General features: G+C 42.0%; 3 protein-coding genes and 2 long non-coding RNA genes across 5 annotated transcripts; 1 reads left to right on the forward strand and 4 right to left on the reverse strand.

Moving 5' to 3' along the window:
• Nucleotides 1-20,674: 20,674 nt before the first annotated feature.
• Nucleotides 20,675-21,562, reverse strand: LOC134195233 (uncharacterized). Its single transcript, XM_062664233.1, has one exon. It carries the CDS (start codon nt 21,560-21,562, stop codon nt 20,675-20,677), a length of 888 nt encoding a protein of 295 aa, XP_062520217.1.
• Nucleotides 21,563-23,037: 1,475 nt separating this feature from the next.
• On the reverse strand, nt 23,038-24,710 carry LOC134195196 (uncharacterized). The gene is made up of 3 exons (XR_009972344.1): nt 24,320-24,710; nt 24,015-24,252; nt 23,038-23,323 (listed from the first exon to the last, which is right to left on the reverse strand). It is a non-coding gene; the product is annotated as an uncharacterized LOC134195196 (long non-coding RNA).
• A 9,055-nt stretch (nt 24,711-33,765) lies between these two features.
• On the reverse strand, nt 33,766-43,116 carry LOC134195119 (uncharacterized). Its single transcript, XM_062664129.1, has 3 exons — nt 42,805-43,116; nt 34,531-34,628; nt 33,766-34,121 (listed from the first exon to the last, which is right to left on the reverse strand). Exons 1-3 carry the CDS (start codon nt 43,112-43,114, stop codon nt 33,882-33,884), a joined length of 648 nt encoding a protein of 215 aa, XP_062520113.1. The 5' UTR covers nt 43,115-43,116; the 3' UTR covers nt 33,766-33,881.
• A 14,875-nt stretch (nt 43,117-57,991) lies between these two features.
• Nucleotides 57,992-60,255, forward strand: LOC134194758 (uncharacterized). Its single transcript, XR_009972233.1, has 5 exons — nt 57,992-58,665; nt 58,720-58,787; nt 58,847-59,144; nt 59,208-59,346; nt 59,405-60,255. It is a non-coding gene; the product is annotated as an uncharacterized LOC134194758 (long non-coding RNA).
• An 8,987-nt stretch (nt 60,256-69,242) lies between these two features.
• LOC134195246 (uncharacterized) lies at nt 69,243-71,216 on the reverse strand. The gene has a single exon (XM_062664251.1). The coding sequence runs from the start codon at nt 71,214-71,216 to the stop codon at nt 69,243-69,245; it is 1,974 nt and encodes a 657-aa protein (XP_062520235.1).
• Between the last annotated feature and the right edge of the window lie 873 nt (nt 71,217-72,089).

The following is a 72,089-nucleotide window of genomic DNA, read 5'->3' on the forward strand; positions in this document are numbered from 1 at the left end:
GCGACTAGAGAACGGTAGCACATTACACGTGACCCCACGTAAGAGGAACGCGCTTCAACAGCCAAGTTTAGTCTAGGGCATCCCTTTCACCAGATTTAAAACAGTACAAAATGTACTATTTGTGTATTAAATGTGGTAAAATTACAGACTAAAACTACGACTTAGTCGCAGAATGAAACTCAAACTCAATATCAGTTAAAACTACAGTTGACAGTGCCACAGGTTAATCCTGCCGGTTTATTCGCATACCTTTCTCGCTCTTCGCAATGCATAAGCGAGCTTCATCCGCTGATGTACCAACGTGGGCATCGTCCACGGTATCGCTGTCGATGATACTGTGCATTTCCTGCGGTGCAATCTCAGCCGATATCTTTTTCGGTGGACTGGAATCAGGGGGGTCTAAAAAGTAGGCATTGGATATTTTCTTACCGTCTGCTCTCCAACCGGCATGGCAACTTCTGATCCTCCACGGGCAAGACAACGTTATACACGTCTACAACGCCAGTCTCTACGGCAAGGCAGCACAGGCTCTAGTGTGGTCTCGGTGTCTTGTAGCTAAACGGTCGTCCAAAATTCTCCATCGACACATACACGAATTCAGCTGTTCGGCAATGTGATCGGCTACCCATTTGAGTCCAGCCGCAAAGTTCTTAACAAAAATGGTTGTCCCGCTGTGATGTCCTCTTGTCTGGAACACTGGTCGTGACGTCACTTCTGCGTCCAATGATTTTTCGACTCGCTTGTTTTTGTCATGCCGCTAGTCCGTAACAGATAAAATTGTGTTTTTGGTTCGTGGGCGATGAGTAACTCTGTGGGGCAAGCTCCAGTTTTAGTGTGTGGTGTCGTTCGGTAATATACGAAAAAGCGAGCCAACCTGTATGAAGGCTTCCATCTTTACTGTTGGTGAGGTTCTCTTTCACTGTTTTAACCGCTCTTTTCGCTAACCCATCTAAGAAAGGTTGATAGGGCGCTGAGCGGCAGTGTTCAGTGCTATTAATTTTTGAAAATTCGTGAAATTCCCAGCTTATGAAACAGGGTCCGTTCTCTAAAACTATCACATCCCACATTTCGTCTGTCGCGAAGATACCTCTAAAATTTTTGACTGTCGCTGGTATAGTTGCAAACTTTGTCACATTGACTTCCAAACACTTACAGTAGGCTCTAGGATGATCAATAACATCTTCCTTTTAAACGGTCCGGCCTGATCAATGTGTAGCCATGACTACTGTGAGTCAGGCCAGTGCCAGGGGTAAATTCAAGCACTTGGTATCGCGTTAAGGTTTTTTTGGCATTATGTACTTTATTTAAACTACTTCTTCATGGGAGGTATGCATTTCTGGCCACCGTACACCTTGGAAATTGCCTTTATCCTAGTAATACCGAGTGAATCTTGGAAAGTTCTCAAATTACGATTTCTCAGGGGTACTATCTTGGGGTTTCCTTATAATAGGTAACTCTTTTTAGTTGAAGTTTCAGTTGAAAGTTTCGTTCTTCAAATTCTAAGGTTTTTGTCTACCTGGTTTGGCCAACCTCAACGGTAAACGTTGGGACTTTGCTTAGTTGCTTGTTCCTTCTAGTCCAGGTTTTAATATCCCTTGCTGTCACCGGACTATGTGCTAAATAGTTTATCCAAAAATGTCTCTATTCATCATATCCATCATTTTGTGAGTTCTGTGATAAGGCAACCTACTTAAAACATTGGCACTGCCGTGATCTTTCCCCGACCTGTCCACGATTGAGTACCGGTACCCTGACATAAACAAAGCCCAACGTTAGATTCGGCTAATTGTCGTTGTGGAATAGCGCAGAGCTTGCTAAAAATCCCAAGAGAGGCTTGTGGTCGGATCACAACCTCAAAGTCCGTTGCCCTGTGATATTCCAGATGGTCTAGCATTTTCATTCAATGAGTTATTTTGGTATGCCTCTGATCTCAACCTCTTCTTCTTATGCGTATCCTAAGAGATTTTTGAAGAGCCTCGTTCTTGGTAGACAACGGGTGATTTGGTTTGTCCATTGTACCGACCGACGATATATGAGAACCCACAGCCTTCGTGATGAGCTGTCTTTTGTGCGTTTTGGTGGTAAAATCACATGTGATTCTTGCGATCTTGTCCACAAGCGCTTTGAAGTCTGCTTGGAAAACAAGGGCACTTCCATTTGGTTTTGGTGGTTTTGAAAGGTCAGGATCATCTTTCCTTTTTCAGGCAGCTCTGGTTGAATGGCTCTGTTTCCAATACCCCGGAGTTACACTTTGTGTTGTTTGAGGTGCTGTTATTGCTTATATCCGTAGACACATCTTTCACAAAAGTATATACGATGATTGTCTTTGCTGGTGTTGTTCAAGAGACAATTGAGGGTCTTGATCTATGTGTACTGTATTTTCTCACCATTTTCTTTGAAAAGAAAGTCAATCCTAGTGAATGCCTCGAATTTGAATATCCTAGTAAATACACACCTTTGTCCTATCCAAAGACCTTGATAACGAAGTTGACGTTTTGCCTTTAACCTCAATCGATGTCTCGAAGGGGATATGGATATGCTTCTCTGCTTTGAATGCTTTCATGCAGAGCTACTGGAGTATCTTCGGCGGTGAGAAAGGGTTTCATAGCTCTTAGCATCTGGAAATCGGTTGGAAATCTGGAAGTCTTTTCTAAGCAAATTTTTATCGATAGATAGAATTTAACGCCTGTCAGTGATAGGATCTCTTCTACGAGTTTGCGGTGAATTTGCGAACGAGCGGCCCGGTGAAAAGCAATACTTGAGAGTCGTGGTGTTCTTTGAGTACCTCTTATCTTCAAACCTCAAAGATATTTTCTATTGCATAACGCTTAGATTTTTACTGTGCCAGGGGTGAGTTGTAAGGCCACACGTATAGTGATCTATACCACTGGTTTGGATTGTCTAGTTGTTAAGACTACTGGTTTGGTCCTGGAGTGGTAAGACCAGCGGCTGTGGAGTGTCAAAACCAATGGTTTGCATATTGTAGTGCTTGGTACGACTGGTTTCACACGCGTAGGTTTATTAACCGCTTTTGCACGTGAACCTGGGGTCGGCTTCACACGTGAAGTGGTAACTACCACTCGTACAGCCACCTCTTCCACGGAGGAATAGCATTCACATTTGTTGCAAGGATATATGCCCTTTTAGTTCTACAGTGAGACGATCCATCACTGGTAGTACTACAGAATATTTTTCTCCAAGTGGAAATTTTTCTTACCGGCACAAATTATGTGGGCGTATATCTATGTGTATTCTTCTCTCTAATAGGGCGCACGTTCTCTCTACTACAGATAAAGCACACGATTCTATGGCTCTATACTACAGTTTACATATTTTTAGCATTCACTGCTATAATCCGCTCTTAAACGGTTAAGAATCTCCCTTGACATTGTATCGTATTTTATCACAATGGCTTTTGCAACAAGTTTAAAATAACTGACCTCTTTGGATAAACCCATCACTTCAAACACTGTTTTTTGAATAAATAATTACCTCTCGTAATATGTTTGTCTCCGTGAGTGCTTGTACTGCAGGCCTTTGTATGAGATGTCGTCATATCGCATGTCAAACTGAGATATCTGTTTTGTGGTTAAGTTGGATTTTGGAATTCCTTTTGGCAGTCCTTTCCAAATAGCTCACTTTATCGCCCACGAACTCGAGATATCTGTTATTTAGAATAGACACCAACGCATCAAAAGATCGGTTGCGTCTTGCGATGTCTACACATATTCTCAACTTGTAATTGTTACCCTAGATTCTAACTCAAAGCGATATGGGTCGGACATAGGATACAGATCGTGAGCTTGACTAGTCCTTATTCTAGAAAGAGTATTGCTTTTATACTCTTCAATATAGCACCGGCCGGTCTCCTCACTGGGAGGATGTAGTATGAGATATAAAGAGGGAATTGACTTTATCGGTAAAGTTGGTTTCACGCGTGAAGCTGGAGTGGATAAAACCACCGGTAGATCTAAGGTGAGTTTTACTTGTGGAGTTGATAAATCTACTTCACCCTCAGATCGTTGCGCAACAGATGACTCGATGACAGCAATACAACTTCGGAGTAATCAACCTCTTAGCAAAGAGATGATTGAATCGTTTGATCGATGCTTCCATTGCGTATATTTGATAGATTACATTTGCCTATTGAGGCGTTCAACATGAGATATACAATATTTAACCCACGCTTTAGACTAGACTCTTGAACGGGAGAGAATTGGTGGACAAGCGTAAAAGCTAGGATGTTTTAGCATTGGCCGGTAGTAGGTGGTACAATAGAGTACCGCGTTCTGGCGCATTTATACGAGATGCTGAGCAGAACGAAGCGGACCGCAGCGAGTAGCGGAGACCGGAAATGCGCTTAAACCGGTACTCCACCCTACTATTTCCAGTATTTGTGTAAAGCTTAACTTTACAGATATACTGTATTTGAGATAGAAGTTGCAACAAAATTTTTCTTTGCTCTAACTTTGAAGTTTCGTAACACTGTACCTGATAATTAATGGAAACAAGTCAAAATATTTTGCGTAAACACAATAACAGCATTAAACAGGCTGCTCTGATATAGCTAACAAAACAAAAACAACCTTGTCCTCTACTGTATCTTCGAAGTCTTGTGTCACTGTGTCTGATAAAGAAGGCAGGCGAAAGCGGAAAAAGAGTTTTTGCGCCAAATAAAGTAGTATCATTAAACAAAATGCCCCTATAGCTAACAAAACAGAGAATAAATAGAATAAAACTACCACTAATTCGGTGAGAATTTGATCATAGCTGTGCCCATAATTTGGACAAAATTCTGTGCAAACGCTGTGCGGATTCTTATCGAATGCGATGAGAATTTCGTGCGTATCCGATTCGAATCGTCCGCGTATTTTTGCACTTGTACTCAGCGCATCCGTTGCGTATTCGCACCTAACTTGAACCAAATTCTTACCGAGTTAGTAGGGAGTTCAGAACAAATTCGCACAACATCCGTACCGGATTCCGACCTAACCCGTACCTAATCCGTACCGAATTTGTATTGAATTCTCACTAAACCCACTAGCTGAAAACTGTATGCAACACACTTGTAGTTTGTTTAATTAGAGCATCTCCATTGCAAAATACCTCTATCTCTAGCTCACTTGCAAATCTATGACTAGTTTAACAGTCATTTCCTCGCTTGGAATCGACATTTGTCACCTAGAACTTTGTTTTAATCTTGATAATAATAGTCATAGCATTTTCATCGGCCGTTGGAGGAAATCTCGTCAAGCAATGATCTAAACAAGAACAAACAAAACGAAATTACAAGAGTAACTTAGAGGTCCTGGTACAAACGTATATAACCATACTTTTGAGCGCACCCAATTTGCGACTGTCCATGCAGTACGCCCTTCCCGGATACCTTGCCACTTACAGTGCAGGAAGCCTATCTGCTCCTCTTTGCCAAATAGAACATCAAGAAGATTTCTTGCTAATTCAATACGGTCCTTCGCTGTTTTTGCATTATTGAGGTAAGAAAACGGAACTTTAACAGCAAGTCGCTCATCCCCTACAAACGCTAGCTGCCATGCATTCTAGGATCAACATTTACGAAGATGATCTCAGACAAAAACATTTCGCGCGTACTAAGTTACCTGCTTCATCATCGTACACGAAGTCGTCGCTTCGAACTGGCTTTGACTTCGCTCTCTTCATCTCCTCACCACGTGCAACACTTCCCACTTGTTAGAAAGATGGATGACGCCTGATTCTGATTGGCTCGCTGATAACACTTGATAGCCATGCTGACCACAAGTGACAAAGGTTTCTGCATGCCAATGAGTGTACAGCTGTTGCTGCGCACCCTAGACGCGGCAAAGATACACTGTACAACCATTTACGTAGCTTGTTCATTTGATCAGTATTCGTAAATATTCTGGACGAGCTAAACGTCTAGCACAAAGTCATGCTTCACACCGTATTCACATCATAAGTTATACGTATTGGTACCGAGTTGACACCAAAGTACTGCTTCGCACTGTATTCGCAGCAAAGCGAAATACTGCTTCGCAACGAAGTCGGAACTGAGTCTGTCTATTCGGTTAGACTACTGCCTCACTACGTAGCATTTCTTACCTAATTGGTGCCGAATTCTCTTAGCTACTTTCAATAGTTATAAAGTATAGGCACTTACCTAGTGTTTGGAGAAGTTGTATCGTCTGCTTTGACCGGAGCATTCCTGTTGCAGTAACATACATTTTAGATGGTGGTAAATTGCTTATCTTCACCTCAATAGAAACAGTCTTCGCTGAAGTTGAATGCAATGCATTTGCTATCATTTTACCAAATTGATCTCTGGACTCAATATCACTAAGGGTCTCCAAAAGCCACAATCCAGCTCTAGCTGAGAGCTTCAACAAAATCCGTGTACTTCTCTTTTTCGAAAACTTGAAATCTATTTCACAACGATTGACCTTCAATTGACGAGCAATAATTTGTTAATTCAAAAGCTTCTCTTTCAATGTACTTTCTATCAGTACTTAGAAGCAGAGTAGCGGTGATAGTATTCTTGATGCAGAGAATTGTAACATTATATACTTGCACTTCAGATGAACTTTCCTGATTCAGTTTATCGAAGTACTTGATACTAATTTTCAAGTCAGTGGCAATTTCTTTTGAGTTATCACGTTTTACATTGAAAGCAACTGATTTACTAGATGAGTCAATGGCAAAAGGACTTCCTCTTTAATGTAGTAGTCTCGAAAATTATCCACATTTATTAAAGAGTGTGTCGCTCCAAATTTGGGCAAATTTTTGTTTGGTAGTAGTAAACAGCAAAATTTTATATATTTTAGATTGCCTTTCCAAGGAAGAAATGTGGTCAACAACCATTGAGTATCATGAACTGACCAATTATTTCTTGTCCTGTCACGTAGTTGGAGCATCTCTTTATAATCAATAATTCTGTTAGAAACTAGTCTGTCTACTCCTATGTGATCTTCAAATGAAATGCTGCCACAATAGCCTTTGTTTAAAAAACATCTCAACATGTTCCACGAGGAGGAGGAGGAGGAGGACCATAATATGTAGAAACTACAGCGCAACACAAATACGCACTTTCTAAACAATGCTCTAGACCTTGAAAAATTGCTTACCCAATAATAACGAAAAGAGAACCGTTGCAGCTGCATACCATTTTTGTCGGTTAGAGCTGCCGTAACTAGCAAGCAGTTTCCTTAGGAAAATATATTCAAGGAATAATAGAACTTGATCAAATGGCGATAAGCTTGCTAAAATCTTAGTTCTCTGTTGTAAAAATACAAATGGGACCATACTCGCAGACAACAAAAATATTTCAACAACAATAGTGTTTACCTTTCCTAACCACTCTTTCCATGTCTAGATATAAAATAAATCACAGTACTTTAGTTTACTTATAGGAATAATTACATAATCATTCAATCAGTAATATACAACAGCACAGTGTAGATCTAGTAATGTCTGCTAGACCTACTTGTACACCTTCTGTTACAGGCACGTGACCTAAAAATTATTGCCATGCTAGGAGGTATTTAAGCTAATACAACATATTTATAATTTACTTATTTTTTAGCTTATAGCTACATGAAGAGCCAACCGTGTATGTCAATAACACGAAAAGACGTAGGTGGTCATGCATAGTCACTTTATCAAGAAAAATAAAACAGAAATGTATTTTTAAATCTGAATAGAATGCTAAATAAATGTTTAAGTTTTAGATTACACAAAATATAAGCCAAAGCTAAATATTACACAGTCCGTAAGAACTTTCAAAGCCATATACCTTTGTCTTAGTTCATCATACCAACTTTGACTCAGGTATTGACATATATAATGCACATGATAAACGGTAATGGGAGTACCACAGCATTACTACAATCTAGACGCTGCTCTGGCGCTGTAAGAATTGGCTTGGCGCAACATGAAGCCCCATTGCGCAAGCGAACACCCTTTACAATGAAGCTAACGACACGTCAACAAGTGCTTGGAGCAATTTTTACAGCAGTTTCAAGGTTACATACCACTCAGCGGTTGCTGCTGGGAGATTAGGTTGTGCCTCTTTACCGTACTAAATAAACAATTCAATACGACCTGAAGATGTCTCTTAAATGATGTCATCCTTAACTGTCAATCCTACTTTAGGGGTGCAGTATCCAGGTCAGCCATTCGAGCTTACGAGCTCACTAGATTTAGGAAAACCTTAGTTTATTTCAGTAATTTGCGTTAACTTCTTGCCTTCACTAGCTGAGATATCCCTGCGCAACAGCACACCTGTCTGGTCGGAAAGTGTGGCTGTGGCGCGAAGGTCGAGCCCCTTGACCTCTGCGCATACGCCACTTGCCTCTCGTTCTGTTTCAGGGAATGGATACTTTTAGGACCGGATCCCGGCCCCCGGCCTTTCACGGTGCATAACCAACGGAGACGGGAAGGAGAGGGGAGGAAAAGCAAAATTGCATTGGCTGTCACAGAGGCTATAAGCGTAATGACACGGTTACGACTGCAGGGCTACGCATAGACACTTCCTTTCGACGCGCTTTTAAGTTTCGGGGTGGATTCAACTCTGTCTAACTGCGTTAAACTGCATTTGACTCCTTACCTTTACTCGTTGAGATGTCCCTACGCGACACTATATCTGCCTGGTCGGAAGGTGTCGCTCTGGGGCGAGGGTCAAAACCCCGGACCTCTGCGCATGCTCCACTTGCTTCTGGTTTTGTGTCTCAGGGAACGGCTACTTTTAGGACCAAACGGGGTTTGCTCTTAGACCAAACCTTCGGTCCGGGTAGGGTAACCAGACTTGAGACTGTACTCTAAGTCTGCCTATCACAAACAGTTGGGCGACAGTCCCATGGGACAGACAGCAGCTAGCGAAGGAAAGCGAGCCATTACAAAACATGAACGGAAAAAGGGGTGTCCAGCGAGACCCCGGATGGTGTCTACACGAAGATCCTACATACTTACGCCAGACTGCTTGTGTCCTCTACATTAGATGTGTTATAAGTATACAGCGGTAATGACACACAATAGGTGGCTAATTGTTTCGATCAGCGTGCATGATGCCTGGCAGGCAACTTCTTATACGCCTCAAATAATTCTTTACTTTTCGACCGTCCCAACTCTTTGATGGTAGAATCGTCTATGCCACGGGCCTTGGCAGTTGTGGCGGCACCGATTTGTAAGCTATGGACAGTAAACCCTGAGCAATCTACCCCTGCTGACGACAATGCCCGCTACACCCTTTACACAAGTCTGTTGCAGTATAGATGACAACCGTCGCTGAAGACGAGCAGCGGCCTCGAACGAGTGCACTGACAGCCATGTATGCCAAGAGCGACGATAATGGGCGGATATCATTGGCGCTTCGTCCAAGATAGACATCGGCAGAGCAGCAGAAGGGATCTGTCTTCGACTGCTTGAGGTACAGACGAACAAGGGTTGAGTTCTCGTGAGAGTTGGTCGTAATATTTTGAGGTGTTAGCTGAGAAGCAGGGTCGAAGCCAAACAGTGATGACACGGTGAACTCGCCCCCTCAGAAAACGGAGAAAGCGCGTGCAGTAGGATGCCCAGAATATAACCGTATTGTAGCTAAGAAGCTGCTGAAACCAGACGCCCTTGATTTCGCGAAGCTCCATCTGTGTGATAGGAAGGCGTTGAAAGGTTTGGCCATTACCTCGCGTGCGGCGCACTCCACGCAGAACATATATTAGTTGGTGAAGAGCAGACGCAAACGGGTTCTCATGGCCATATTAAAGATGCAGGTGACGTACGGAAGATATGTTACATTTGATGGTCTTGCGTGTAAGCTGTTTCTTGAGAGCCGCAACGAAAGGACACAGATACTTTCGGACGTAGGCAGTGGAAGAATTGAATCTTTGGCAACATCGGCGGTACCGAGATTGACCGGTATAGAGTCGCCGGAGCTAAGCTGGAAGGAAAGAGTCGACTAGCCTCCATCTCCAGCTGGGTTAGCTTTAGGCAATATCCGACGGTTTCAAGATCGCTAGGAATTGCATCGAGACTTGATCTGGGGATAAACGTAGATGTTTGTGAAAAACGCGGGCCGTTAGCAGTTTCTTACGAGACAGAGAATTTGCGACGTGATTAGATTTTTACAAAAACTCAATGGCCTGCCAAATGAATGAAAATGGGCTGCAACAAACGTGAGAAGACTCAGCTGGTGCATCACCACCTTGTCGTGACGGCAGTAGTTGTGCAAGGCGGACACAAGAGTGGTATTGTCGCATCGGAATTGAATGCACTCGTCGTGCCATGAACGACCCCAAGCGACGCTAGCGAGAAGAGCCGTTATGCACTCCTTTGCTGCAATAGAGCAGTTACTTCACCCTATTGACTATTCCCATGGTAGCCAGTGCTGGCACCAGACAGGCACACAACCCTATAAACCTGAGGAGTCCGAACTCATTCGCAGGGTTTGGTCTGCGAGACAAGATTACGTAGATAGCATGTACCATTCCACCGGACCAGGAAGGTATCCCACCACGGTAAATCTGCTCGCACCTCTGCATTCAGCCGAACCTAGTAATTTAGGCACTTGCGGTGGAAAGATAAGTCGATGAGGCCGGGGAAGGAAACATCTTCCGGCCTTGACGACCAACGCAGCTTGCTGCGGGGCGCCAACCAACGACAGCAGCTCTCTCTTGGTGCAAGAGCGACGACCAAGCCAATCGCTAACAATTCGACAGGTTTGTTTTAGCTTAGCTTGCGACAGGCAGATCGTACCTGTATACGAATTTAGCTGCAGCCTTAGCAATTCAAAGCACGATGACGGCCTCTCCAGCGTTTTTGCGGCTATTGGAACCCCGGGGCAATTTTATGTGGGAAGCGCTGTAGCCAAATTCTTGGCGCACTCGCTGCAGTTCGACGCTCGGAAAATGGATTTTTCCAGGCAGTAAATACCGGAGGTGATTCATCTGCCGATACATAATCCAGAGAAGAGCGTCTGCTACGGCCGAGAATATCTTGGGCGCAGAGCGAAGACCAAGGGAGAGCACGATCAAGGTAGACGACTCACTTCCAGCGCACACCTAAAATGTGATGGTCATCTTGGTGTACCACGATTTGGCGATAGGCACCCTTTCTATGTCCAGCTTAGCCATCAACGCTCCAGAAATTCGCTGCAAGAGATGCCGCGCTGCCTCCTCAACACGAACATTGCACAGAGAGCATAGGTCTGTAGCGATGCCTTCGTTGATGCTGGCCAGACGGGGTGAGATCAACGATTAGTCGCCAGCGCCCGTGTTGGTGGTTCTTAGGTACCAAACCTATCGGGCTTACCTGAACTGCGGACACGCCACGATCCACTGGACTGAACACACGGGATTCTGCAAGCTCAGCTCTGAGGTAGCTGTCGACGACCGACGAGTTGGAAGTAGCCGATTGCATGTTTTGTTTCACTTATTTGCACTTCGCATAGCCGGAGGCAAAGCCGATCATGAAACTGTCTGTTATGCCATCCAGTATGTAGTTACCAAAGCACTGGTCCGCGTGAGATGCGAGCTCCCAACGCCATGCTACCACCTCTAGTGGTAAGACGGAGGAAGCCGATTCGGGCCTCGGTACACGACCAGAAGGACGAAAACTGTCGATGGCCAAGAGCTCAAGCAAATGGTGTTACTAATTGCCGTGCAGGTTACAATCCCGGGCTGATGAGTGTGGCATACCTGTGAGCGTAGAGTGATATATACGGCATTGTAACTATCGTAGCGTCAGGAGACCAACTAGAGACAACTCGGGCTGTAGGACTAAGTAAACATGTAAGACATTTCTATTTTTAACGGAACAGCAAGAATGATTGAACCAGAAAATCTCCAAATGACAGAACGCAAATACGATAGTACGCTACCCCATAGACACAGTCCTGTACAGCGCTGGGGCGTGGCTGATCTATCGCTGCCGAGGCGCTCTCCCCACTGAGGTTGCACCCTGCTCACGGCCAGAATTCTGGGGGCTTTTGGAAGCGGATGAGCTTGAAGATGGGTCCGGGCACTCTGGCAGCTTCTGAGAGAGTCGACATCGCAGACACATATGACGGTAAGTGCAGTCCTGGAAGCCGCTGCACGATCGAGGCAAAATGTTAGTTATGGCAGACAGGTTAGTAACCTGCAGAGCCTCTCATAGACCGATTGTGCGTACGTACGTGCTACATCGACTGGCTGGTTAGCTTGAAGAGGGAATCAGCTGCAGCAGAGATGGCTCTGGCTCTAAAGCACACAATGAGGCAGGGTAGTCGGCTTCAAGTCAGTGCGGGCAGCGGGAGAAGGGTGCCTGGTGCATGGCTAGAATGGTTGACGCATATAGCAATGCGTGGTTCTGACTCCACGAGAGCGAGTGATTGGCCACAGGTAGCCGCCGGAACGCTGCATCATAGAGAAGCCAACCAGTCCCGCTGTGTCACTGCGCCTCGTACACGACTAGCCGCAAGAATCCCAGGAGATCGAGCGCTCTGAGCGGGTGGCGCTGCAGGAGAACGCCGCCGTACACAGCTAAACACTGTACCCAGGCCGGTATGCCCATGATTTGACCGAGACGACGACGGTTGGGCGCTTCACCTTGGCCTGTTTGTGAACTTTGCATAAGCCTCAGTATCTCCAAGTTGTCAGGTAATAGTTCGGCAAAGTGCACGTACTGCAGTGCTTGGATCTGGCAAACGACGTGAGCCGGAATGGGTACTGTGCCGTCGCTAACGATTCATGACCTAACAGAAATCAAATCTGGCGCCTGAGGCCGCAAGATGAGTCCGAAGTCTCGCCCGGGCTGAATAGTTTGACCTCTTGCAGCGCTGGCGCAGCCGGCAGGACTCGCAGAGTTAGACCTAAATACCGACAATGCCTCGGTGTCAATACGTAATCACTTTGAGTGCGCCGTTAATTACGCAGGCACACTTTAGCTTATCAGCGCTGGCTCACACAGATGCCACTTACACAACGCAAGACAAGAAGCTGCAGTAGTTGAGTAGAAGCCGGTTCGAGCGACAGCGCCCGAGTGACAGGCGCGGAAGACCGCCCCAATCATCGGCGTAAGACTCAAATGACAATTAATGTGTGGGAGACAGCAGAGAACAAAAATGGCACCATGCCAGTCGACAACGACAGTATTTACCAGGTGCCCTTACCGCTATGAGTAACCGGTATGACTTACACAGCCAGCAGTCTCAAGGAGCAGGTAGACGAGAGCGTGGACCAAGCGATATGAACTCACGGACCAACATACACGGGACACGACATGCAACTGCCGTGCAAATATGACCAATACTGTAACGTGGCTACTTTGTTGCTGCCTTGTCTGGCACACTGCAAAATTGGCGATATTACTCAAAGACATGTACGTGATCGGTTGGACGTATAAGCACATATATATGGCCAGCTTTTGTCAGACTGAGATGTAGAATTCATGAAGGCTTTTCAAAACGCTCAAGCCATTTACCGTGCAGTGAAAAACACACAGAGGATTACCTAAATTTTTTGATGAGGATCACATGATTTGTCATGGGAATCTAAGTCAGATAATCATGGACTAACGCATCACTTGTGTGACATGTTAGACTGTCTTCACGAAAAAATCTAGTGGACAGTTTCCGAATTTGGTACAATAACCACACAATATAACACTTTCCCGGGAATCATACTACGGCACTTCTCAATACAATTTTGAAAATTTTACAGTAATTGCAGGGAGAATACAAGAGTGCAATCAGTGGTCCGCAGGTACGCGACGTCGATGTAGATCGCATGATCGCACCTGCAAGATTGGCTCTTCTTAAAGAAGTCACGTTCCCAATGCCAAATCAGTCACGTGAAGCAAAAGCAATGTACTACGATTCCTGATACTCGCCATACTTTAATTATTGCGGGAGAAATTAAGGTTTTACCTGGCTAGGCAGTGTTCAAGTGATACTGGTTGAAAAATGTACGTCCACTACCTGTCAAGCCACTGGTGCAAGAAGGTCTATCATATGGCACGATAGTGGAATGTGATAAGATTGTAGAAACTTCTTTTCTCTTATCGTGTTAAATTGCTGTTGAGAGCAGACTCCAATTTAGAGTTGCTACGACCAGGCTACGTTTTTGGTAAATAAGAATGAGGTTATTGATAAAGAGGTTTTAAATAAAATTACATTATGTAGTAAGAGTAGAAAAAGTGATGGACACTCTAAAGCAGGCCACCTTGGTATTCTGGTACTAAAGAGGGTGGCAAGTTCGTGGACATGTGGTTATTCGCTGGCGCCTCAATGTCGTTGTTCAGTCAGATAACATACAAGAAGGTATGACAGAATGACAATATATACTTGTGAAAATATTTTGCTGTTAGGTTGAACTGTTGTGCTTGTGTCTACGCTTTAAGCTAAAAGGAGGTTACAGCTTTATGCATGTTTTAGTTTTTAAATAAACAATAGTGTTAATCAATGTATCTCAATAATCTCGTAACAATCATCATGTCAACGGATAGTGAGATTCCAAATATTTGTTGAAGGTCTTTGTCCGTAACCAAACACAAAAGCATTATACTTTTTGTAGCCAGAAATATGTCAACAGGCTTTCCAAATCACCAGTGCCAACAGAAGAGTTTTACACTCAAAGTTCCACTGGTAAGGTCATACCTACAGTTTGGGTCTTTCACATTCACTTTGTCCAAATCAGAAATATATGTCAGCACGGCTTGTGGCTCCCACAATTGAGATGTAGTGGAAGTATCACACTTAGCTCTTATCAGTGACGAATGCCATCCATTAGAATCAACTACAGGAGGAAAATGCACTTGCATGTGTTTGGAAAATGTTAGTCCATGAGGTTCAAAGGCATACAGAGGACTTACAATGTATTCATCATTGGCTTTAGTAGATGGTGGCATTAGCCTTTTGTCAACATACATATCAATGTTTATGTTGACTGGTTCACTCACAACACCATCAGGAACAGAAACAGACAAGCTGCTTGAGCTGTAGCGTCTACCTTTAGGACCAACAGTTGTCTCCAGTGTTGCAATGGGCTTCACTTATTCCATCTCCTTAACACAACACTGAAATTAGCAAATAAACTTGTTAGTAAACCAACAAGTTGCTTGAACTTAGAAGTAAAGTGAACTACAAAAATACAATACAACACCACTTCCTATTGCCTTCCAAAGCACACAGCAATGGACAAGGCACTTTAACCAGCTTCTATTACTACCATAAAGTAGACATGCCCACCACATGGCTCTAACACATGTGTACAGTGTAAGGCAAGAGGCACAAACGCTCATGCATTTGACACCATTGAGAATCCCCTCACGTTGTGCTTACTACGCCTACTGTACCGTATTTACACAGCCATCCGTCTAACCGCAATTTTGATTGTCGTAATGAGGTGACCCCAGAGCTGTCAGAGCCAAAACAAAACATTAATGTGGGAAAAAAGGCACGTGCACATTTAGATTAGACGTTTCTTATCTTTGACTTTGGATACGCTAACAAAAATGAATAGAGATTCACTAAAAGATGAGCCGCTTCGTCCGACAAACAGACGCTGTCATGGACAACGCACATTCCCCTTCGCAAATTCTTGTCCAGTGCCAAATATCAGTTGAAGACGACACTAACTGATTTTCAATTTTGCAACAAGACGGCGGCAGCTCAGCCACGCAAACCGAAAATTCAAGCGGTCAGACTGCAGAACCACTATGCAGAAAAACTGTGGAACAAGCGAAATTTTACAAGTCAGATACAGCTACACCTTCGCTCTCTAGACGCCTGGTTGTTGGTGGGAACACATTGATGTGCAAATATAATTATAGCTGTTGTTTCTATGTACTAAAACCGTAAAGTCGTAGCGAAAGACTAAACGCCATGTACAGGACCGACGCCGGATGGCCGAGTTCTTGCTAGCAGCTACCAAACAAAGAGAGGTGGAGCCTAATGACAACATCACGTTTGTCTATTGGTCGGGAATTACACCTTTTCTCGTCATTGGTCGGAATATCTTTATTTGCTTCTGCGCTAATCGAGTATAAATACTGTTGGTCAGTCATCTAACTATTTCTATACCCTTAGCCCGGAAATCCGGGACTCTGGTAATGAAGTTGTGTTCTACTTCATTATATATGTGCATGTATGTAGTCGTGTGTGTGTGTGTGTGTGTGTGTGTGTGTGTGTGTGTGTGTGTGTGTGTGTGTGTGTGTGTGTGTGTGTGTGTATGTGTACACCCACCTTACACACGAGCACAACCTTCATACCACACAAAAATATTAATTTTTTTGTCAATTACCTGAGTCATCTGTAGTGTCTTCTCTAGATCATGTGTATGCATGGGATCAGAATATCTATAGGTACAACTCCTACTTTTGTTTTATGAGCTAGGAAACCAAGAACATGAAAACAAACTTAGAGTAGATCAATTAGTTTATCAAGTTCGACAGGTGTAAGTTCGGCATCATCTGAGTGTGTAGCCTCTGGTGCTGCTGCTTGCCTATGTACGCCTCCACTGCAAGGTTCAGTTTCCTAAACACCAACAACAACAAAGTAAAGTCTTAATAAAAAAAGTGTACAAACACCTTAAATATACGGCGCGTGTACAAGCGAGCTGAGCTAGATGTCCATGCAGTACAGCAAATTCAATGAGTCAAGAAAGTTGCGGTGGTGCATCCTCTCTAGAGAACAGAGATATTAACGGTACGTTTCGTTTTTTCTATGCTGCGTTAAAAGAAATCACAAAAAATTAGCTTCTCTTTTTGTGCTAATTCGTGTCAGTAAAACTTTTTGACCGTCGCGCAATCGCGTATGAAACCGTCGTAAGGTACGCTGAGAGGGCGCATGGTCACTCGGCTCAGCTCTTACTGAGCTGCTTCTGTACGTCCCACGCACTGCTTTGTGCAAGAAAACCATCCAATAAAAAATGTTTTTGAGCAGCGCAAGCGATTAATTAATTAATATCGTGACCATGACAGCATCCAAAATCACGAGACTTTATGTCTGATTGATATCAACGACGTAGGTTCCACACTATATTTATATTTACACGTACGCTTACTTTCAGACCGTAGCATAACAGCCAAGGGCCCATATCCAACCTTGTCATCTTCCAATATATTACAAAAATTTGAAATGATCCAAGAGGCTTCTTTTCTAGCAATCCCAAACAAGCAGCGAACCTTCTCTTCTTCTGTGTTCGGTTGCACTTTATCCACTGTCAAACGTCCGTCGGAATCAAGCAGTCTCGAGTAGCAGACATGGTCTAGTACAGTGCCGCTCACTTGTAATCTTGTAGTCAGATCGCTGTAACGTGGTCACATGTGACTTTGCCATTTACGATCAGCTGCAGACATGTTTTGAAAGCGTCATGTACAGCTAACCAAATGAAAAGATGAATACGTTGAGCGCCTAGGTTAAAAAAGAACCCGAACAATTACGAGGTTATCTCATCTCCGTTTACTTTATCTGTACTAATACTATCTCATGTTTCCGTTGTCATATCTAGGCTGTTTGTGAAGACTCTATAGACGATCGTTTAATTAAGAAGCATGCATGCAGCTCTCCATTGGAATAACAGAGTTTATATAGCCTCGTACCAGACCCTCTCGCGCGTCGTGCCCGGTTCTCGTATAACACGAAAACGCTGGAGAGGGTCTGGGATCATACCGCCTACTTTCTTCACCTAGTGTCACCCCACGTCATCTAAGTGTCACCCCACGTCACCAACGTCAATACTTTTATACTATTAGTTCATTATGCTGTAACAATACACCTTTCTATCAAAGCAAATTAGGCATTACGCTATCTGTGATATCCCAGAACTGCATACATTCATTGTTTGTTTTTCGTTCGCCTATGCGACATGAAAACCGATTCATTCACAGAGCGATCTCCTGAGTTCGATTCACGTTACCTGAAGCTGTAAGGTCCAATGTGATTTGATCACCAGTAGCCTGGAGTCTATGCATGCACTAAGCGCTGCTCTATGACTGTGCTAGGCTACAAGAACAATATGAGTCGGGAAGCTCATCAGGTAGAGTTCCAACGAAAGTGGTAATGAACAGCGTCAACTGTAGCTTTTTGGCCGCCGGAAAGGCAACGCTGTCTTCTGTGGATGTTGGCAAGCTAGTGCGCCTTGCCTTTGCATCAACTGTAGAGAGGAAAAAGCGCCAGAGTTCACGGCTGCCGCTCATACGTTTACTGCTGTATCCGGAGAAAGAGTGATCATGAGGAAAGTCCAGCCAAACGTTCTTGCATACAAGAGTCATCAAGGGATATTACATCACCGACCTCTGACCATCTACTACGAATTACACAATTAGAAGCTGAGCTCAAACGTGAAAAGAAGCGCGGACAAGACTTGGAGGCTGAACTGCAACAATCAATTATTGAGAGTCAATCTATCCAGTGGCATCAAGTAGATACAGAAATTAACGCAGAGCTGAATGCGCTACAGAGAGCTGGAGGAATCATGTCAACAGGTCCAGGTGATGCAGCAGATGCATCTTCACTGACTGCAGACTTTAGTTTACATAATCTACACAGCCAATTGCTTACACACGCTCCCAAAATTACATCACTGCTTTCCTCGATAGGCCAAACTAACACCACTACAGGACCAAAAGATATCTACAGCTTGGCAGCAGTCTGCTTACTAGCGAAGAAGGCAAGTGACAAGGTCAAAGGTTTTCAGCTTCTAGTTAGTTTAATGTTGGTTGCCAGGGCAACTAGTAAACAAGTCATTACTACTCTTAACCATATGGGTGTCTGCTTGTCATATAGTCAAACTTTAGGTATGTGGAAAACGCTGCAAAGGCAATAGAGCAGAACAGAGAGCTTCAACATGAAGACTGGATCGTTGCCTATGACAACATAAATATTGAGAAACGTGTCACCCATGAGAGACATGCCAGACATACAGAGGCATGAAACTTCACGAGCCGTTTGGCTGTCAAAGTAGCCAGACTCTCCCCACCTGATTACAACACAACAGAATTACCACAATGCACTCGAGGAGATTTAGCTGTGGAAGACATTCTACCGAATGATGATGACGACAAAACATTTCACGAATCTGCTCAGACAAGAGTTCAGAAGGTACTCATACACAGGTTCAAATGCTGCAATTACCTTATAGCAAGACATCAATATGACAACCATGACCACCCAACAACAAAATCTATTATCCACCCTACTGCAGTGATAGACATAGATGAAAGTTACACTGACAATAATGTTACTATTCTTGAATAATTTCAAAAAATGCTGGCGATAGATAACACTGTTCAACAATGTGTTGTCGGTGACCAAGCGAATTGCAGGGCAATTCGTGCAGCTCGGCGAAGAAGGGTAGCAGATATTCCTTCAGCACGCCTCCTATGGGCGAAAGAGAATCCTGGTGATTTCCACTTCGCATGGGAGTGCCTAAAAGTCATCTTCCTCATATTTTGGGAGTCACATGATTTTCCTGGCTTATTGGCTCATCTCAGCAAACTGATCAACCGAAGTGGAGTCACCGCTGCTGCAAAAAAAATTTCAACAATCCGATGAGTTCCTCAAACATGCATTAGAAGCACATCTGACTGCATACCTCATCACCTTTCTCAATATATCTGCTACCTCAGATTTAATTGTACAAGATGCAACCATTATAACGAACTCATGGCTAGACGAAACAGCAGAGAGATTCGCCAATGACGTGCTAGTTATAGGAACAGATGAAGATGACCATGATGCAGACAACCTGTATAATTTCCATCGTTCTTTTCTGCTCATGGCCCTCCTTTATGAAGATTTGAGGAAAGCCATCAAGTACGAAGATGGCCCAAGAGTTATCCAACATTGGCGAATGTGGTTACTGTACTTCCTCGCAACAAAGAGAAGCAACTACAGCAATGAAGCAGCAAATCTCTTATTCAATCTGAAGGCTGACTTTTCCAAAAGGCTTGCTTACATAGTAACTGACAACAGAGCTGTTAATGCTCTGGGCATACCTGGTCATGGGAAAGCAATAGACATGGCAGTAGACACCACAATGTTGTCATCAAAACAGCTTTACGATCTTCTGGTGGCAGTATCACCCTCCATCATTTAAGAGTAATAAGCTTAGCATCTCAGCTATTACATGATGCTGCACTGTTATGCGATCAGGAAGTTCATGCTCCTCATGTAGGTACAAGGCATACAAGTACAAGTGCTGAAAAAGACATCCAAATGATGACATCCAATCTATTGGCCAGTCAAGTCACTTGTCGGATTCCCAAAAGAGAGTTGCCATCTAACAGACATTTCACAACACCAGAGAAAAAAGGATATGAAGTTGCCTTATCCAAGCAATGGATTGCAAAGTTTCTAATTAAGACAGACCTGAGAATTGAGGACAATGGGTCCACTGAAGACCATGAAGAAATTGATTTTCTTGATGACATACAGCTATGACAGAAATAGACACATGTACATAATATCGTAACTACTTGTATTGAGAAACATAGCCTAAAGTGAGTTACTAGTGATTTTTAATCTCTCCTAAAACATGTCTACAAGCTGAAGTGCTCCTTGTACCATCACTACTGATATTGGCTATAGTGCAAGGAATGTGAAACTCAATTAACTTAAAAACTGCTAAACTGAAGTCCCTTACAACTCCTAGTGACCTAACATCATTTTCTGATCGAATCTTATTACATTGTTTTGCTAGTTTATCAATCACTAACATGGATAAGACCCATCTAGTCCTCTCATTTTGTATCTTGTGCCACCTGCCGTCTTTCTAAGTTCAAGTAGTGCTTTCCTCAAAGGACCTCTCTGACTAGCACCAACACGACGTGATCTCAACGGTGCAGATCTGCATGGAATAGGAGGAAGTGGTAAGGTGCAATCCACCTCTGGCTGAAAAATACGAGGTCGCTCATCAGATGCATTGCAGAAGGAACAGCGCAAATCACTATCAGGTAATGGCTCATCTGACTGCAAAATCTTGTAAACAAGAACTCTTCTCAAACAGACCTTATTTGAGGCAAGAGTCACAATTTCGTTGTTGCACACTGACAGCCTACGGTCCTGAGAGTGTGCCACAAACCGAACAAGGCACAACCTTTGTGGATCTCTCCCTCCACGTCCAGCAAGTTGCACAAGCTCAGATCCACTGTCTGGCAAACCGAATAGAATAACTTCACTGATGTCATCAATGTCCACACCAAGGCCAAACGCACTAGTAGCTACCATGACTCGCTGCTTGCCACACTTGAATTCTCCATAGTGTTGTGATCGCCCCTCAAGTGTCATTGTGGCATGGTATTGTCCTACTGTACCCCTGGTTATACTACTGCAGCTGTACACAAGATGAATATACACTTTATACAAAACATCCTTTGATCTGCAAAATAAAAGAGTTTTTGGAATATCTTTAGAATACTTTACAGAGGACAACATAGAAGCTAACAAGTGGAAGACTGACGAAATAGAGGTGGATGAATCCAAAGAAAAATATAAGTTTGGACGATTTAGAGATCCAAATACTAGAACATAGTCAGGCATATTCAGATGTTGGGTTACAGAAGTAATAAGGAAAAGTGGAGCTGTTGCTGAGAGAGCCATAATAGGGACAGTAGGCAGGCAAGAACGAATAAAACTTAGTTCCTTGTAAGAAGGTCTAAATGTAGACCCTCACTCTTCGATCAGATGTACTGCATCAATAGCAATAAAGGAGATTGCTGTCTTCAATTGCCTAGACAATGCGTTTCGCCAAAAACTTGATGTGATCGCTTCTGGAGACGTATAAACTAGACAAACCACTGTTACCCACCATTGCCTGACCAAAAGATTGTCCAATACTATTCACTTAGTTTGTAATTGCTGGAAGAAATGTCTTTCAACAGTTTCTCGTCTGACAAGGACTCAATTCGTGTGACAAACACTCCCTTTTTTACCAGTTTGGCGACCTTGAATCATCCGGAGGCTAATAACTAAAGCAAACTGGCTGCTTCAAGCAACTACACCTACCTGATCATGCATCAATGATATCAGCGGGCTAATGATCACACACACTCCGTTCAAGAGAAGGGCAGGCAGTAGGTAGCACAAAGACTTGCCGCCCGAAGTCTTTAGTCGAACAAACACATCCTTGTTTGAAAGAATCGCCTTGGAGGCCTCAAGCTGACATTCACGAAAACTATGGTGTCCAAATACGTCGGAAAGAACAGATTTCAGACCGAGTTCAAAATTCGCGCTTTCAGAAGCCATTTCGCGCTTTGTGAAGAGTCTGCGCACAGCTGTGCGGATCAAGTACCCTATGCTATGTCAGAGACCTACCACTCTGGTACTAATAAAAAAGATTCTACCATTCCGTAACAGCCTACCCAAAGGGTTCCCACCTCCCAGCTAACCGTGTCTTGTACGTCTTCTGAAAACATCCTGCAGGTTGTTCAACGTAAGAGATATATTGGCGATCGCAGGAGAAACGCGTCCACGTCCAAGAGACTTTCTCTGTGACACTTGAGAAAAGCACTTACACTAATCGTGTTATTAGCCCGAGGCTTTGTGACATACGAGCTAAGATGATCATCTAACAGCATAAACGGTAGGCGGTATGATCCCAGACTCTCTCCAGCGTTTTCGTGTTATACGGGAACCGGGCACGACGCGCGAGAGGCTCTGGTACGAGGCTAAGTGTATACAACAGACGATACAAATTAAAAAAATGGGCAATTAGTCATATAGTACTGGACATGGTTGATTTCTATGTATAGTCACTGGAGATTCCGTCTCTGTGCGCGCGAGTTGAATTCACATAATCTCTGGCAACCTTTGGATAAGTATTTGATGGGTGTATTACGGTATACTGTGGTCGTTAAGCCATTATTGCATCAACTGATAGAATAGAAAGTTTAAATTTTAAAAGTAGGAGGTAATCTTAACTTTAAGTAGCTCAATTTACTTAATTAAACGTGACCGAAACAATCAAACTGCATGGAAATGCCGTCTACCACAGTTTTTCTCATGTAACATTTAGATAAATATCTCGAACAGTAGCTTTCGTTGGAATTCTATTAGTTTTATATACGCGTTATCAACAGCTTACAGTGATTGATATACAGTCGTTTACGAAAATTCCAAAACAACGTTAGCTAAGAGACAAGGAATTGTGATAAGGGTCACAGCCCATTGTTTGTGCTCCCATAAGCTAAAAGAGCTGCAACAATTATGAAAAGAGATGGCAGTTTCTCATCTTATAAAAACCCTTTCACATGCCTGTCTAACATCAACTTGTCTGCAAGCTTCCAAAAGTGCCTTCTTTGTTTGCTTGAAGCCCAGATGGATGCCAATTGGATACCAATAAGATCCTACCTTGTCAGCAATCTGTAAGGAAACAAAAAGAAATTGAATTTGATCAGTGGTGATGATACCAAAACGTAACTAAAGTCTTAATTTCTGATTCTACATCTAGAGAACAGATTGGCCTGTTCCTCACAGCTCTAGAACTTGGCACACGGTTTCTGCAAAGGCATAAATATAGGCATGAAGCAGTAAGGTGCTTGCATGCCTTCCATAGGAGAAATCGGCTTGTTACGTGTAAACTTTTATGATACAATTTATATGTTTATTGCAGTTTTATTAATATTAATAATATATTTTATATAGTTGATTGTAGTTTTTATTAATATTAGTAATAATTTATAAACAATTATAAATTTATATAAATTGCCTCGGTTGGACTGTTTGGTGTAGCATTTTGTTAGTCTGTCTAGGGTTGTTTGACTGCTCTTTGCTTTACTCAAGACGTTTTGAACAGCGCTGCTCAACAATAAATAACCAGCGGTGGCAAACGTCTATGTTTCACCAGCAGCGTCTAGATTCAATATCATCCAAACAGTAAGAGCATTATATGCATAGACACGTAAATCAATTCATTAAGTAATTAAGTGTAGAGTCTTCTTTCTAGCTAAATCATACGTGTTTGCATGCATACGGGACTACGTACGATTTGTTTTGTTTGTAATTTGTGCTAGTAAAAAGCAAGCAAAGGACACTAGAGTGTTGAAGCACTAACCTTTCTAAGTCCAACAGATGTAACTTGGTCATCGTCTGAGTCCGGAGTTAACGGTACTGCTGCTTTTTCACGAAATATAGCGATCTGCTGGTTTGTAGCTTTTATGATTACTGCAACGAAAACCGCCAGAGTTAGAAGAAACACTAAATTTGGCAGCACAGGTTTCTGTCGTCGCACATCGTCTTTTTGTCACTTGCAGTGTTGTCACCATTTGACCTTTCTTCCACGTTGGCATCCACTAGATCGAAACTGAAATAAGCAGGTGCGGCATAAACTAGTCAAAACTCAAAATTGAATTTTCTTACCTTCGTCTTTGCCTTCTCCTGATCTCAGCCTTTTGGCTAGTTCTGTGTAGTAGTTTGGGGTTGTTTTGGGGGAGGCGTCTTGGGGCGCCGGCGCAGTACGAGAGACTAAGCTTGTTTGGCGAGTTTTATTGTGTTGTTGAGTTAGAGTGCTAACACACGAGTTTAGATACAACATATTGGCGACGAGGCAAAGAACAAAACGTGACATCGATGTTCGGGAAAGTGGGGCCGTTTGATGGAACTCAAGATGAATGGGAACTCTACGTCGAACGACTAGATTTTTATTTTACGGCGAACAAGGTGACGGACAAAGACCAACGGAAGGCAGTGTTGTTGAGCGTATGTAGCGCTGAAACGTACAAACTCATCCGTCTCTTCTCGCACCACAGACACCGGATGCAGTCGACTATGACGACATCGTCGAGAGAGTCCAACATCACGTGAGACCAAAGCCTTTGTTATTCTGCAACGGGTTAGATTTAACAGTTGTAACAGGAAAGAATTTGAGTTTGTGGCGGATTTCGTGACGGAATTGCGTCGATTATGGACAGACTGTGCGTTTGGGGATACTCTCTCAGACATGCTAAGAGACAGACTGGAGTGCGGGATAAATGAAGAGAAGATTCAGCGGAGACTCTTGCAAGAAGTCAACTTGACAGTTGAGAACGCCCTACGAATTGCCCGAGCTATAGAAACAGCTGCGAAAAATTCGCTAGAAATGCAGCAAGGTGGTCTTACATCAACAACGAATCAAGCAGCAGTAGCAGTACATCAGACATCAAGTAGGAGGGACCATACACCAGAAAAGAGTAGGTGTTCCCGATGTTTGGGTTGGCATCTTCCCAAGCCATGTCGCTTCGAGACAGCAGAATTTAGGAAGTGCAATAAGCGGGGCCATATAGCGAGAGCGTGCTGAAGTCAGTCAAATCAACAAGGAGAATCAAAGACAGCCCACCAAATAAGCCAAGAAGAGGCCAGGAATCAGAAATGTTAGAGACGGCATGAACGCTGTACAGGTAGTGGGGCGTGGCAATAAAGTGAAGCCACTCAAGGTAAAAGTTGTGATAAACCAGCAGAAGGTGGAGATGGTGATAGACAATGGGGCAGCGGTAACTCTGGTGAATGAAGCTACGTTCAATGCAGTATGGTCTGAACGGAAGGCCCCGGTTTGCGTAGGCCACAAGTACAATTACGCACATATTCAGGGAAATCAATAACTTTGGTTTGTGAAACAGATGTGAAAGTGAGATATGGACAGCAAGTGGTTTTCCTGCCATTGATCATTGTCAAAGGCAAAGGTCCAAATTGTTCGGTAAAAAATGAATGCAGACCCTAAAACTGAAATGGGAAGAGATATTCCATCTCCATATCACTGGTAGAACATCACACGAGGAAGGAAGGATTCAACATAAGGAGCTCATCACCAAATACCAGGAAGTATTCAAGGAGGAGATGAGACTACTGGAGGGTGCAACAGCATCGATAGCAATGAGACCTGATACCGCACCTCGGTTTTTCAAGCCTCGAAATGTACCATATGCGTACAAAGAGCTAGTAGAACAGGAGTTGATACGGTTGGAACAAGACGAAATTATAGAAGCCGTTCGATCCTCGGATTGGGCTGCTCCAGTAGTATCCGGTTCTGAAAAAGGACGGTTCAATCAGGATATGCGGTGACTTTAGGTTGACGATTACCCAGGCTGCCCCTTGTGAGAAATACCCACTGCCAAAGATCAATGATATATTTGCCTCTTTAACTGGAGGTCAGTTGTTCACCAAGTTAGATCTGAGCCAAACTTATCAGCAGGTGACACTTGATGAGACGTCGCAGAAGTACGTAGTCATAAATACTCACTTGAGGTTGTTCAAGTACAAACGCCTACCTTTTGGGGTGGCCTCGGGTCCAGCCATTTTTCAAATAGTAATGGACACTCTTCTCCAAGATATCCCCATGACAGTGGTCTATTTAGGGGATATTCTAGTGACAGGAAGTTGTCTGGAGGAACATTTGCAGAACCTAGAAATGGTACTACAACGTCTAGCCAACTCGGGATTGCGACTAAAGCTGGTTAAATGCGCGTTTTTGCAGAAATAAATCAGTTACTCAGGCCATACTATCAACAGCCAGGGGCTAGCCCCAGACAAGAAGAAGGTGATGGCTATTCAAGCTGCACCTGAACCCAAAACTGTTTCGGAATTTCGATCCTACTTGGGTATGATTAATTACTATGGCCGGTTTTTACCGAAGATGGCTTCAAGGCTGGCTCCACTGTATCAGCTGTTGCACCAGAAGGTACGTTTGCAGTGGAAAGATGAGCATAAGGAAGCGTTCAGACGAGCAAAAGAGACTCTTCAGTCTAGTCAAGTGACGATACATTTCGAGCCAAGGAAGAAAGTCATCTTAGCCTGCGATGTCTCGCCGTACGGGGTAGGAGCTGTGCTTTCACACAGACTACACGACGGTACTGAGCGACCAATCGCTTTTGCATCTAGGAGCTTGGCTGAAGCAGAAAGGAGATATGCGCAGATAGACCGCGAAGCACTCGCATTGCTGTTCGGAGTGAAGAAGTTCCACCAATACTTGAGTGGAAGAGCATTTAAAATCCTAACCGATCACAAGCCGTTGGTCTCGTTATTAGGAGAGAATAAGTGCGTGCCGCTGATGGCATCAGGAGCATCCAAAGTTGGGCAATAATGTTGTCTGGCTATCAATATAAACTACGTTATTGACCAGGGACGACAAATGCCAACGCCGATGCACTCAGTCGGTTACCTTTGTCTGTTAAACCAGAAGTTAGTGACGATCCTAGTGAATCGGTGCTATCACTTTACATCTTGGAAATGACCCCGGTCAGACCGATAACAACTGTACAACTTGGGCAATTAATAGACAGAGATGGACAACTGCCAACTGTCAGGCATTATGTGTTGAGTGGATGGCCGAGAGAAGTAGACTCAGAGCTCCAACATTACTGGAATCGCCGGCACGAGCTAAGTGTCTTGGGTGGTTGTGTACTGTGGGGTCGCGAGTTATTATACCACAGAAGGCGTGTCCGATGGTGTTGAAAGAATTATATGTGGCTCACCTGGGGTATCTAGAATGAAAAGCCTAGCAAGAAGTTACATTTGATGGCCGAGATTGGATGATGATATAGAAAAGATAGCAAAATCCTGCGAGACAAGGCAAGAGCATCACAGATCATCACCAAAAGCGCCTCTTCACCCTTGGGCACAGCCAGCACATGCGTGGTCAAGATTACACATCGACTTTGCTTGGCCATTCTTGGGGCGGTGGTTCTTGATACTGTCACATGCGTATTTCAAATTGCGGGAAGTGAAGCCATTGAGTTCCCCCGCAACTAGACCTACCATTGGGGCGCTGAAGTCAATTTTTGCGACCCACGGAATACCGGAAATCATAGTCAGTGATAATGGCTCGGCCTATACGAGTCAAGAATTTCGGAACTTTATGAAGGGCAAGGAAATTGTGCATATTACAACTGCACCCTACCACCCGTTCTCTAATTGGATGGCTGAGAGGGCGGTTCAAACATTCAAGGCAGCCATGAAACGAATGATCAACGAATAGGGAACACTGGAAACGGAGCTGGATAAATTTCTGCTTTGGTACAGAATAACACCACACGCGACAACTGGAGAGGAGCCAGCTGTGATTCTGATGGGACGGAGACCAAGAAGCTGCCTGGACTTAGTACATCCGAACCTGGTCAGAAAGACAAGGGAAGCACAAGAACAGCAAAGGAAGGATCATGACAAATCTTGCAGTTACCGGAATCTGGAGACGAGGCAAACAGTGCTTGTGCTTAACTTTGGCAGGGGCCAAGATTGGTTAGCAGGCGTGGTTGAGAGTCAAACGGGACCCTATCTTTCAGATTGAGGTTAGAGGACGGACGGTTAGTCAAGTCACACATGGATTACGTTTGACAGAGAACAACCGAGAGTAAAAGTCCAGAGGGACCAGCTATGATGGAGGACAACCCAACATTGGGGTAGACCAACAGCAAGGAGAAAAGAGCACAAGATTGTCAACAACAACGAACGCTCCGGATGTCACTGAACATCAGCAAACAAAAAAGCAGAGACCGAGACTGATCAGCAATTGAAAATGAGAGCTGCTGGCGGTCCACCTGTCCTCAGGCGTTTCGCACAGATTTCGATACCTCCAAAAAAGACTGGATCTGTCGTGTAGTAATGTGGAAACTTAGAAAATTTAGAGGGAAGAGATGTAGTAGTTTAGGTTGGTTTTGGGGAGGCGTCTTGGGGCGCCTGCGCAGTACGAGAGACTAAGCTTGTTTGGCAGGTCTCGTTGTGTTGTTGAGTTAGTGTTAATACACGAGTCTAGATACTACATTCTGCATGTCCAATACTCGAGTTTTCTAGTACAGAACAAAACTTGTGGAACATGTCTGCTGCTTTTTTCGCAGTAACTCTAGCATTTGGCGCACTTTCTCCTCTTCAGAATTAGGCTGCACTCTGTCTACTATCAATCTCTCCGCGTAGGTTTACACTCTCGTCTGCACTAGAAGATCCAGTAGCGCAAAGCTTACTCGAAGCTTGTTTGTCAAGGCTGTAAGGAGAGATCGCAAGTAAGTGTCCCACTCCGGATCCGACACGTCACTCGTAGCTACGTTGTCACAAATATAGTGAAAAGACATCTAACTAGCTATAAATGTAGACGTCCCGTATATTCGTATAAAATTCATGTCTCGCATCTCAAATTACCAATCTTTCGTGCTGCTCTAATAAAACTAGAATTTTAAAAACATATTCTTTGGAAAAAGAAATTGATGTGGGAATTGTATAAAAATTAAACAAAAACAAGATTTATAGATACGGTGAACCAAAGCCAGACATCATTAATGAATCCTTCCAACCCCTAAAGCGTAAAATTTACAGAATGTGGGGTTGGAAGAAATCAATAATTATGTCTGTCTTTGGTTCATATTATCTATAGACCTTGTTTCTGTTACTTTTTATACAATCTCTACATCTATTTCTACTTTTAGAATTTTTAAAAAATTCTAGTTTGGTAAGTTTCTAGGAGCGAAAAGCGCAACATACCTAAGGTGTACATTCATTAGGGCCTGTAAGCCTTTTATAAGCATGTCTAAGATTAAGCGCGTTTTCATTAGCGTTAATTATACCTGTTTATATGTAACAGCTTCCGTTAGACATGATTCAGAGGTAGTTTACTCAAGTGGTTTATAGGTCTACGGGGTCTACGGTACCATGATATCCTAGCACACTTTGCGCGAATATGGATTCTTATTTTTAGTGCCTTTGCTTTTTTCTTTCTTCCGTACGTGTATAATTAAATATGCAACGGCAGTCGGAATAGAACTTGGTCTAATAGAGTCAGACCTCGTTATTCCGACCACGTTAGATTAGACTGGTCAGATTAGCGAGGGTGTCGGATCATCCAATAATCAGACATCAAACCTCATTATCTAAGTTGTCGCAGTAATAAGGGAAAGGTAAGGATGAAGCTCTTAATTAATCTGCTGATAAACTCATAATGACCTGTGGTTACTTAAAATGCAATTCAATTCTACGTTACTGCGAGCGTACAACACTAATATGTTGCAGATCACTATGCAAAGATCGTACAGCACGAGTCTCATTCTTGAAAGATAGGAAATCTTGTTCCATAAAGGTTGTTAAAGTGTGAACTGCAGCAAGTGCATTAGACAAGGTGACAACAAGTGGAATTACCGTCATCTTCTTCATCTACGTCCCTATCGTCCATATCTGTAGCAGTAACCAATTCCACAATTCCTCATCATTCAGGGAGTAGCCTGCTTCAGCATCTGAGTCAACACTGACGAAGTCACTGGCTGAAATCTGATCGTCTGTAGGAATGTCCAGCAAAGAAATTAACTAGATGAGCTTTTCAACATCTGTGTCAGTTTTTTCTTCCTCCACTGAAGCATTACTAGAAAGTTGATCATTTGGAAGAATGTCAGCATGGCGCCAGCAGTTGGTAATGGTCTGTTTTGTTACTGAATACCATGCAAAGTCAATGAAGTGAAGAGCATGTTTGATATCAATCGATTATCGAGTGTCGGAATAACGAGGTCTGACTGTCAAAGTGTAAGGTGACGCGTGTAGCAACACGACAGCTGAGGGAGCGTAACAGAAGAGTGTCTGATTTACTGTGTTCGTCTACTTTTATAGAACCCAATGGATAGCGTGCTTTATCTAAGTAACGTGCACTACGCAATACAAAGTATCAATACACTACATCACTATTCTCCCCATCGTTTGGTTCTAGAACGTAATCCTGCATTCGCCTGGGTAGTTTGCGAATTCGTTTAGATCTTCTTAATGCAACTGGTGGTTTAGGTAAAGGGTGTTGGCTTTCTAGTTCTAGGTGCGTTCAAGGTTGTTCCTCCGCACCTCCCTCCGCTTCGGATAGTGACTCTTCTCCCGAGTCAGTGCTCTCGCAACCGACAGTATTGTCAGGATCTTCTGTCGATGTGGGGTGCTTTACAGGTCGCCTGTTTTTGGGACGTGGACTCCTCAATGCATTTGCAGGCATAAATAGTTCCTCACGTTGTACGTATGGCTTTAGAGCATCGTGGTGTAGCGTTATCTCTTTACTGCCATGAGGCAATTTTAAGATCTAGACAACATCACATATTGGTCTAACAACAGCATACTGTCCTATCCAGCGCAGTGAAAGAGGTCTTGATACTTTCCGTTCTCCCGTTTTATTCCTAATCCACACCAACTCACCACATTGACATTGATGAAATACGAGATTCGACTTGTTGTAACCTTTTCTTCTCTGTACAGCCATTCGTTCCGAGTTTGTCTTGACTCTGCTACAGAGTCTAGATATTCCCGAATCTCTATCCGTCGCAAATTCTAGTGGCGTTTTACTGATTCCAGCAGGTTGTGGCCTATGAATCACGTCTGCGGCTGCATGAACTATTGTTCTAAGATCTTCCTTGAAGACGACCTTGTAAGGTGTGGTTGCGATAGATTCATGAAATGTTGTATTGTGGGCAAATTGTATTTCTGAAAGGTGTTTCTGCCAATCTAATTGATTTGAGGCAACTATTTTAGACATAGCTCCACCCAAAGAGTGATTTAAGCGTTCAACCGAGCCATTCCCTTGTGGGTAGTATAGAGTTGACCTTGTATGTTTAACGGCATATACCGTGAACAAACTTTTTCAACTGCTTAACTCGTAAAACAGGTGCCGAGATCCGAATGTATACATGTGGGAATCCCGTATATGCATATCCATTCAAGCAATTTCCCACATACTTCTGTCATTTGTCTTGAGATTGCATGCAACTCTGCAAATCTAGATAACGCGTCTTGGATGACCAATATATATTCAGCGCCGTTATCAGTTTTCGGCAATAGACCCTTGATGTCTATTTCAATATTCTGCAATGGTTGTGTAGCTTTCTTTCACTCTTTTAACGGTGCTCGTGCCTTTGAACATGTTGGCATTCTTCTAGCACAAACATCGCATGACTGTATGTACTGTGCAACATCATTCTTGATTGCAAGCCACCAAAACGGCTGTAAAATTTTTTGAAGCGTTTCCTTTACTCCCTGGAGTCCTGAAAAGGGTTCATCCTGAGCAAGACGTAATATTTATGCAAATAAAGTCGACGGTACCACATTTTGCAATAGTCCTGACTAAGCGATCCTCTGAAGCACAGCTTCAGGAGACAAAGTAGAATTTTCCTTCAGTACTGCCTTTACCACTTTTAATTGATTTCCCATATTAACATGTGGGCCAACTCGGTCCATACCAACAATATCGCTGATTTTCGTTAGCAGTGGATCTCTCTGTTATGCCTTCATATATTCTTTCATAGAGCAGTCGTCTCTTATACTGGCTACTAACGTTGCAGATTTTGGAGGTCGAAACGCGGCGATCGAGTTGGCAGGGTTATTGGTCCGACCTATGTTCTCGGACCAATGTTCAAGGTTTTCTCGTGTTCTAGTCGACTTAGAGCATCAGCCACAATAATTTTTGATTAGTTATATATTCTACGGTAAATGAATATCCTTCAAATTCCATAATCCATCTAGCACGATTGCCCCAGGAATCTTTGGTATTCGCCAAAAACTGTAATGGACGATGATCAGTTCTCAAACAAAACTTAGTTCCTATGAGATGATGGCAAAAATGACGGACAGCCATTACAATGGCCAGAAATTCTTTGTCATATACAGAATACTTCCTTTCTGATTTGGAAAGTGTCTTGCTAAAATAGGCAACTGGTCCTATTCCTACTGGCGTCTGCTGAGCTAATTCTGCTCCTATCCCGACCATGGAAGCATCTGTTGTGAGAACACACATTCTATCTGGATGTGGATAACTCAGAACTGCATTAGAAATCAATATCTCTTTCAAAGTGTGAAAGCGATTTCACTTTCGTCTGAACATCGAAAGGCTTTGTTACCCTCCAAGAGGTTATACATTGGTTTAGCGATGGATGCAAACCGTAAAGCAAACTTTCCATACCAGCCCACCATACCCAAAAACATTGTAACCTCTTTGACGTTTGCAGGTTTGGGAATCTTCGCAATTGCAGCTGTTTTTTCCGAATCTGGGCCCAGTCCATCTTTGCTTACTCGTAAACCACATAAGATAATTTCAGTCATTGCAAATTGACACTTCTTAGCTTAAATTTGGAGGCCATAATTTAACATCGTCTTAAGGGTGTCTTAAAACCGTTTAATATGATCATCGAACGAAGCCGACCAAACGCAAAGATCGTGCATATACAGTACGAGTTGAAAGAGGTGATGTGACCGAACACAGAAGCCATTATCTTAAAGAACGTAGCTGGAGCGCCTTTCAATCCGAATAGCATTCGATTGAACTCGTAAAGGCCCAACGGGCTCGAAGGCCGTCTTCTCTTTGTCGATCTCAGCAATCGGCACTTGGTAGTATCTGTGCGCTAGATCAATGTGACTGAAAATTTGGGCTCCTGTCATCGATTCCACAACTTCTATTAAATTTCCAGTTGGAATCGCCGTATCCTTAGTCTTGGACTTGAGAGCGCGATAATCTACACAGAGACATATTGAACCGTCTTTTTCTTAATTGGGCACACCGATGCTGCGTAGCCCGATTCAGATGGTCGTATCACACCTCGTCTTTACAGTTCCTGTGCTTCTTCAACTCCAGATCTCCATTTTTAATTTTTTTATTATTTAAATAAATAAATATGTAAATAAATCAAAAATTAAAAAATTAAAAAATGAATGAATAAGTAAATAATAAATTATAAATAGAAAAAATAAGGATAAAATAAAACATAAATAATAATTGTCTTCTGGTGATTAAGTTTGATCTAAACCACATCACATCACTGCGGGTAGAATCGATCCAGTCTCGTTCCTCCCCAACCATTCCCGATTGTCGATCCTAACCTAATGCATCTACGGTACACGGCAATAATACCTGTTTGATTTATTGCACACGTGCAGTGAAAATGACGACTACTGTTAGTGTCGACTTACTGCAGCACAACAACCCATACATACACTGTTACAGTCAGAACAAAAGTTACTGCAGTTTCTCAGCTTTATAAAGAATCCTGTAAGCTGCCCCTCTAACTCCTGCTTTATTGCAAGCATCCAGTAGTGCTTTCCTTGTTGCGTGTTCCCTTTTCTGCCATTTGTCAAGAATAGCAAAGAGAATGCGATATAGCTTTTTGTACTCTTGCTCATATTGCGTAATCTCTTCGCCGTCAAAGCCCAGATAAATTGCAATTTCATGGTAATGAGATCCTAGCTTTTCAGCAACCTGTTCAAGAAACAACAAGAATATCATTTCGATGTTGATGATACCAAAAAAATTTAACAAGGTCTTCGTGGGTGATTCTGCCCTGTGTGTGTGTGTGTGTGTGTGTGTGTGTGTGTGTGTGTGTGTGTGTGTGTGTGTGTGTGTGTGTGTGTGTGTGTGTGTGTTTCTGTGTGGTGTGTGTTAGTTTCGCATAGCCAGACATTAACCCCGCCCTCAACATTCTGCCTCGAGCACAACCTGCATGTCATAGCAAATCAAAAATATTGGGTCAATTGCCTAAATCTCTGTAGTGTCTTCTTTATATCATGTGTTTGCATGGGATCAGAACATCTGTATGTACGACTCGTGCTTTTGTTTTATGAACTAGTAAACTAAGAACATGACAAAAAATTGAAAATAGAGCAATTACTTTATTAAGTTCGAAAGGTGTTAATTCAGCATCATCTGAGTGTGTAGCCTCTGGTGCTGCTGCTTGCTCATGAACGCCTCCACTGCAAGGTCCAGTTTCTTAAACAACAACCAGAGAGTAAAGACATAAATAGCAGACGAACAGCCTAGATAACGGCGCGTGTACCCTTCATTTTGTGCGCGCGAACTGAGCTAGATGTCCATGCAGTTTAGCAATTTCAAAAAGTCAAGAAAGTTACGATGGTACAAGCTCTATAACAGCGACTAGAGAACAGAGATACTAGTGGTACATTTCATGTTTTCTATGTTGCGTTAGCACAAATCGCAAAAAATGAAGCCTCTCTTTTTGTGCTAATTCGTGTCAGTAAAACTTTCTAACAGTCCCGCAATCACGGATGAAAATGTCAGAAGGTAGCTGAGAGCGCGCATGGTCACTCGGCTCAGCTCTTGCTGAGCTGATTCTGGACGTCTCACGCACTGCTTTGTGCCGGAAGACTATTCAACAATGAAAGTTTTGAGTCGCGCACGCGCTTACTATTGTGACCATGCCAGCTTCTATAATCACGACCTCGTGTGTGATTGATATCAACGATGTAGGTTCTACACTACAACTAATAGATGCTCGATTAGCATTGTGTTAGGCGAGCGATTCAAAAAGTAGACAAAGGGCGGTTAGCAATACCAGGTCTCACTGGTGCAGTCCCTTACCCACCCTGAGTAACCCTAAAACACTACAGACCCATTGCATAACCGTAGCAAACTCTATAATTGCCATGTTACCGGTATGCAAAATATTTGAGACAGTCGCACCAGTAATTATTGATCTAGGACTTGGTGAACATCGTGGAAAGATGGCAGCAGAACAATTAGTGCAATTTTACTATAGCAACTCGTCAATTTTGTGAACAGATGCTAATTTCGAGAACGTTTCTCACGAAATTTCTTACAGCCCTGACTTCATGAACAGCGCGAGAATTGACTTGGACTAAAGCTTATTAATATTACTATACACTGAGAGAGAAATGAAATACCGCACAGTCGGGGACGACGAGAGCGCGCAAGATATTTGAAATTCGAGGTACATCACGACTTGTAAATAGTAATATTCAGGAAAACTCTTCAGTTTTACACCCTAGAGAGGGATACACTTTCTCTATTTCTTTCTCTTTCTCTAACCTTTTGGAAGAAAAATTTACCACACGTTGCATCGAAGTCCACTATACAACGCCAATTAAACAGACTGATAGTATTTACTTTCATACTTAGCGGGAAGTGGACTAGCAATTAGAATGATTTAGAGACTAAAAAGCTAGCACCCGGAGCCTGACAAGATGTGACCAGTTAGGGCTAGGATTAAGGAGGATCAAAATTAACCAATTGGCATCAAGGTCGGAAATCGGTTCTGAATTGGTTCTGAATCGCTCTTTGAAATCGACTTTGCCTGTAACCAATCACCATCAGGTACTGTTCAAATAGCAAATATGCGGGCACTTGGATTAAATCGGCAGTTCAAGTTTAACCGGCAGTTCAAGTTCAACGGACTACTTGTTTGTGCGGTTGTCTATTGTCGGCAGTTGCAAGAGGATTACGCATCCTATGCCTTCACCTGCAACAGCACAGTCTAATGACAGGCAAAAGACGTGTCCCTAATCCAAAACGTATACTTGTCACACCAGCTCTCCAGTAGCTGCTGCATGGTCAACTCGAATGGTCTTGCCTTATCTAGACTTCAAATACGAAATTACCCTGTTGTACGGTCATGATTGAACGTAGTCTAGCTGTCAGAAACGTATAGGTACTAGGATTGTCGCTAACAACTTTAGATGCTTTACATATCCTGTTTTTATTGTACGTAGGGTTAAAACATTGATGAAGTGGCTTAGCCAACCTCAAAGATGTCGACAGTTTCTTTATGTTACAAATGCGCATGGGGCTGAGATTGAGGCTTTTGGAGAAGATTCGATTATATTAAATACAGGTACCTCTTGTCTCTTCTTGTCTGCGTTACTGCATCTACAACAACTGCTTTCTATTAGAAAACGAAAAAATCTCCTGAGTGCTCAACCAGATGTCGCTCAAGACGGTTCAACAGGAAGAAACCGCATCTGCTGCTAGAAATTTATCATTCCGGCACGAGAATTTTCACAATCCAAGTGAAAAACAGACTAGCAAACCTCGTAGCCTTGGATCGCCATAAGGACATTATTTCGTAGATATTTTAGTCACCTAGCTAAGCCTGCAGTGTACCGTACTATGGTCTAGTAGCTAAATTTTAATAAATAAACGATTCAATTATACTCGTGACACATGCTACCTTGAAAAACGCTATGCTGAAGTCGGGATTTAGACAATTATTTAATATTTATTTTATTTAATTAATCAATTGATAACATGCTATTAATAGGTAGTAAACGCCGCCAATTTAATTCAAGGTGGAACTTGATTTAATCAAATCATATATCTATCCTATTAATTAATTGGATTATGAAACATTTTTATACAAAATTATATCGATATGCCTTTTTAGACGAACAGTGCTAGCGAAAACCTTTCAAAACCTTGAAAGGGGTTTTGTCATGTTTGAAACTGGGTTTAATAATTACACCAGGATAATTGTATCACGAACCTTGCAGGGTTTTAGAAGGGTTTCCTTGACAAGTTGCATAACCCCAAGAAACCCCGAGATAACCCCACCAATGTTTTCTGTCGGATTCCCCGTGTCTCCTACGTGTGAGCTGCTTTTCTCTACTAACGTATCACTTCCAACGCTGTTTTGACGATATGCATGGACGAAATTGCCGCTCCACGACACGTGATGTCTTATCGTCGGCTAGTAAAAGAACATCACAAAATATGTCAAATGATCCGGGCCCTTGTTTGCGAAGAACAATGAGAATATGCAAGCCAAATCTGCATCTGATTTATCTGAGGCGCTGAAACGTTCCATTTCGTCTTTCTTTTAAGGCAAAGTTTACCATAAAGTCGACCCGAAAGTCAATTCCGTCGTGGGCACAACATCTCAGCCACTTCCAACAACTGCGGCATGTAGCTGTTACTCCCATTGAGAGTCTCATTTTGCTAACGTTTGAGTTGATTGTAGACGGCCAGCAAGCATTGAATTGACTTACTTAAACCTTACCGGACTTTGAAAAGGTTAAGTTGAGCCGATGACTAGTGCAATAAAATAATTTGCCGAAAGAAGCTATTCCTGAAATGGGCAGCGCAGCCGTCAAGTCGACCGGCTATATTTTCTGCTCCATCGTACGTTTGTACCCGACATAAAAAAAGCCGGAAAAATTTGTACTCTCAGAAACTGCAAAATTTTGGTGGAAATATGTGCTCCAGTAATACTGTCACACTCTAAAAACTGCAAAACAATTTTCCATTGGCTTCCCATCTTTTAGGTACCTAACTGTTATAGCAAATTCTTTCCAATTGACAGAATCAGTTACCTCGTCTGTTTGTAAGCCGTAGAACGCCTCAGTCACGAAAGATTGGTGCGGAATATAATCAACCAGCTTCGTCTACAGCACCTTACCAATACACTCCAAGTGATCGTTTGACTGGTTTTTGACATGCAGTGTGCGTTTCTCGAACAGGTGTTAATGTGCTATTTTAACTGTGTTTCTCCACTGTCAATTCTGAAATCAACAAGAGTTCTGAAGTTCCACTAATTCAAAATCACACTGTCCGATACAGTAGCCAATCCGCCGTCTCTGCGTCCACGCAGAGCAATGCCCTGTCGTCCCCAAAATTCTAGACATTTTATAACTGGGACTGCTAAGAAATTTACGATTGATTGCAACCCAATTCTCAGTTTCAGCACTTACTCAGAATCTACTCTCTTCTGTATGCATTGTGTTACTTCAACAAACTCTTTTCGCCGACAGTCAGAGTCTACATGATACTAAAGGGAACTGTGCTTCAAGAAAGCGCTGTGGCCATCTTTCCAGTCTCGGTATGGAGTAGTTATAAGTAACTGAGCCCTGTTACACTGTCCATCAACTGGAAAGTACGTATCAGCAAATTATACAGAAGATTCCGTTTTTTTCTACTGAATACATAAGAAATGAAAATTCTTCTAGCCAACGTCGACTGCATCGATGGATGGTCTCATTCGGACGCCAAGAGTCTTTGTAGACGGTGTCGGGAAATTTGAATGTACCTTCAGGTATTATTGTTTGGACTAGTGCGTGCATATTTGATAGGCCTTCCCCAGCAGCAGATCAGAAGACTGCGGCTCGGAGTTTACAGAGCGGTACAAAACATTTTTCTCCTTCAAAAGCGCTCTCAGCCATTCTGCATGAATGCTGTAATCATATAACTAATATATCTCACACAGAATTGATAGCATTAGCCACACCTTTTCAGTACCTAGTAAAGGACCCTTTAGATTAGAGTGGTAGCCTCTCCTGGATCTTGTTGTTTTCAACTATATGACATATCTTACGTTCGAAGAAATGTTCTAACTGTCGCTCCTTCCTCTTCACGGCCGGAAACTAGCCACAGTCATTGTAAGCTGGTTAATAAAACGAGCACGCGCAATTTGATCCTATAGTCACGTGGCGTTTTCAAACAGGGGACGCCCTTTGCACCGATGCCTAGATCCGCCACTGATATGCGACGGATCGTGACGGACAGCCCTCCGACGTGTTCACAATACGTGTACGCCCCGTTCCGATAAATACCATTCCAGCGTTTCATGATTACGTCCTCCTCGTTTTGCGCTTTGCTGACTGGGCAACAGCACATAATCATTTCCTATTGTGTTTCGTCAACTTCCGACGAAGTGGACAAAGTAGAAATTCCACGTCTGTCAACGCTCCGTCAACTTATCCGTTCGTCGTCCGTCTTACCGGTGTTTCGTTTGTACAGGACAAATGTCAACTTAGTTTGACGCATGCGTATTATTAAGATGCCTGACGCTTTCTATGACTGAGTTTTTGTCAAAAGTTTGCAACAATACGAGTTGTTATGCAACGTTTTGAAGTATGAGATGATATACTTAGCGACACCAACACAACGCGTAAGAGGCATAACAACGATGCTGGTAAGGCAAAGCGAGCGGAATTGAGGGATTTTGGGACTCTTCTGATTTTCTGCTATAATCGATCTCCGGGTTTTTCGCCACATCTAGCGCTTAGCCTTGTACCGAACTCTCTCTCACTTTCGTGCCAGGTTGCCGTATAAGACGACATCGTCGGAGACGGTCTGGGATCATTCCGCTTACTATTTATGTCATTAGATGATCAACTTAGCTCGTATTTCACGAAGCCTCCGGCTACTAATACGATTAGTCTAATAGTTATTCTCATGTGTCACACGAAATGTCTTGCACCCGACTTCACCTTCCATTCGTACTCTACTTGTTTCCTTTCAGTGTTGGCATCCTGTCCCTACGCAAGCTCTACGTATTTAACAAACTCTCTGGGAAAGAGGACTTCCTCTCCAAGAGCCTCTAGAGCGGACGTCAACACTCCAAGTCTTCGTGTCTGACGGCACGCGCTGCCAGGCTCCAAATGTTCCCGAATTTTACACGAGCTTCCCGATTCGAATTGTTCTCGTAGCCTAGCATAGTAATAGAGCGGTACTTAGTACATCCCACTGTCTCCTCCCCTTAGGTGTAAACTTTGAAAATCATCAATATCTCCGCCTTTTTGGACTTTCGAGATGATCTCGGTATCGTTAGAAATCGCTAGGTCTGGCATTTATTTTTATCAAATTATGAAAGAAAACAGAAAAATAATACTTGTGCATATCAAAGCTAAACGGGTGGAGCAATTGTTATTATCCAATTATCTTGTAATACCAACGGATCTGCAACAAGAACCTTTTATGATAATTGGTAAAACATGGTCCAGCTCTTAGTGCTCTATAGTGAGCATAACTGGTGTGACCTCTACTTCATTACTCACTTTCGAGTTCACTCTTACAGGGAATAGAAACTCCAAGCTATCTAGACTGCTGATCGAATCACATGGGACCTCACAGCTTCAGATAACGTGAATCGAACTCAGGATCGAGCTTTTTCTGTGAATGAATCTCTGTCCATGCAGCAAAATGAATCTCTTCCCATGCAGCTACAGCAACGAAATGTAAACAGTGAATGTATGCAATCGAATATCAGAGCTAACATAACTTTGATGAAAGGATGGATTCATAATTAACTAAGAGCATGAAAGTGTTGACGTTGGTGACGTGAGTGATCCTTAGATGATGTGGGGTAAACTTATGTGAAGAAAGTAGGCGAGATGATTCCAAACCCTCTGAGGCATTGTCGTGTTATACAGGAACCGGGCACGACGTCGCGAGAGGGTCTGGTACGAGGCTAGCAACGCGTCACTATCAATAGAAATGCGTCACTCTGACGCAGACTCGTTTCTGAACGCGACTAGCTGTTGTGTTGACGCTAGCATTTAACCCAAGGTGCCGAAATCTACACGTGAATCTACATGTGATGCTTATGTCTCCCTGTGGATGGGCAATCTAGAATGCTTGATGATGTGAAACAGTATTTATCGATCCAATGCCAAACATCATTACAAAACATCAGCCGATACACAAATTACTAGAACTCACACTAGGCCGTGTTCGTAGTAGAGCTAAAAAACTGGGTTTGCACTAACTAGTTGTACGGTATCCGTAGGCGCCTCGCGTTCGTGAGTAACACGTCCAACGGATTATTCAGTCCACTGAAACGCCGAGTCCTAGCTAGAAAATTCGTATTTGTTGAAACCCTAGCTGTCATGGAAATAAACATACAAACTTCCTAGTAGTTTAGATTACGTACATAGGCCTGGTATAGGTAGTCGTCGTTTTGTGATCGTGATCAAGACAATTGAAATGTACAGTCTAGGTATGCTCTCAATTCCGTTGTAACGACATTGGTATGGTATTTACTGACATAGAAATTGATATCGGCAAACATTGACTATCAACAGTGTTAGATGCAAACAGTCTAGTAAAGGATTAATCATACTGATGTGTGAATAGTTGACTGTAGGTGGCATTCAACTCCTGAAGGTGCTTCTTGGTTGTCACGTACACACTGTCCCTAGCTACAATACATAATGATGATGCGACGAAACTTCATGGAGCATTTTCTTCGTGGTTTCGTCACTTGCACGAATCGTTCTTAGATTCTTCTGTAGTCGGACACGGAAACGATTTTTAAGGTAGGTACTATCATGAAACGTGGTCGTGGGGAGGAGGAATTTGACATTTGTGTACACACACACACACACACACACACACACACACACACACACACACACACACACACACACACACACACACACACACACACATATATATATATATATATACATATATGTACCAAAAGCTCGATGGAGACCCATATAGGAACATGCATATTTCTGTTGTGCGACCCAGATTAGAACCCTCGCTACGCTCGGCAATTAATCATAACACACTGCTGTGCTATCATGCGCAAGTTAGGTGCACGTGTTCTCACATGTTGAGCTTGACCTCATCCAGTTGCCTCTAATTAGTCATAATAGGCTGTTTGAACTAGGAGACTGCAGCTAGTTGTATCATGTACTCAAGCTACGCTATTCAATTCCCGCGCAAGAATTGAAACGTCTTCCGACCGCTTTCCGTCTTCGAGTGACTTCTCACGCATGTGGTCCATACACCTTGACAAGGCACTAGAAGACGAAAGCGGTCGGGAATCGTACAGCAGCAGTTGCCTACATCTACGGATGCGACAACATCTTTCACTACAGAATTCCGCAAGTCGTGCTGCGGATTCGATTTGCACAAGAAAAACCTGCCAGACCAACACAAAGTAGAGCAATCTTTTTTGATCCATTGCTGTGATACGCAATATGAATAAACTGAAAATGTTTTGACAAGCACTAACCCCAGCTAAACCCAACGCTAACGCTACATTTCCAAATGTCTAGCTAGGCTAACCCTGCTTTAACCTACATTGCTGTCGTAAATTGACCTGATTTATTGTAATTGGTTATACTAAACATTAGCAAACCCAGTTCTAGACCATAGTGTTAACACAGCCTTAGTCTGCATGTTGTACAACTTGTTCCGAACATATCCAACAGTAATTTACTGTAGCCTAAGTTAAACTTAATTATTGGACATCCGAACCACCTCTCTCTGATCTTTCTTGTAGCTACACACTGCGGCAGCAGCAAACTCACAAGACTAAACCATTATCTCTACTTTTAGTGCCACATTCACGAAACGTCCGACATGCCCCAACACAAGCAAACTGGTTTCCTTGATAAGTGCTTACTTTCGATGCTGGTTTGACGATGTGGTCGAAGAGACTTCTCTATTTCCATTAACGTGTCATCTTTAGTCTCCAGCAGTACATCGCAACATTTGTCAAACGATCCTTCACCGTTCATACGTAACACCATCAGAATGTCTATGGCCAAGTCCGTTTCTGACTTAGTGGACTTGATGAAACTGTCCTCCTCGTCTCTTGTAATGAGGCCTTTACTACCAAGTCGCGCAGCAAGCCGATTCCGACGTGGACACAGCATCTCAGCCACCTGCAACTGTTTGGGTCTCAAATGCGTATTCCATTTTGGGTCAGCCATCTGACTAACAAGCAATAGGAAAGAATCCTCTACACCAAAACCAAAGCAACTGCCAAACAATACGCTCACGTAAGGTAGGAACGCTTGAGTACATGTACATGCGGTTGCTTCCTACGTTTGTACGGGACTTTAGCCCCGATCTTCCACTAAAGGCTAAGATTTTAGATTGCGTCTCCAGGCCAATTATAAGCTGTGGTGTAATTCTAACAATTACAGCTAATTTTACTCGTTGACCTTCCATGCCCAGTTATAATTCGTGGCATCGCCACGTAGGTTTGGATTTGACGATCAACTGCACGTGACTTGTGAAAGCAACGCCCTACAAGGCATTGATCACGTGCGACGATTACACGTGTACATACCTAATTAATTAAAAGCAATCCTAGCTGTATGTCCTATAAATGCTCTCTAGCTCCTATTGCCTGCAGAAGTCAATGACATCACTTAATTAACCTGACAACCAACAACCAACAACCAAATTGTTGTAATTTGTAGCCAACACCAAACAAACTAATTCAATGATTTGTAGCTATAGCTAACGTGTACACGTACACCCTTCTTACATCTTCAGTGACAAGTTGAATCGACCCTCAATTATCTCTAAATGCTACACACTTGCTCTTGCTGTTTCTCATTGTTTTGTCAACGTCAGGCTGCAAGTTTCTCCCTACACAACACCACATCATCACAACTCAAAAAATAAAACTTAAAAAGTAAATAAATAATATGGTACTAGCAAGAATTAAAACAAAATTAAAATATTAATAATTAAATATGACAATGCTGCATTTCTTGCTATTGCTTAGGTGCACAAAATAAACTGAAGTGGCAAGAGAGTAGCCTGTTCTAGGTTACTGCAACCTCTGCAAGTAGTGTAGTCCTAACAACTATTTGCTCCTACATTTCTCTTAGAATAGATCGGTTTTTCGTTGTCAAACAAATTGTAATTGACAGTTGTATGTTCAAACACAAACTAACATACACAAACAATCCTTAGCTATTACTCACAATGCCAAATTTCATGCATTTGGAGGTTGCTGCGAGACAAATTTGCTAAGAGGTGTGCTGAATTTTACAGAAGACCTGAACGGCCATGCACTTGCTGAAACTCTAAAGACACTGGGAAGTTTCTTAACCAGTCAACACGCTATGATTCATCTAGATTTAAATGTATTCACAGTCTTATTCTTTGCTATGGTCATTCTAACACGTATAAACCAAACATACAGTTGTTCACATCTAAAATTCATTCAGTGTTGTATCACTGTTCAATGCTCTCCTCAATATTCCCCTACTCCAGCTATATCACAAGCAGACAACTACTGACCAACTATAGCTTGTATTTTCTGATCTGTTCAATCTGAGGAAACTTTACCTAATTTTCCTTTCAATATGTACAGAGGTTGGTAACATTCAGTCATTACTGAACGCGAAACTCCAAAGTATATACCAATTTTATGCCAACGCTCTGAACCATTTTCGGCTACTTTCTCTAAGATGAGTCGAGTGACTATACTAAAAGAGTCAGCATCAAGTGACATGACATCACTCAAATGACGTTTTGGTACAGATGAAATGTCAGCAATGTTGACTTGACGATTTGGTTGGATGGTCTTCTCTACTTCATGTGAAGTATCATCTCCAACTTCAAGAAGTACATCACAAACTTTGTCATATGATCCGGAACCGTGATTAGGAAGCACAAGTCCGTTTCTGACTAGTTGAATTCAGGAACGTCTCCTCGTCTCCATTAACAAGGGCCTTACTGTGAAGACGCGAAGCCAGCCGATTACTACGTGGACGCAACATCTCAGCTAGCCTTGCGTAGCCAAACTCCTCCCCCAATTTTTGATACCTACCCGCAGTTAGATATAAAAGAGAGGAGGGGTTTGCCTACGCAAGACTACATGTGTACATCTCAGCCACCGCAACCGATTGGAACCTCAACTGATGCTCCCATTTAGGATCTATACCACAAGCCATCTAACTAGCAATTGATAGTAACGACTCCTCCAACATCAAGATCAGCGTGCAAACAGACGCAGCGCCAATAGCTGTCGACACACGGTTGATACACATCTACTTATACGGGACTTTAGCCTCGTCCAAGAGATACGTTATACGTGTACAGCATGGTACAGTTTAGAAACACCAATTTTATGGATTGTATAACAAACCGTTTGTATTCTACTTGCTCACACGATCAAATAATTCTAAATGCTGTGTATTTGTGTTAGGCTAGGGTAGTGATATCGATACACTGTTTATTGTGACATTTATTATATCTTAGCTTTTAGACTTATGTTAGCATTATTTACCTTGTAATAGTTCTATTTTATAATATATATATATATACATATATATATATATATATATATATATATATATATATATATATATATATATATTGACAGACACATAGACAAACGAAAGGACAAAAACAAACAGACAGGCAGGCAGACAGGCACTAAGGACGTTATTGCATCTTACGGAACACTTCAGTGCTACTTTGATGTCTTGGCGTTTGTTAACCGCGTGATTTTGTAGCGAAAGCGACCACTTACTTTTCGAACTTCTACTAGCACGTTTAGCGATGTATTCAATCAGGTAAGGCCTCATTAGGACCCGGCTCTTCTGTGTTTTTGCGTGTTTTACAGTGATGAACGACTTCTTTGTGTCCTCTGTGGTGACGCTTCCGCGTCATTTTTAGTCATGGTGTAACATTTAGACCTTACAGACGTGAACTATGGCAAAAAACATGCGTGCGTAGTTCGATATCGATGATACGTGTTCTGTGTGGTACGCACTTATATTGGTTTATTTATATGCAGCCATGAACATGCTAGAAGCTGAATGCGTTATCTCAAGATGAAATCATGCATTCCCTTTTCCCTGTCACTATACTTACCACCAGACTTGTCTGAAGACTTCCTTTTCACGTCAGTTGTTACCTAAACGACTAGAAAAGACGCACTTTCTAGGAAGTATTCAGGACGTACCAATCAAACCGTTTGGTAAGTGTGTACCACACAAAACACGTATCATCGATACCGTATTCTACGCACGCAAGTTTGTTGTTGCCACAGTTCACGTCTGTAAGGTCTAAATGTTACACCATGACTAAAAATGACGCGGAAGCGTTACCACAGAAGACAGAAAGAAGTCGTTCATCACTGTAAAACACGCAAAAAAACCGAAGAGCCGGGTCCTAATGAAGCCTTACCTGATTGAATACATCGCTATACGTGCTTGTAAAAGTTCGAAAAGGAAACTGGTCGCTTTCGCTACAAACTCCCGCGGTTAACAACCGCCAAGACATCAAAGTAGCACCCAAGTGTTCCGTAAGCCGCGATGACGTCGTTAGCGCCACGCCCGTCTAAAGTAACAGCTAATGAACAACAAGTGTCACAACTACAATATTACAATTACACAAATAACAAGTAGCATTAAAAATTTCCCGACAGACAGACAGACAGACAGACGGACAATTTATTCTCATACAGATTCTACTTGTACATATGTTAAGATTTCTAAAATCCAAATCAGTCCTTGCAAACAACAAAGTCATTAATTAGCTAATGAACTTGGCCTACAGAAGGACAGACAGATCAACAGACAGACGGGCAGACAGACAGACAAAAAACAAACCTTGGTCTTTCTATATACTTACATGTAATTGGCGATCGAAGCAAGCCTCTCTCTTGTCATGTCAATTGAGCTCGAGATATATTTTATTTGTATATTTATATATTTATATATTTATATGCGTACGTCAGCACTTGTCATATGGATTTACGGCAAAACGGAAAGGCGGATCGACAAAACGACGATGCCAGATGAATGCAATTTTGACTCCGTAACATATGCGCTAAATTTGAAGCAAGGGACCCTTTTCGAGGGGTCGACTTAATTGTAATTTTTTGGCGAGAAGAGTAAAACGACTCTCGATTTTTCTCCCTTACGCGACTAAACAGCAAAGGAGACTGATACGTGACAAACGGGATGAAAAGGAAAAGCTTAAAGAAAAGAAAAGTCTGTTTCTTGAGTTTCCGCCTGTTACTTTGACAGAAATTATTGTGACGCAACCATTATCACGTGACTACGTGACCATTGTTACGCGACTATCTTAGTAAACGAGTGAGACAATTGAAGCGTGAACGAAAAATTGAATACGATTTTATAATATTTTGCGTTCAATTATCCGATTCAGGCATGCAAATAATCCATGCAAACGACATGTACTCTACTGAACAAGTGCACTCAACGCTAGTTTACGCTAGACTAACATAACACACAATCCGCAGTCACACCTAAAGCGCATGCTCGCTATACCACACAGTTATGCAAGAGATGGCACAAAATGCAGATTTCTACGCAAGACAGTTTATAGACAGAGCCCAGCGAGGAGCAGTTAATGACAAACAAACGCTTAATTACCAAACATTGCTGTCGGAGACACTGTGTGATGTGCCCAGCCGAGTATACCTCAATAATTGTAAATTCCACTCTGTTCATGATGCGCATGCGACTGGTATTCAAGAGCAGCTTTCTCTAGGCACCAAATCCCACACTTGGTCTAGTATGTTAGAGCTGGCTGGGCTGGCTACTGTGCTGGGGCACCGTATACGGTCGTACATACTACTGAGTTTGCCTTTGCTAATCGAGAATTTATGAACAGCACTTATGTTCCTCAAAATGATCAAACAGAAGGAAAAGGTAAGCTACAGGAACGCAGTTTTGCTATCATCAATGAAAAAGGCATCGCATGGCAGCATGCAGTATGCTAAACACTTTGGTCCGATGGTCTGCACTACAATGAGTGTCAGAAAAAGCCAGAGATCGAGGGCATCACCATCGTCGTCTACAGCAAAAATGATAAATAAGCAACGATTGATTTCTTTTTTGATGAAAAAAATCGCTGAAAGAATCCATTCAAACTAATAGCATACCTTTGTCAAGTGCGCCTTGTCCAGTATCTGAATCCCCAGTATCTGAATCCCAAGCATCCAAATTTAGTCAGTCTTGTAATCAAATTTTGGCAAGGTCAAAATCGTCTCTACTAGTAGTGTCCTCATCAAGTAAAATCGATTCAGACAAGAAACCATCTCGAACGGTTACAGTAGCAACTGTAAAGAAGTAGGTGAAACAGAACAAGTCTTTAAGCATACGTATGTGGTTGAAATATGAGAATGAAGACAACGTAGTTACCTGTTTGAAGTGCTCACTCTATGGAGAGTTTGAAGAAAAAATAAGAAGCTGTAAGAACTTCTCTCAGTCTTTTGTCACTGGATCTACAAATCTGCGGACGCCGGCATTTAAGGATCATACAAAAAGTGAAATTCATGACATGGCAATGAAACTACTAAAGAAAAAGCAGGGTGCAAAATTTTTTGAGTATGCTCCAAAGCTGAAAAGTATAGCGTTACTGCCAAAGATGGATGCTGGTACCAGGCACATAATGCGTGCAAAATTTGATATTGTGTACTTTCTTGCTAAGGAAAAACTAGTGTTTGCGAACTTCGAGTCATTGTGCAAGTTGGAAAAGAGGCATGGTGTTATGCTATGTGATATGTACATCAATGATCATGGATGTGCCATGTTTGTAAAGTTTATTGCTTATGAACTACGACCACGTCACAAAGGTCCGTGACCCTTCTAGCCATTTCAATTTTCAATTTTCAAATTTCAGTTTTCAATTTTTACTTTTTATTTTTCAATTTTTAATTTTTTGTTAACAGCTTTTAATTATTTTGCTGAAAAATTTAACCCGCCAAGCAAATTTTTATTTTTAATTTTTTGATTTTCATTTTTTATTTTCATTCTTTGTTGTTCTATTTTCAAGTTTCCATCTTTGATTACATTTGGTTGAGTTGAATGTTACAAGAATTAAACGCAGCAAGAATGAAAAATGAATGCAGCAAGAACGAAAATTGAACGCAGCAAGAACGAAAATTGAACGCAGCAAGAACGAAAAATGAAACAGCCTTGTGCGAATTACGCAGCAGAGAGTCTGGTGGAACGGGTGCCCTAGTCATAACTCAACGCAGTAGGGAGTCGTTTTTCATTCCAACGCGTGCTGCTGACTGGAAGGGGCGGAGTGAATCTTCGACGACTTCCGCCCTATGACTATCTCTTGCAATTTCCGCTCTAACGAGAAGGGAATCTCCTGCTTCCCCAAAAATAATCAATCTCAGGTACGATTAGCCATTGCTGATGAGCACAGTACATATATATATATATATATATATATATATATATATATATATATATATATATATATATATATATATATATATATACAGTACATACACTCATGAAGGGATATTTGCAAGCACAGAAAGTCAGAGTCATTTGCAGACGTGTTCGAAAATGCTTTGAGGGTTGTCGCTCCCGCTTATCATAGGAGAAGGCAACACACTACATTCCGTCAAATGAATCCAATTCCATACTATGCAGAATACTGTGGCCATAAGATACACATAGATCAAAATGAGAAATTGGTTATGTACGGTGCAACTCATGTCCTTGCTGTTGATGGCTACAGTGGATATATTCTCGGATTGATTACCATGGCATTGGAAAACAATCTAATTATTTATGATATGTTGTTCCGACCTATACTGGTAAACTTTGGACTTTGGGATCAAGTTCGCGTGGATCATGGCACTGAATTCTATCTCTTGCTTTACGTTCATGAACACCTTCATCATCTACGTAGAAATCAAAGGAGAGCGAATCGCGTGCAGTCGCGGTCTAGAGAAGTATGCAGTCCAAATAGTAGCTGATAAGCCTGCTAACAAACTCGACTATCTAAATATTGTCTTGTGTGACAGAATTACTCTGCTGAAAGAATCTGGGTAGAGATAAATCAGCGAGTAAACTATCCACTCAAAGAAGCTCTTAATGCCATAGTAGAATTTGGTCAACTTGATATGGATGACGGTGTCGTGAAGTTTTCTTTTCCTGGATAACTATGAGACTATGTCAAGTGGGAATAGAACGTTGTTTGCATGCCTGGAACCATCATCCCATTCCTCGTAAGTTAGTTAGTTGTGGTCTATCTAGATCAGACTTGTTCCATACATGCATTTTTCGTAGGAAGAGGTACTCCAGCAGAGTTAATTCGAGCGTCGCAAGCCATAAGGATACCTGACAATGCCATTCCAACTCTACGTGATGCCGTTCTCCCATACGAAGGGGAAGGCGGGGCTTTGAGCAGGGTTAGTCAATTTGGCAGGGACCCAGCAGAAGGATATTCAGCTCGACAACTTGCGAGAAAGAATGCATTTATGCAGAGATACAGAGATTTCGGCAACATCCTTGCCGACGCAACACATGGTTTGTGGCAAGCTGTACTCAGATAACGCTTGGCGGTACTTTCACTACCTAGCCAGAACAATGTAGAGTTGCGTTAGGCTTAAATTTACAAAGTGTCATATTCTATGGCTAGCATAGGCGATTTCGAAAACACCTTACGTATTCTAGAATAATGAAGGCTTGTTGTCACCAATATATCATGGAGTTGGACGGTTGGACGTGTGTTTGTTTGTGGTGAGAAGAGTATTCCCCGCTGACCGCTAATTAGCAGCGGTTGGGCGTTCCCCGTCTTTAGCAGCTCGCTAACTCTAGGAGCTTCGAACTGTTCGGTTCCACGCTACAGGAGAGAGCAGATATACGTGGCAGGAGAGCACTATATACGCAATAGGTGACCACTTGCAAGTGAGACGTGAATGTGGATTCGTCAACCAAGTACCAGGAACTCTCATGGTTTCACTCCTGTGGAGGTCAGCCGCCAGAGAGTTTGCCTAGGAATTGCTGGTCGTAGTCAGGAACAAATTATGAACTCCTGCGAAGACTGAGCGTGACGCCTACGCTCCACATACCAAGAGAGAAGTGTCGATCGCCGATGTCTACTTTATATATGCCGTTGATGCAGACACCGTTGTGCATTCGAACGATTCTGTGAACATGGCTGGACGTGGCGACCTAATAACGGTTTTCAGTGGTGGCCGAGAACTGGCACTGAAGGTGGTAGATGTGACCTGTGACCGATTGTCACAAGTGTTCAAGGTATTTAGACTCTAGCTGTCTAAACTGTATTCACGGTGTTGCTAGAGCTGCATGTGCCAAACTAGACAAGTTTCACTATAGGCCGGTGCGTGGTTGACAATAGTACATCGATAGTATATCGATTGATGTAGGAGGTTTATTTCTTGCCTGCGCTGAAGGTGAATGCCATCTACCTGGAGAAAGATGTCGGCTCGGCAATATTTCCCGGGTCTGACAGTCTTTTCGACGAGTTGACTGCCGGACAAATGTACAAGCTGCATGTCGATCCTATTGGCAGTCTATCCCCTGCTGCGCCCGCGTCTGAAATTCGCAATCCTGTACTAGGATTTGCCAGCGAACGGACGACGCCTAGATCATCTGCAGCTATTGCATCAACGCCTGCTCGTGCAACTTCATGGACGTATACATCAACGCCTGCTCCTGGAACATCATGGACACCTGCAGTACCGTGTTCGGCTGAGTCGTCACGCTGTTCGTGGTCCGCGTTTAGGTCTGTTGCACCGAGCAGCCGAAAGCAGAGGATCGCGACCAGCAGATACATTAATAAAAATGTGGACCTTTGCCTCCTAGAAGTAGTGAACAACAAACTCCAACTGGGAAAGGCGAGATCTTCGACATTTATCCGCATCGCGGAGTCAGAAATTTGTCTGTCGGTCATGACGGACTTGGTGCAAATGCGATTTGAGGAGCTCATTCCACCAGACGACGGAATTATTCTGGTGGACAGCCGAGCTGTACCATTCCAGGATGACCAGGGAACAAAAGGTATAAACATACTCACTGACATAGATTGCACTCACGATCGAGTCTGTATCGTATACCGTACGTAGATATACGTACACGCACATGCACTACCAAATGCAGACACACACGGACATACGTATATGGTACCAAGTATTTGTAACTATTCTCCTTGTTATCTATTAGTTGCTGAATTTTGGAAATCTCCTGCACGAAAAGTAGCAGCAGTCCTGCATTTCGACCTGGAGACCATGCGAAGATATATGGAGTCGCCGCGAGCCAACACACCCATTCTCGGCAGCAGAAAGAGGCCTGCATCAACACCGCCCGTAGAAGTTGAAAGACCAAGGAAGACAACGTCTATGGGCATCTCCAACTTGACAGCCACAAGTAACGCCGGCTGGTTGAAACTGGAAGGCGAAATTAACGATGTACAGACGCAACTGAGTGGCGTAGAGACCAGTCTGGATCGACTGCACAATCGTTTGGAGAACGTAGAGGACAAAGTGGATCGTTTGCTCGATGCACAAGAGCGACCAAGACGACGTTCTCAGCGGTCGAGAAGACTGGCAGAAACGACAGCGAAGATTCTTTAGTGCCATATGTGCCACCTCTTTACAAGACCTCCGGCAAACATCACAACCTGCTGTCGGCAGTGGCTTGGGTATCAGCGGTGCGTAGAGCGGTGGCAAGTCACAAGTGGCCGACGTTGCCCTCTATGCAATACAACATGGGATGACGGTCCACTCTGCGTAACTCTCCGTAGCTTGGACGAATTGACAGAGCTGGGCAAGCAAGTAAGTGATCTAGTGGGTAGCAGCCTCGTTTACAGCGACTGTGACGGCGCAGAGTCAACCGAGTCTGAGCTACTCGATGTACTTGGCCAGTCGTCCGGCTTACGCAGATCTAGATCTGCCGTGACAAGAGAGCCATCCGCAATGACAGAAGCTCAAGATTCTCCCGAGGTGATCGATTGAACGAATTGATTGAATTGCACGTAGGCGCGCGTGTGTAGAACAGCAAACCGCGCATCTTTGTTTCTAGTTGCTGTCTGTACTGCATAAAATACATGATAGTTAAATTTTTTAATTAAGGCTAGTTGAGTTTGAACGACTTTAGCATAGTTACTAAATTTGTTGAGTTTTAGATCTAGCTAGATTGTTGCTCTATGTGGTAACAGATAAATTCATATACCATGCATATGTAATGTGCTCATCAGCAATGGCTGATCGCACTTGAGATTGATTATTTTTGGGGAAGCAGGAGATTCCCTTCTCGTTAGAGCGGAAATTGCAAGAGATCGTCATAGGGCGGAAGTCGTCGAAGATTCACTCTGCTCCTTCCAATCAGCAGCACGCGTTGGAATGAAAAACGACTCCCTACTGCGTTGAGTTATGACTAAGGCACCCGTTCCACCAGACTCCCTACTGCGTAATTCGCACAAGACTGTTTCATTTTTCGTTCTTGCTGCGTTCAATTTTCGTTCTTGCTGCATTCATTTTTCATTCTTGCTGCGTTCAATTCTTGTGACATTCAACTCAAACAAATATAATCAAAGATATAAACTTGAAAATAGAACAACAAAAAATGAAAATAAAAAATGAAAATCAAAAATGAAAAATAAGAATTTGCTTGGCGGGTTAAATTTTTCAGCAAAATAATTAAAAGCTGTTGACAAAAAATTGAAAATTGAAAAACAAAAAAGAAAATTGAAATTTGCAATTTGAAAATCGAAAATTGAAATGGCCGGAAGCGTCACGGACCCTTGTGTCTGCTATTAACAAAGCTCACTTTTTTAGTCTGCAAGTGCATAGATCACCACATGCTGCAAATATTGAAAGAAGTTGAGCTGTTCATGGCAATTTATTTGGATCCATATACTGATGATGGCTAAGTGCACGTTCGAAACTGTTTCTTTTCTTCAAGATATTCTTCAAGTGTGACAGGTGAAGGTTTTTATCAATGTTTCTGCGATGCTGTGAAGTTTGTCGGGGTTGACAACTGCAGAACAAAACTCATCGGTCTTGGTTGTGATGGTGCTGCTGCCAATATGTGTACTAGTCGTGGTTTACATAGATTTCTAAAAGAAGATGTTTCATTGGTAACGGTATCTTGGTGATTAGAACATTTTTTAGAACTTTCTATTTGAAATTCATTCAAATCGAGGTTCTTCACAACCATTGATGAATTTCTGCTTCAAGTCTACTTTATGTATAAAAAATCTCCTAAAAATGTCGAGAGTTAAAGCAGGTGATAGAAGAGCTTAAATTTTGTCGTGAAGATTCTGACTTGTCTAGTGCTGGTGGGCTTCGCCCACTTCGTGCTTGTGGCACGCGATTTGTATTGCACAAAATTGCTGCCTTAGCCCGTCTCATTGACAGATTTGAAGTATACATTAGCCATCTGACTACGCTGAGTCTAACATCACCACGCTAAGTTGATCGTCAGACTCTTCATGGTTATATACTAAAGTGGACCAATTCAAATTCTGTTGGGTTGCGCAGTGTTTCACGACATTTTTTGCTTTTTTTTGTTTCAGTTGCTTTCTTGTCAAAAACATTGCAGGAAAAAGACATGTGCACTGTTCGTGCCATTGATTCAGTCCGTGAACGTTTGCTACACTATTAAAGAAGGCAGAGGTAGACATAGCATTGGTGCAAGATGATTGGGATTGCATGGTAGCGTACGCCAGAGAATTTCTTGATATTGTGCGAGATGACTATAGAGTTGTGTGGTGGAAGCTCTTCAATTGCGCAGACTCCAGTCGCTGGCACAACATTCTTAGAATAGAGGAGCTGTTCTTCTGCTTGCCTGTTGCCAGCGGTCATTTAGAGCAAGTCTACTTGCAGCTTAAGATGACAAAGACTGACAGAAGAACGTGCTTGGCTGAAGAAACCCTAGATGATCTAATGCGAATCAATGTATCTGGACCTGCACTAGCTGACTGGGATCCAGATTCAGCCATTGATCACTGGTGGAGAGAAGGGCAGCGTCGTCCTACGAGCGAGTATTAAAGAAATTTTCACTGCAATCACAGGACAGCCACAGCATTAGTGATGATGTTGAGTTTCTATTGAGGATTGGGAAGCTTGGGTGGGAACTTTTGACAAGCACTAGTTTAATTTGTACGTTGTACATGTAACCTGTACAATTTAGTGACAGTTTAAGCCTAAGTAGTAACTGATTTACTCTCTAATGCAACAGTTACTACAAGCTGCTTTACAGCTAATTAATAGTTAATTAACAGTAAATATAAGTGCTTACGATGAGTACAGAACATGACTCAACTTCTGCTTTACTATTAATTAATTTAGCTTTATACATTTGTCTTGCTTATCTCGTTATAGAAAATTTCTAATGTCGCTTAATCCACAGACTTAGATCACCAGACATGAAAAGAAATCTGTGGGAGACCATTTTCGGCTGACTTCTATCCCAAACTCCGTCGACTTGTGGATACTTGGTGCTATTTATAGACCAGAACTGGTCTACCTATGACTGGACTGCTCTAAAATGTCTTGTCTAGTGTCGTTGTAAAATGAAGAAATTATTTCCACTGTTGTGTCTTTCAAGAATGGCAAAAAATTGCCTCAGCTTTTGTGATACCTTACTGAACTCTTGCGCTCATGTAGCTGTTGATTGTTTATGGATATCATAAGGTATGGTGACACTGATCTTTAGCACTCATCATGTTAAAGGAGCATTCCGGAGATATGTGCTACAGCTGGCTTCACCTTTGCTCGCTACTGGCAAAACTATGCTGACCAAGATGGGTATCTGGGCGCTATCTCAGAGCAAACCCTACAGGTGTACGTTAAGAACATACAAAACATAAGAACTGACGGCGCCGTTTCAAGAATTTCGATTTCCCAAGTGAATCGTTTCTTGTGCGCCGTTAGATCACGTGAGCTTTACAGACGTAATCACGTTTCCGAAAATGGTCCCTCTGTGGTTTCCATCGCTGCAAGAATGGTGGAAACAGACGTGCTACTTTAAGACTGTGTACAGACTAACCTTTTCGTGTGATGCAATTCCATCCTGTAACATTCGAATTGGCGTTTTGTGAGATTCTTTGGTGTTGAAGGCAATGGACGCTGTCGTCGATCCTGTCCTAACTGTTTACAGTGCACTCATCGGTACGCAGGAACACTTTCAGTGAACTCCCTCGATCACCTGACATCGCTATTTTAGCTAGCTGCACACTAAAGCTGTGCAGTATCCCGAGTGTTCCTTTAACTGACTGTTTTGAATGTGAAATGAGATGATGGGATTCACTTTTTCATAAAGTCGACATTGTTGTCGGCTATTCTCTCGTGGAAATCTCAACATCCCTGGATTACAATACAATCGAGTGTAAGCATACAAACAGACAATCAAAGAGATAAGTAGGCAAAATGTTAACACACACACACACACACACACACACACACACACACACACACACACACACACACACACACACACACACACACACACACACACACACACACACACACAAATGCAAAAATGGCAAATAGATAAGGAGCTGGCGATAAACAGCCACGCACCCTACAAGATGGTTTGTATTGCTATTGAAACATGAATGTATGTGCGAAGGAATGACTGCAGTCAACACGGATCTAGTTTTGTTTGCTGACAAGGTGATGATTTATCAATCAAGTTTTTATGAATGGTCTGGTCCTAACTGTAGATTTAGCACGCTTTTGTATGTTTTTACTTATGTTTCTGACTATTCTTACATCTAGCAATGCTCTTCATGGATTAAAGAATATCTATCTCTGAGTTAGCTGTCTGCTTGATTGTTTGTTTGTTGACTTTTCTTTCTGCATTCTTCGAGTTTATTCGCCTGTTAAACTTTATGCAGTGCATTAAAGCGATTGATATGGAATATAGGATATCTCACACTCATGTCTTTATGTTGGTGCTAATAGTTGATACTTTGTTGCATATTTATGTTTTCTAGTGTTTCTCAGTCAGGCATCATTTATAGTAGAAGGTCCGGTGTTTCTAGTTGACCCGGCTCATGGAGGTTTGCCACCCATGTTGCTGTTAGTCTTCCATAACTACATCTTCAGTCTATTTTTGAGTAGTCAAGTCCACGAGTTTTGTGAACAGAAACTACAGCCAGGTGCTGAAATTTGACATTGTGCTACTTTGCATTTGTTTGTTGTTTGTAACATTACATTTCTAGTATTTGGATGAGAATGCTTGATTCTATTTAAAGGAGGACCTTCCAAAGCGTTTCCATTATGCTAACAACAAGTAACTGGCTTTGTTTATGTTTGTGTATTCTAATTGTTATTGAATTGTATATGTTAGACGTATATCATCAGGTGTTGTACTTGCAGACTTGAGATGGAAAGTTTTGGTAAGGTTTCTGATCATTTCTTTCTTTGTTGCATAAATACTAACTTGAAACTACAAACGATATCATAACTTGAGTCTGGCTCATGCTATTAGGTCATCTATGTTAGCTGGCCTAATTGCAAATACATTAGAACATTGATTACCTGAAGTACTTGGAGATTTATGTGTTTGTAAATTTAAAACGTACATATGGAAAGCACAGCAATGTTCAGGCAGTACTAGTATACGTAGAACTATTACGAGTGACAAAGACATACTACATTAGCTGTTTGATCAGCAGTCAGCAGTCACCATTTTGATTTGCTTGATTTCTTATCATTTCTCTTTAAGTTTGTAAGCATTTACAATGTTGGCTATATAGATATTTCTTACTGGTCAAGAAGAGATTGAATCGTGCTGTGAGAGTCTACGAGAACGTTGTCATCATCTTGGTCGTCATATCAAAGAACTGATCATTCTACCCATTCATGCAAATCTTTCCTCTGAGATGCAGGCAACTTTATTTGAGCCAACACCTCTTAGAGCAAGGAAGGTTGTCATTGCAACCAACAGTGCAGAAACAAATCTCACTATTGATGGCATCATTTATGTTATTGATCTTAGCTTTTGTAAACTAAAAAGCTATAATTCTCAGACAGGCATGGAGTCATTAGTTGTTACATCTTGCTCTAACGCTTCAGCTAATGAGAGGGCTAGGCAGAGTCGCAGCTTGCAAGTGTTTTCGGCTTTACAGGTTGGACCTACAAAAATGAGCTGAAAGAGAAAGAACACAGTGCCTAAAGTTAGTCACTGTTATGGGCTTAAATAATATGGACATACAAATACAGACAAACAGATAGGAATACAGATTGAATATATATTTAGGTGTTGTTGATTGTGTACTTACTCTAATATTTTTTTGTGTTGCACCACAAAATAAAGTTATCTTGATTTCATGCATAGTTTTATGACATTCTCAATATAGATGTGTAAATGAAGTTGTTTGCTGTCACTCAGGCATTACAGTTAGATAGTTCTCAATACATGTTATTTTATGAATATTATCATTATTTGTATTATTATAGTGTATGGTAATAAATTGAGATTAATGAATTTTCAGTAAATATTGACATCAGATGAATGGCAGCTAGAAGAAATGCAGGCACACAGACATCTGGGGTAAATATACTGTATAATGTTTATGGTGTGATGAGGGTTTTCTCTGAGCAGATCGAACAATCGAATCTTGGAAATATGTTGTTGATGCTCAATTCTCTGGGTATTGATGATCGTGCTCATTTGCCTTTTGAATTCTCCACCAGCAGAAACACTCGTCATGGCTTCAGAACACTTTTCTGCTCTTGGAGCTCTTAGCATCAAGGAGAACTAACAAGGTCTGCATCTCTTTGCTTGCTTATATGCTTGTGACTGTATGTTTTATATTACAGTTAGTTCATCGTATGGCTGAGTTTCCTGTTGATCCTATGCTGTCTAAGATGCTGTTAGCATCAGAAATGTAAAGCAATTTTTATTCATATCAGTAAACATGTAGTGAACTTGCTTATGTTTACACAGATATTAGTGCTCAAAGGAGATTTTGACTATCACAGCTATGTTGTCTGTCAATAATGCAATATTTTATCAACCCAATGCAAATGACTTTTGTTATATTGCTAATTTACAGAATATGGAATTGTTAGCTGGTTTCTTAGTTTGTTTGTGACATACTTGAAGTTGAGCTACATCGTAGCAGAAGTCACTCAATGTTAATTACATATGTGTGTTTAGCATAAGATAGTACATGCTAATAATGCATGAAATACTATTTCAGTCTGGTGGTGACCATCTATCACTGCTGAATGTGTATAATCAAGTAGGAAACATATCCAAATCACAGGGAAATGAAGACCTTACTTTTGTGTGTTGTGTTATTTAGGGGTTCGAAACTGATTTCTCCACTCAATGGTGTTTTGAGAATTTCATTCAGAATCGCACAACGCGTTGTGCTCGGAATGTTAGAGATCAGCTTGAAGGGCTGATGGAGAGCTAGGGTGGAGATTAAGATGACATCAAATGTCAGTGATTGTTTGGCTATTAGAAAAGCAATTACTACTGGATTTTTCTATCACACAGCTAAGTTGTCTAGGGGTGGACAATACTAAACAGTAAAACATCAGCAGGTTAGCTTATTAATTAATATATAACTGTAATTATACACAGCTTACATTTACAACTTACTGCAAAGATATATGGACGTCGACAATTGCTTCAGTTTTCAGTTTACTACAACTTAGTTGAAATTGCATAATTGCTCTGGGAAGTCTTGGTTGTCCCGTCTAGATTCATTTTAGTCTATAAGTGATTTTTCTGATTGTTAAGCCATTGTGATTTGGCGTATTCTCACTTCTCATTTATAAGTACTAAAGAGGCAGTCGCTGCAGCATTTATCGTGTTTTCTTTCATGTTATTATTAAATGGTCAGATAGTCATATTGTTTGCAATAATACATTGATTAGACATACCAAGTGCTTCTAGCATTTGAATGTTGTTGGAAACTTTATGGACAACAGGCTTGCATAGAAGCATTTGTCTCTGATTTCTTTTCAGCTAGTGATTGAAACAATGGGTTGTATTGACTGGAAGGAGTTTTCATAATAACATGATCAGTTGTTTCTCTTTCTGTGTAGACTGTTCACATCCATCTCAACAATTGTCTATTTGAGGATCAGTCAAGATGTTTAATGTACCAAGGATTAATTAGCCTTCACAACAAAGGAATATATACGAGGTAGGTGATTGAAATAGAAAATCAGTGGCTGCTAGAAGTTGCACTGCATTATTACAAAGAAAGAGAACTGCAAGACATGGCCACAAAGAAGTTACCTAAAACTGTAATTGTTACCAAAGAACAAGCTTGTGCTGTCTAAGAATCTAAATTCTTTTTGTAGTGTTGAGTTTGGAACAATATACAAATGTCCTCAAAACTGTAGCACTGTTTGAGCACTTCATCAGTAGTTCTAATGCAGTCAACTTGATTGCTAATTTGGATATCTACAAGTAGGCTATTGCTCATTGTTTTATGAATTCATCTTTCTTTGGTTGCTGTTTCTTTTGTGTGTCTGTGTTTGTGAATTCATATGGCTGATTTTTTCAGTTGGAATAATGTTATCTTATGACGTCTGTATGTTCAGACCTGTATCACAGGCTCTTGTCCTATTGTGATGACGAAAATATGGGCGTAATTTCTTGGACAACAATAATATTAATAGATTTTATCGTACTAAAATGCAAAATCTATAGTGCAGTACCCAATTTGGGTCAGTACAACACATAGCACATATACAACACACATAATCTCCCCATCTTTACTTCCCTTGATTTTGATGTCATTGTGTTAGTCATCAGGTGGAAAACGTCTGTGACTGTCTATCTGGCTTGAAGCATGTACTGGGTGTTCAGATCATGACTAATAGTAATGTCAAGTACTGTTTAGTTAGCTGACATGTTGAGTATAGAAAGTGAGAGCCTTGCCTGTGCTATCAAGCTACTATGTGTAGTGCAGTAATCCAGGTAGCCAAGCATAATGTGTTCTCTTGTCACAATATGTTTACGGATATTCTGATTAGCCTTCCTTGAATTTAATTGTGTATTTTTATGCAACTGTAGTACGTTTGAAAGGGCTTGAATGACATCATGTACTATATTTGTGTAAATTTAAATAGGAAAATCCAGATTGTGAGGCAAAATGATCCATAAGAAAAACTGGAATTAAAACACAATTGTTTTTTAAGTGATTCCAGATCATAGGCTCATGGTAACTCACTTATTGAGGCACCAGACCTGTTACTCCATCGTAAGCTTCTGTTTTTATGCTGAGCGATCGAGTCACTCAAGTAATGGCTTGGTGAGCGGCTTTGTACTGGATGGCTCTGATATCGAGTCAAACCCGAAATTTGGGAAAACGTAGGTACTAAAATATGGAAGAGAATAATGGTGCTATCATGCATCGATTTTAATAGTTGCTTTAGAGATGCTAAGAATTTAGAAGACAAGTTGTTTGTCTAGATTGTCTTGTGTTTAGTGTGTGTGTGTGTGTGTACTGTTGCGCCCGAAGTATGACGGGGCGGAAAGGTGTGTCGCTACGCGAGACTAGATTACGTGCGCTACGGCCATGTCAACAGCTCTAAACAGCATGCTTGGTAGACATGATCAGAGATCCTCTTTGCCAAGGGTCGCTACGTCAGATCACAGAAACTCCCCTTCAACGAAAACAAGTCTACTCTCAAACACAGCCATGCAAATGGACAGTGAGAAGAATCAACAGACTCTTTTGATTACTCATATTATTGTGTCGCTATACCCATACATGATGAGAAAGTGGGGTCTTTACCCCATCTGGGCGCCCACCAACCCAGCAGGTGAGCCCAGCAGGGTACATGTTTTGTGTAATCTACAAAGCGATTAACGACTAGCCTATTCGATACAGATTACAGGTATTGCGGTGACTACGAACTCGTGACAAGCACGTCTAATGGATATCAATGACCACCAGGAAAGCGCTGAACCTCATCGTCAACGGACCGTTCACCAGATCACAGAAACTTTCCAACGACGGAAACGAGTCATAGTCTCACGAAAAAAGCTAGAGAAACATGAGAAAGAAAGAGACAAGTTTCATAAATTTACTGTTGTCAATGGAGTTTGAACCCCCAAGCAATGAATTGGTAGCCATTGTGTCGCTATGCCCCTCCGTGATACGCAATTAAGTGGGGTCTTTTCCTCATCCGGACGCCCACCAACCCGGCAGGTGAGCCCAGCATTGTACGTGTTCTTGTGTAGTCCACACGGCGTTCAATTACTACTCAATTCGATAGAGATTACTGGCATTACGGTGACCGCGAACTCGTCTACAGCACGCCTAGTGCATATCAATAACAACCAAGAAAACGCTGACTGTATTCGTCAACTGACCGTTCGCCACATCACAGAAACTTCTTAACGACTGAAACGAGCCATAATCTCCTGGACAAAGCTAGAGAAACATGAGAAAGAAAGACAGACAAGTTTCATGGTTCACTGTTATTATTGTCGCGCTCAGTCTATTTTGTAATGTCTCCCTTTAAGCACTTGAGGCCAATTCTGTCCCAGAAGTTCTTAGACCATCATTTCTATCTAGACAGATGGCATGACTTTATTCAGAATCCGACAAGAAGCACTGTTTAATTTCTGTAATAGCTGCAGGTTTGATGACCTGGAATAGATTGAAACAAGCCATAGTCTCATGCACAAAGCTAGAGAAACATGAGAAAGAAAGATAAACAAGTTTCATATTTATTATAGGTCGTGCTGTTCGTTTTTGTAAGCACCGGAGGCAAACCCTGCCTCAGAGGTGCTTGTATATACCATCATGGCTGTGTAGACATAAGACATGACTTTACGTAGGCTCCTACTGGATCCAAGAAGCTGTGCTTTCTGTGCGTTCTGCAGGATGTTATGACCTGAAATAATGTCCAGCCACCGTGCAAAACTGCGTGCACTGAGCCCAACGCTCCCAACACCGCTGGAGCAACCACTGTTCGACACTGCCACATACGGCTTACCTCCATCCGCAAGTCACTATATTTTGCCAACTTCTCAGCCTGTTTCCTTGCTATATTGCCATATGCAGTAAAGCTGATACAAGTGTTTGTCTTGTTATTTCCGAAACAGATGTCATGACGATTAGCACCAATCTCGCCATCAGTAGGGATGGCATTATCCCACATCATTAGTGATGTAGTTCGTCTCCACAAGCCTGTCAGAATGATGCCGGAACAATCTGCTCTCTACTAGAACAACAAAATGACGACATATGCTCTTGTGGATAATGGAAGCCACTTGATTGTGTCAATCAGTGTAGTCCATCGGTGCCAAGGCACTACAATGTCGTCAGCTGTTTCATGGCCTACAATGCCAAGCGGCAAGTGGGACTGACATCTCGATGCATGAAGTTGCGCTTATAATACCGAGTACGAAGAGCTTGGTCTTGAGCAGCAACAACCAATCCCTCAGTTGCAGCAGGAAGATTCGATGACTTCAGCCATCTATAGGTCTCTTTCATGTCCACAGGTTGTTTCTCAGTGAGACGAAGATGCTGAACATGCAATATAGGTTTCTTCCCCGGGACTGTACACGAAAAGAACCGCTTCACGTGCGAAAATGTTTTGTACAGCTGTGCAGTAAATTGACGGGCCATTCGTCGCATGGAATAGAAGGACCTCTCAGCATCACACTCCTGTATCATTTGCAAGTAGAGATCAGAGCTGCTACTAAAGTAACAGTGCAGTCCCACAATACAAAACTAATACGTCAACTCGATCTGTTGTAACCCTCGACCGCTTTCGCTGCACGGAGCTTACAGACGGTCCACGTCTGCCGCAGGATGGTGGACACCGTGTATAGGGAGAAGTTTCCTTGTTCATCGATCAAGCTGATGCAGGTCTGTGACCCTCCAGTGAAATGACACCAACACCGTAGATGAGAACCGGCAGTGCAAACCCGTTGATGGCTAGAATCTTTTTCCGGCCGTACAACTACGTCCGGGAAGTTATCTTCACTCTACGAAAGTACTCACAATAGATCGTCTCCCGCATAGCGCTGTTCTGGATACCGTTACTCTCGTCCACACCTAAATATTTGTAGACTTGACCCAGTTCCAGACAGTTAATGATGTCTGTTTTTCCTACCGTCACCCCAGAATTGTGTCGAGAGAGCTTGCCGTTGAAAATGTGTGCAAAAGCACATTTTTCGAGAGCAAAATTCATCTGGATGTTATTTGAGAAGTTACGAACCGTTCGCAACGCCATTTTTAGCTGATCAGGATTTCTGCCATACAGCTTCGGATCATTTATGTAAAGTATATGACTGACAAGTTGACGTTTGGCAGTCTCACCACGCCCAGTCCTCATTCAAGAGCCGTAGACAGTTTTACTTAACTCTACGCTGAAAGGATTAAGAGCCGCACAGAAGAGAAGCGATATACAAGTAGTGAATCACCTTGGAAAATACCTCGCCTGATCTGCATGGGCCTTGTCTTGAAGCACCATCAATTTCTTTCAACATTTTTATCACGTGACAGGAACCTGCATAAGTTGGACTGATCCTGTGCAGCTGAATGCATTAGAGTAACCATCTGTGTGGCACGTTGCCATTGGCTTTCTGGTAGACCACCCACGCCATACTCAAGCTCCCGTGACTGGTCTTACAGTCCTCTGTAAGCAGTTCGTTAATCAACAGCTGATTCTTTGCACCAAAGGAACCCTGCTGACAACCCTTCTGCTTCGATGCCACGAGGTTTGACTGAACCAAATGTTCTGCGATCCTCTGTCTGAAGAATGAGGTGAGGCTCTTGTAGAAGACAGGTAGACACGTGATAGGACGGTTTTGGCATGGTCAGTCTTGTCTTTATTAGGTATCAGGGTGGTTGTTTCGTGAAATAACTAGTAGAGCACAGAGTCCGGGTCTTGAAACAGGAGGTTGTAGTTACGAGTCAAGTCATCTTGGAGATACGTGATGGCATTGACGCAGAAACCGCAAACCTGATCTGGTCCAGGAGACTTCCAGTTCTCTATCCTCTTGAGACCCAATGTGACCTCATTACCTGAGATAGGTGGCCGCTGCTGCTCATCTGTTCGGTACGTCTTACCATCGGTTTGACACCTAAGCCAGAAGGCAGACTCATTATGACACACTTTAGTTTCTAGGATATCTCTCAAATATGGCTCAATCTCAGACTCGAATGGTGGGGACGTGATCTGGATAGTCTGCTTACTCAATTCCCTGTAGAACCGTTCAGCATCCCGTTGAAGCAAACCATTCTGGCGAAGTCTCTTAGGATTCTTTTCCAGCCTCCTGCCCGCTCGAACTTGGACTGCAGTTCTACTTTCAGCCGATTTGTGGTGACCTCACAAGTCTCCCAACGAGGAATGCTTAGATAAAGCAGGAGTAGTTGGAGCTCATGTAACAAACGAATGCTCGAGGTGCTCCTTCTAACTTCCAGCAACAGACAAATTCCCCGCCGATTTGCAAGAATCTCCATATCCTGTCTTCGTCTCCGTGTCGTTATTTTGAGAGCTGGTGACTTAGCCATATTTCAGCTTTGCCTTTTAGATGCTAGTAAAGCAGCAGTGTACACCAGGTAAATGATTTCACTCATATCTGGTTCAGCCTTTACTAAATTGATGGTTGCATTATGAGCATCGATAAGTTTCAGTGTCACACTGTTCACAGATACCCTGGGAATGATTAGTCTCTCACAGTTAGGAATTTGCCTATCTTTTTTAGCTCATCAAGAAACTTCCGACAGGGCACAAGGTCTACAGCAGCATCACCATGAATGTCGTCATCACCCTCAGTAGAGTGAGTGGGGTCTTTACCCTCAACCGTGCGCCCACCAATCCTGTAGGTAAGTCCCAGAAAGGTACATGTTTCCGTGTAATCCATATGACGCTAGTAACTGGCGTTTCGATGATTGATTGCGTGCGGTACGAGGATTTCGCTAGCTCTCAACAACCCGCCTAGTAGATATCAATTACTACCAAGAAAGAACTGATCTTCATTGCCAACGATCCCCACGTACCATTACACACATCTCAACACAGTACAGCACACATAGGAATTTCTCGCCAAGGCTCGCCCCAATGATGCGGCAATGCATAGACGCGCCTTCAGCTACAACGGAACTTCGAGATTAACTGTCTAAAGCGGCGAACACGTGCAGCAAAACGGTACAGAAGAAAGCACAAACATACTGATGTGATTAGCAGAAACTCGCCTAGTTTAATTGAATTAACATATCAACACGGGTTGGAATGAACCCCACATCGTCCAATCGGCTCCTTACCTCGTACGCTTCAACACATTCTTTCGATTTTGTTTTTTTATGCACTCAATTCAAATTATTTGTGAGAACAGATTCGCGTTCAATTTCTGTTATAGGCGATCAATTCATATTTACACTTACTTTTCCTTTCTCCTCGGCAAAGCAATTTTAAGTATGCTGGACTTAGAAATGTCTAAATTGATATGTTAAAATTATAAATTGAGTTAAAATTTAATGTAAATTTTAAACAAAAAATACTAAATTATAAGGCTAAAATTTGGAAATTCAGATTTAAAAATTTAAAACAAAAAAATTGAAAATTTGATATAAAATGGCCGAAACAGCTAATGACAAAATACGCTACTGTACTTTACTAAATTTAGTTGGCATCAACTGGTTGAACTTATTTAAAAAGTTTCCGAACGTTTCCCCATGCCTACGTAAGAGTATGGGTGCGTTGTTATACTTTTTTGTATCAAAAATGTTCGGTACGTAACTGGCACTACTAATCATATAAAGACCATCAATTGCACATGATCTTTGAAAAGCTTCTGCGCGCGTAAGTAAAAGGACAACAAAGTCGTTTTCTAAGTAGCATAGTTTTGCACACCTAAAGATCACATTTATACGTACACTGTGCATATCATTAAACAGTTCTTTTTGTATAGATCACTACAACTACTGGACAAATCGGTTTTACACTTAAAGAATATTCTTGTGCAAACAATGATTAATTATAGAGACAAGGTTGGCGAATCTGCTAACATGTCTTGTCCAACAATCTAAAAGAAGCTGAACGTAACTTTTTTATTCTTTATATATGGAAGTGTCAAGTGTGACAATTAATCAGGTGGATGACATACTACATTTGTTACTAACCAATATGAGTGCATCGGTCATTTGCCTAAACTAAAGGCAAGACATAACAGAAGACTTGTGCGCATGATTAAAACTTTAGATTTCAAACTTTTAGTGATATAAAATTTAAACATTTTACAACTACAATATTGATGACTGTGTTTGACACAGTTATCAAAAGAACTGATGGTATAAAAATAGCTTATTTTCTGTAAGATTCTTTATATGCTTTGCACTTGATATACGTTGTTGCGTAATGCGAATAATATACGAGTATAAAACATTTTGAAAAATAAGAAAGATGTAGGGTTGCCGTAAGAAAAAATAATAGAAACAAGACCATGTACTGTGACATCTTTCGTTTACAGACTGACTGAGCAATACATCATACATATATTGCACCATTTTCTAATTATTAAGGTTTAATTAAAGCACATAGTTAGTGTTTCTAATTAGAAAATGGTGCAATGTAGGGATGATGTACATTACTAGCAGTCAGTCTGTATGCGAAAGATGTCACAGCACACCCTTACATGGTCTTGTTTCTATTATTTTTCGTACAGCAACCCTACATCTTTCTCATTTTTGAAATAATTTTAGGCTTGTCTGCATTCTATTTTGCATGAGCGTAGATATGCGCAGCTGTAACGGTGTACGCAAGCAGATGTATTAGTCCGACCCGTAATACTGTATGCAATTGGTAGGGTCACTCCCAGTCTACAGTAGTTACTTTGAGTGTATTGATTGACTGAGCTTTGTAGCCTAAAGCGCAGTAGAAATTATTACTACCAATAAAAATATAGTTTTTAATCTCTAGAATAACGCATGTATAGCTGCTTTCCACTTTGGATTACAAGATATCAGAAGATTTACAGAATTCCTAAACACACTCGAAGAATACAAGATGACAACATAATTTCAATAATTTAGTTTTGCCGCTTGTTGAGCTTAGGCTGTTAAACGCGTTCACACGATATGAAAATTTTAAGAATACTGTTTGCAAGTATTACAAGAAGTCAAGATCTATATAAGCAGGTGTATCACCCGTATTCACAAATGATATTACTTTTGTGATCTTACCATAAGTTCGACTGCAAGTACACCTCTTTTTTACACCTCTATGTACACCTCTATCAGTTTGTAGGTTCCAATGCAGCCCATCCGATCTCGTTGTTTCGCCGCTGCCTTTAGAGATACAGACAGATTTATGAGACTAAAACTTTCTAATACTAGCCACAGGCTGTTGAGATGAGTCGTCTTGATCAACCATGAAAAGTGGCGATTTAGTCTTTAATTTTGGTGTTGTTAGCGCTATGAATTTTGACTGACACAATACAACATGCGACAACACTGTAATGTATTACTTGATGCAATGTAGAAAACCATATTATATTATTATTACTGATATTCTCTAACACCAGAATAAAGATTAGATATATTTTTAAAATACGAAAATTTATAAGTATAGACTTAGGTCTATACACATATATCAGCAAAGGAATGGCCAAAACTTATAACATCTGTCAGCTACTTCAAACGCCATGCACAATACAACAAACAGTCTTGTAAAACTGACGAGCCCAATTAGCAACATCTAGGCACATTAATTGATTAAAATGCTAGCGATAGAATGTCGGCAAACCATTAAAATAGATTGTAATGTTTAGCAGAATAGCTTCACTAGTCACAGAGTCTTCTTTTCAGTATTACTAGCATGCACTATCTGCCATCATTCATTTGTATCCACTGATAGTTCGTGTCTTGTAGAGAGACGCTTTGAAATCGTCGAGATCTTCTTTCAGCTTTTTACCTGTTGGAGCTTCATAAAATTTTCCACATCCGCTCTCTGACATTTCTAGCAATACCTCTCGAGCGTTAGCCTCGCCAGGCCCAAAAAGGCAAGTGCTACGTGTAGCGTCGTATTGTTCAACTAGTTCTCTAACCTTGCAATATATAGTATCTCTTCTTTCATTCGTCTCGCCATCGCTCAAGAAAAAGATTGCTGGTGTATAAAAAGGATCGCCTCGTTTCTTCAAACTTTGACAAATCCTTAGAATCGACGTTACTTGGTCAATAGCAGGGATATACACAGTTCCGAGGTGTGCAACCTCAGTCCACTTCTTACTCGACAGTTGTTGGCAAGCAGTTGCTACGTCTGCACTGTCTACTATAACTTGTGCTATGTCAGAGAAACATATCACAGAGACTATGAAAGTGTCTGATGATTTGTTCAGTTGTTTAAAAAGTTTTCTGTCACTTTTTTACCTTGTCCAAACGAGTTCGCGTCTGGGATAGCATCGCCTTCAATCTTTTATCCTTAGGCATTTTCCATGTCATTGATTGAGAACAGTCTACTACTACAATTATGTGCTTGTAGTGACGACATCCAAACTGATGCCCATCTATTACGTGGCTTTGCGCATCATTATCTTCAATAAAGTCGTCGTGCCAAAGTTGCCTCTTGCAGAAGCTTTCACTGTTTGATTCTATTTCGTTTTCTGATTTTGACGAGCAGTACCTTGGACATATACTAAATATTTTTTGCTGCTGTTCGTCTTTGCAGGGATCTTCAAAATGAGCAAAATGTTCCCAAAAAGTGCCATGATGTACTTGATCTAAAAGCCGACCATTTGCGTCAGAAGTGTGATGGCCAGTGCAGATCATATTCTCTGTTTTGCATGTAACAAGATGGAGATGTCCTCTTCTCAGCCGAACGCAGACGTTTCCACACCATTCTCCCTTACTGCAAGCTTCAGTATAACCTAACGAGTTTTCGATGGTTAACTTCCTTGCTGTTTGGTGTGCGTTGGTATTGCAAAGTCCTTCGTGGTTTATAAATTTAGTAATGCCTTGTAGCCTATCCTTGACGGATATTAATCTCTTGTCGCAAAATGCATCACAACAAGGACAGCGTTTGTCGCAAAGGTGAATTTGACCGCAATAATGAAGACGTTCGTGTGCTATTCCGCTGTCGTCAATGGGTACGACACAAGGATTCGCAGACGCGACACTGCGACCTGGACAGCGACCACCTTGCACGTTGCAAGTCTTGTCGCATCCGTGCAGTGGTTTATCGCATAGATGACTGTCACGTTTATTTAGATCATGTAAATGATCTTTAGTTGCACAGCGACGGGAACATCCAACATGGCTGCACTTTTGAACGCATTGCCGTTTACCACAGGAGTGCAATTCGTCCTTTAGCTTTAACTGGTGTTCGAATTCTCTGTCGCACTGCTTGTTGCATCCAACGTTTACTGCTGAACAAAACTCTGGGCATTTGTGATTAGACCCTGAGCTACACAGATGCATTTCTGGATGGGTTTCGAGTTTGTATGAGCAATTTCCTATGCAACCTCGTGCCATAAACTTTGTGAAATGTTCTGGACACGGATGCTCTTTTCTGTAGCACCGATGCTGGTCATCGTGCCTTGCCCCAAGGCGGCAGCGACTCTTTAACGACTTCGTTTTGTTTTGCACGCCAAACGTAACTGCGCAGAGCGAACAATCTTCTCTACATCGATGATCGTCTTCAAAGCAGTCACAGGCTTCTCTTGTGGCACTAGCAGCACATTCAATTGCAAATTGTAGGCAAGTTCTTTGACATTTTTCGCAATTGCTTTCACGTTGGGAGCAGATTTGAGAACACAATCTCCATCGGTTTCGAAGATAGTCAAATATCTCGATGCCGCAACTTTCTTTGAATGCGTTCAGCGACGAAGTTACATCTTCTGAGTTTAAGCATTTACTGTGAGGGAGATGTTTTTCAATCCACTTCATTACACGGTGTATACGCTTTTCTAGAAATTCTCTTATGTAAGTTTGCAGTTTTTCTTTCCAACGCGATTCCGATTCGTCGTTACGATTTCTTCTTATTTTGAACGCAGCAATTACTAAATCTAGTAACTGGCGGGTAACTACTACTTCTCCTTCAATTACCTCACACAAACGAAATTTAGATATTTTTGAACTTTCGTGTCTTTCAAACAATTCTCTACGCCTATAAGGTGGACAATCCCTCAAAACTTCTGCATCAAAAGGTTTTAACACACCTTTTGAGATATCTTCAACTTCAACCGCCATTTTTCCCTTGATTTCAGCTTTCATTTCATTCAGTATCTGTTCGAGTTCCTTTCCGGGTGAGTCAGCAAAAGTATGCTTTCCTGTATTACAGAACCCGACGTGTTTCTCAAAAGAGATTTTATCGCTTGCAAGTTTTTGAATCATCATTTATTTTCTTAGTAAACATTTTATCGCAGCCACAAGGACATTTCTGGTTGCAGTAGTGAACACTTTCACAGTAATGTGATCCTTTGTGAAAACGCTGTTTAGATGGAATGCGGATAGCACACAAGCTCCTAACTTCCTCATCTTTTAGGCCACGTCTTTCTTTCACAGAGCAAGTGTGATTAATACAAACATGTTTGTTGCCACAGAAATGAGATGACTGGGGCGTCTTTACAAAGTGTAAATGGTCCTCCACGCACTGGCGATTACAGCCCTTTACATCGCAAGGCCTAACGCATTGTAGTTTATCACACCTGTGTAAAGTGTGACTTAATGACACCTCGTGTTCAAACTCAAGATCACAGATGTCTTCGCAAGCAGAGCAAGCATTTGTACATTTGTGCCTGATTCCAGCACCTCAAAGATGTCGATGGTGTTTGGTTTCACAAAAAATGTTGCATTTTTTCATGCAGTTTCTTGCTTGGAATTTAGAGCATTTCTCTTTACATTCGTGACGAATTTGGTTACATCTGTGTGGTACATCAAAATCGTGCTCGGCTCCGAGGTGGCAAATGTTAGGATTAGACTTACCAGCTAAAGACTTAAGACAGGCTTCACAATTTTGTGTGCAGTTATGATTTTTCTCTAAGCAATCGCAATTCTTGCACCCTTCCACTGCTCATTGCGAAAAATGCTTTTCAGTAGCAAACATTCTCGTTGACAATGCTTAGACTCTCCCGTCTTTTGCTGGCAAACATTTCTACAGAGCGTCCATTCATTCATTAAAACAGGAAAGTACTGCATTCTGTAGCTTTCAATAAGGCTATCTAACGTCAATAGAAGCTGGCTGCTAAGCCGTTCTCTAACAGGAAA

Source organism: Corticium candelabrum, chromosome 19, assembly GCF_963422355.1.
Source record: "Corticium candelabrum chromosome 19, ooCorCand1.1, whole genome shotgun sequence".
NCBI classification, from domain to species: domain Eukaryota; kingdom Metazoa; phylum Porifera; class Homoscleromorpha; order Homosclerophorida; family Plakinidae; genus Corticium; species Corticium candelabrum.

Coding starts and splice junctions, on each gene's coding strand:
- LOC134195119 (XM_062664129.1), bottom strand. CDS start 43,114: ATGGCTGACCCAAAATGGAATACGCATTTGAGACCCAAACAGTTGCAG. Junction 34,629..42,804: donor TCGTCAAACCAGCATCGAAA/GTAAGCACTTAT, acceptor TTGTTGTTTAAG/AAACTGGACCTTGCAGTGGA. Junction 34,122..34,530: donor CACCTTTCGAACTTAATAAA/GTAATTGCTCTA, acceptor TTTCTTGAACAG/GTTGCTGAAAAGCTAGGATC.
- LOC134195246 (XM_062664251.1), bottom strand. CDS start 71,216: ATGATTCAAAAACTTGCAAGCGATAAAATCTCTTTTGAGAAACACGTC.
- LOC134195233 (XM_062664233.1), bottom strand. CDS start 21,562: ATGGCTCTCTCAGCAACAGCTCCACTTTTCCTTATTACTTCTGTAACC.